At 48.6% G+C, this 54,132-nt stretch overlaps 1 protein-coding gene and 1 non-coding gene across 3 annotated transcripts; both read left to right on the top strand.

Annotated features, from left to right (window-relative positions):
• Positions 1-503: 503 nt before the first annotated feature.
• Positions 504-43,714, top strand: Ebf4 (EBF family member 4). 2 transcript variants are annotated; one of them, XM_070006901.1, is made up of 18 exons: positions 504-821; positions 1,344-1,465; positions 11,011-11,167; positions 11,401-11,464; positions 11,640-11,695; positions 13,316-13,389; positions 14,338-14,406; positions 34,283-34,364; positions 35,087-35,204; positions 35,289-35,422; positions 35,513-35,639; positions 37,630-37,718; positions 37,832-37,897; positions 38,006-38,183; positions 38,294-38,482; positions 41,428-41,625; positions 42,637-42,712; positions 42,950-43,714. In XM_070006901.1, exons 1-17 carry the CDS (start codon positions 504-506, stop codon positions 42,705-42,707), a joined length of 2,112 nt encoding a protein of 703 aa, XP_069863002.1. In that variant the 3' UTR covers positions 42,708-42,712; positions 42,950-43,714. The 2 variants fall into 2 exon arrangements, with proteins under 2 accessions (XP_069863002.1, XP_069863001.1); XM_070006900.1 differs by lacking the exons at positions 504-821; positions 42,950-43,714 and having other exon boundaries at positions 1,256-1,465; positions 42,637-42,714.
• Positions 43,715-52,878: 9,164 nt separating this feature from the next.
• Positions 52,879-53,041, top strand: LOC138817410 (U1 spliceosomal RNA). Its single transcript, XR_011368860.1, has one exon. It is a non-coding gene; the product is annotated as a U1 spliceosomal RNA (small nuclear RNA).
• The last annotated feature ends 1,091 nt before the right edge of the window (positions 53,042-54,132 follow it).

Raw genomic sequence — 54,132 nt, 5'->3', positions numbered from 1 at the left:
GCGCGCGTCCGCCGTGGCGACAGCGGCGCGTACTTGGAGGAGGGAGACGGGGCCACCAAGAGGCTGAAGCTTCGTCCGGTGGCGACGGGGAGGCCGTGGAGAGATTCCTGGGCGCCGTGTAACGCGCCCCTCGGCTTCGGCCGGGCTGCCCGGCCGCGCAGCCCTAGATCGTCCAGGGCCCGGCCTCCAGGTCCCCCGCCGGACCTTCTTTTTCTCGCGCGCGGCCTCCAGCAGGCCGCAGACCACCCTCCCGCCCCCCAACCCCGGCGACCGACTCGCCAGGGTCCGCCCCGCCGCGGCGGCCCCAGCCCGGCCGCTCCTCCCCCGATGATGTCACGTCCCCGGCCGCCCCTCGGCCGGCCGCGCCGCCCCGCCCCCGCCTCCCCCGGCCCCTCGTCCCCTGGGCCCGCCCGCTCGCGACAGCCCTCCTCCCGCCCGCGCTCCCTTCCTACGGCTCCCGCTCCCCGGGGAGCGGCGGCGGCGGCGGCGGCGGCGGCGGCGGGATGGCCCGGGCCCGCGGCCAGGCCCCGGGCAGCGGCGGTCGGCGGCGGCCACGGCGGGGCGGCGCGGGAACCGGGCCCCGGGGGGAGTCGGCCGGGCTGCTGCTGCTGCTGCTCCAGGTGCTGCCGCCCGGGGCTGCGGCAGGGCCGGGGCGCCGGGGCACTCGGGGCGCAGGCGGTGGCGGCGGAGTCTGCTGGCTCGGCGCTGCCCCTGCTTTTCCCCGGGACGCTCGGCTGCTGCTGCTCCTGCCACCGCTGCCACCGCTGTCGCCGCCGCCGCCGCCGACGAGCTCTGTGCCCGCAGCCTCCGCCTCCCGGATGGTAATCAGCGCCCCGCGCCGGCGCCGCGGGCGGGCAGGAGGTGGGGGCGGCGAGGGGGGAAAGGGCGGGCAGCCCCGCGCCCCCGCCTCGCCCGCGGCAGCTCCTGGGGCGCTTAGAGCGCCCCCCCCCCCTGACTCCGACGACCACGGCCCTGGGCAGCCGCCAGAGCGCGCCTCTGGGGCGCCTCCGTGCGGACCGGGTGCGGGCTGTGCTCCCCGCCCTCCCCGCCGCGCTCGCAGTCCGCCCGCCAGCGCTCAGGCCGCGGGGGAATCCCTCCATCTCCCCGCCCCGCGCCCCAGGAGGGGAGGGGACAGCGCCGGCGCCCGCGGACCCGCTTTCTCCGAGGGAGCGCCCCAGAGGCGAGCGCGCACGGAGCTATCCCGACCGCGCGCCGCGCTGCGCTCCTGGAAGGCGCCTGGTACCGTCGGGTCGGCTGAGCTGCGACATCCACAGCCTCGGCGGGATTCGATCCTGGGCAGTGGGGGCGCCCACCAACTGCGCGTCCTTATGTTCCCTGCGCAGGACGCTCTGCCCCGCGGCGGGCTGAACCTGAAGGAGGAGCCGCTGCTGCCGGCCGGCCTGGGCTCTGTGCGCTCCTGGATGCAGGGCGCCGGCATCCTGGACTCCAGCACCGCGGCGCAGAGGTAAGCGCTCGACGGGAGCCCGCGAACTCGGGTCGGACCGCTCGGAGCCGCTCGGAGCCTTCGCTTAGCTTTGCTGAGGTGCTGGAACGGAGGGTAGAGGGAGCCCTAGCTCCGGACGGTCCTGGCGAGCACTCCAGTGCACCCTGTCCCAAGCGTCTATGCCCTAGTCTCTTGAGCATCTGGGGCGGGCCGGGGCGGGGCTTCTGCCTCCACTCCGGGCTGTTCAGGCTCTGCTTTCTGACAGTCGCCAACTGCGGTCCAGGGTTTAGGAGGAGGAAGCATCCCCTCCGTCTGCAGACCCTGAGCCATGACCCACAGCTACCAGCCGTCTAGGAACGTCCAACCCCTCCTTCCTGGGCAGTACCGATTCCTCAGCTTGTCCAATTCCACGGCTTTCTGCCAAGAAAGGCAAGAAACCCTGCCCCCTTCTTCCTTTCCCACGCCCCTCCTTTCCCACGCAGGTCCAGAGATACAGCTGGGGGATGAAGAGGGTAAAGAGACAGTGGGCAGTCGGCCGTGGCTGGACTGACGGGTTGGGAAAGGGCTAGGGCTCCGCCTCTCTGACAGGTGTCTTTTCGGATCTCTTCTGGCTCGCTATTTCAGAGTTCTAGGCGGGACCAAGGTGGAGATTTGGATGGGAATTTGAAAGGTTAATGGACTTTAGCCCCTACTGCGCTTGGGACCTGGAGCTTTTTATAGCCTCGCCTTGAGAGTAGGGAGGTTAGACACTATGGGGACTTCGGTGTGACTGGCTTTAGGGAGGGGCGGAGTCTGCTGGGGCAGGGTAGGCACTGGGCTTCCGGAAAGTCTGCCACTGCTGTCCAGCAGCTTGAAGGGATTCATAGGGAGCTATCAGGATAGAGTAGGTCTGGCACGTCTAACTACCCAGTCCTGTCCAGGGATACCACTGATCGTGCTCACCAACCTCACCCAGTTAACAGACACCCGGGGTCCTTCATGCGCCACTGAAACTGTTTCTGCGAGCTTGTCTTTTCATGACCATCAGGAGGGAGCCCTGGGGAGTGTCTGGAACTGAGTCCTCCTGGACAAGAAGAGGTCTTGCACGAATGGCCATAAGTTTTAGAGTGATATAACTATATTCTAGAAAAAGAAACTGGACGGTGGCAAACTAAATCCCACCCATCTTATACAACTACTGTCTGCGTTTTCTTGTGTCTCCTTCCCTCTTTTCTTCCCATTAGCTGGCTTTTTCCTATGTTGTGTTTACAAGGCTGTGTGTCATGCCTGTTTTCCTGTTGGTTCTGACTTTTTCTGTAACTTGAGATGTCCTCAGGAGTTGCTGTGGTGTCTCTGAAATTGAATGTTCCCTTTTCTCTCTGACCTTTCCCCTCTGTGCCTGCCCAGAGCCAGCAGGTTGGATGAGAGTGTGAAAGAGATGGTGCCCTGTGGCCCAGGTGGGGTGCAGGAAGCTTTTGGGGGATGAGGCTGTGGCCCCCTCCCCCATCTAGGACTGCACTACCAACAGTGTTGTCTGTAGGGACCGGGTCTCCAGAGCTGCCTCACTGGAACTCCCAGGGGTTCGTAGTTTTAATAGGGAGATTTCTTCAGGCTAGGACTGTTTGTCTCCAAGTCCAGGAACTTTCTCTATCTCAAGGCCCAGACTGGGAGCCGCCATATGTTTGATCATTTATCTTCCTGGCTTCCAGAGAGGAAAAGCTCCTCATTACTCCTCATGTTTCCCCACACTGTCATCCCTCCCATTTGAACCTTCTTCTTTAGCTAGTCATTTACTCACATCTTCCCATTACCAAACTGCAAAAGGAGCATCTCTGTCCTACCACCACCTCCCTGGCTTCATTCTCCTGTTCTTCTTGGAACAGAGTTGCCTTTGCTGTCTTCCTTGCCTTTATCCCATGGCCACCTGGTTAAAGGTGCCCTAGACCCAGTCTCGGTGCTCATTCCTTCATAGCTGGAAGGATGACTGTGTCTTGGTTTCCGACCTCAGCCTCCTGGCCTAGTGCCCCCACTCCAGCTTTTCATCCCTCCCCCAAACCATCTTCTTTGCACTATGGATCAAAGCCAAATTTCCAAAGTACTTTTCTCTGATCATATCTCTGCCCTGATTAAACTGAAAGTGACCCCCAAGCCTCCGCTCTCTCTGTGTCCCCATACTGCCTCAAGAAACTGTGCATAGCTGCCTAAGGATGTTTACCGTAAGCAGAGTCAGTAGTCTCTGTCTGCCCCACTTCTTCCTGGACAGTCACCATTCAATGCTTATCACAATCTGATGCCAACCTTCTTTCTCAGCTTCTGTAGATGTAGCATTCAGTGTAGGAGAATCAGCAGGACTGCCAGTAAGTCCTAGCTTTAATCACTACCCCTGCCCTCAGCACCCACATGTCCACTGAACAAAATCTTAGCAGCCTTCAAGACCCCCACTCCGCCATAGCACCTGCTCTATCTGTGCTCTCCACCTGCTTAGTACTGCCTAAGAATGCTTACCACAGAGCAGGCTCTGCCCCGCCTCTGCCCATTCCCATCTTCCTGCAGAGTACAGATAGCAGTCTATTCATCCCAGTGTCCACAGCACACAGGACACACTCAGGCAGTTCTGGGTATCCATTCCCTTTGGCTTCCCCATCTTTACCTTGGTAAGCACCAAGAACCAGGCACCAAAGCAGCTATCTCCCCCTAATCTTATAACTTAGCCTTTTCATAAATGCCAGGGTTTAACAGAAGGCAGGTAAGGAGGAAAAGGCTCAGAAGGCTTGGTTAAACTGGGAATGGGAGGATTGCCAAGAGAAAGAAAGGTTCTGAGCAAGAAGCTAGGAGAGAAGAGGGTTCTTCTCCCTGTCCACCAGTGAAAGGAAGGCTGGTGGCAAGGGCTTCCATCTCCCTGTCAGGGTCTCCCTACCAGCAAAGCCTGCACAAGGATCCCTAGTCACTGTTCTGACTGCTCCTTCCCTGAACCAATAGGACTTTATCTCTAAGACCCAGAGGCACAGTCCCTATCTACTCCCCAGCCTCCCTTGCAGTCCCAAGTGCTGCTAAGGGCTCAGCTCAGTGGCAGCTGTCTTCTCCCGATGTGCTTCCCAGACTAGACCTCTGGCAGGCCCAGGCCAGGCCTTTCCCTGCAGGAGACCCCCAGAGAATCCCTGGCCAGCCTTTTCCCATGAGCTAGTCACAGCACACAAGCAGGGCCCGGGAGAGGGAAGCCAGCTGGGGCTGCCTTTCCTGTAAGCTGCTACAGGCCAGCCTCCCTGCTAGGAAATGCTTTTGTTTGCTTTAATAATTGATAGCCAGCCGCTCCTCAGCCTGGGACCTGGCAGCCTGGTCTGCGGGTAGGTGGTAAGAGGGTGGGCAGAAGAGAAATGGGAGGGGGTTAGGCAGTCTGGAGGTAGAACTGAGGGAGAGAAGACCAAGCTAGTAATCCTCTTTCTCTCTCCCACCCTATAGCCTACAAGACCTGGGCCACTGAGCCTGGGGCAGATACTGGGAAGTAGAAACAGGGTACCTGGAGCCTCTGTACCCCAGTCCTCTTCTGTCATTAGAACCTTGTGCATACAGGTGCTGTGCAGCTGCCTCTAGCCACCTGGCCCTCCTCACTTCTCTACCTGCATGGTTGGGATGGGTGTGCTACTGACTTGATTTTCTCTAGTTGGTGACACAACCAGACACTGGCTGGACATATAAGGGACTAGGCAGGACCAAGCCAATAGATGGTGGCTGGGAGCAGAAATGCCAGGTGCAGTGTGATGATCATCAACAGTCCCAAGGGCCCAGAGAATGCCTGTGGACCAGTGTGGGCACAAATGGGATGCGTAGAGAGATGGAGGATGTGGAAGAATGGAACAGGGGACTTGTGAATCCATGCCAGAGTGTCAGGGAGAGAGGCTAGATTTAGTGCAGAGAGGCTTTGGGGGAAGCTGAGACCTGGGATGAGATGTAGGAGGTGTTTTTTTTTCCTCTCTCTCTCCTTTGCCTCCTGATGGAGGGGGTGGTGAGCTTCTTTCCATTGCTGATGGCTTCAGCAATGGCGTATGCCCTTACCTCGGCATTCACACTTGAAAATGGATCAAAGTGCTTCTCAGAAACTTGGGCTTCTCAAAATGGGCAAGAGTTAAGAGTTGGTGGGAAGCTGGCACTGGAAGCTCACATCTAGCTACTCAAGAGGCAGAGTTACAGTTTGAAACCAGCCTTAGTAGAAACATCTACAAGCCTCCATCTCAAAAGAAATAGAAAAGAGCCTGGCTGGAGGCATGGCTCAAGTTGTACAATACCAGCCAAGCAAGCATCTGGAAGTATTTTGAGGGCTGAGTTCAAGCCCTTGTATGGGGGTGGGGAAAATGATTTGGTGTGAAGAAGGAAAGGCAGAGGCTCCAGGATACCTTGTCCTCAGGAAGAGGGTGAGGGGCTGGCATGGTTGTTATTAAATTGTTTATATCTATAGCAAGCATGTGATGAAGGATTTGTGTGACATAGGAATAGAGAACAGAGATGCAAGGAAGACTTTGTGCAAGAGAGCCTTGGCAGAGTCAGATTGCCAGGAAAAGAGCTCTGGGGCATCTCCAGGGACCTGCTGGGCAGTGTCAACAATAACAGCCAGACAGAGTAGTCCCCACTATGTCCCCACATACATCCCTGTGTACTCTGAAGTAGAAACAGTCTGCATGGCGATCCTTGGGGTCCACTGACCCTGGACTCCCAGCACAGTGCTCAGGAAGCCTGGGCACATCTATTTGAAACAGGTCAGGTTTCCTTTCAACAACAACAACAAAAAATGTGTGCAGAAAACAATTTCTGGAGTCACAGACTCCTGGTTTATCTGAGGACAGAAAATGGGAAGGGGGCAAGTGGAGCACAGTAGAAATACAAAAGTGAAATTTTTTTCCATCCCAACTTTGGGTTTTGTAGTACTTGTACAACCCCCCCCCATACTACTCAACATCCTCTAGAGTTGAGAGGAAAGCATTTTGAACATTGTGTCTAAATCAATCTTTTCAAGAAAGTAAGGAAATGTGTAATTCAATTTTGGAGGCTTACGAAAGTGGTTAATGTGGCTGTTTTTGTCACTCAGATGCATTTATCTTTTTTAAAAAAGGCGCTTATGTGGTACGCTTTGTTTCCTAATGATGCTAAGTGAATGAAATGTCTCTGAATTATGGGCTCCAGCAATACGTATGCTGGGTGGGCCAATGCTCATTCACAGTTGTTACAACTTGGATCAGCCAAGCAGTACTCAGGCCCTTGGGGCTATAGCTTGGCTGGCTTCCTCATAGCCCAGGTGGGGGCAGGCGGGGGGGGGGGGAGGCTAGTAGTTGGAACCCAATCCATGTTCCTCCAGGACCTTTATTAAAGAATCTTCTTGCCATTGCTGTAGGGCTTGTTGAAGAAGTCACAGCTTGCTCTGCCCATATGCTCTCTGGCTGTTGCAAGTTTGGGGAGCCAGAAGTACTGGAGAAATAGCCACCATAGAACTGGTGGGGACAGACTGGAGTCATGAGACTCCTGCCCCTCTGGTGAGACATTCATTCTATATCTCTCCAGAGCTCCTCTGGGGATTGAGCATAGTTTGTCCCAACGGGAGCACTTTGAAAATGCACCCTTGATAGTCTCTGTCTTTGTCTTCCCCAATCCCTTTTCCTGGAATCACTGCCCAAATAAACTGTTGGTATTTCAATCTTTGTCTCAGAACCTTCTTCTAGGGGAACCTAGAAGAAACACTTGCTCTCCCAGCTGTAGGAGGAAGGGGCTGGCTTGATGCTCCTTTTCCTCTCTACTCTAAATTTGTTTGTTTGTTCAGTGCCAACATTGGGGCTCAGACTCAGGGCTTCTTGTCCTTACTTGGCCTTTTTGCTTAAGGTTGGCACTTTTCCACTTGAACCATACCTCCATTTCCATCTTTTTGCTGGTTCATGGGAAATAAGAGTCTCACAGACTTTTCTGCTCAGTTAGCTTCTCTTCTTTATCTTCGATAAAGAATAAAGAACACATATTACTAGACATCTTGGAGATACCCCCCACACACACACACACTCCAACGGTGGTCTTGGATAGTTTCTACTTTGGATACTACAGAACCAAAGACATTGGCCTTTATCCACAGCCTTCTCTCTAAGCTAGTCTGGGAGCAGACAGCAAGCACCCCACTTCTCACTTCTTACAGGTGTGTATCCCCACACACCTGTGCTCATGATGTGCCCATCAGAACTCAAACCATTGGATATCTCCTAAGTCATTTGAGTACATCTCTTTCTCTCCATCCTCTGTTTTCTTTTCTTATTACCAGAGCATCAGCTGCTCCCAAAGGAAAAAGAGAAGAAAAAAAAATCTCTTCTCCTTCCTCCCTATGAGGCTTGAAGTTCCATTCAACAGGTGTTGACATCACCTACTGTGGTTGGAGATTCAGGAACCTTGGGGCAATCAGAGAAGGAAGGCATGGTCTAGCCTGCCTCTATTCTCCCTTGCTTCCTTTTCCTTCCCTTAGGCTGTTCCTTGTGTCACTCTGTGACTTGTCCACAGGAAATACTAGAATGTCTTTAGAGCAAACTCTGTAAAGATTTTGATTTCTTCACATGTCCAGCAAGGGTAAGCATCAGATCAACAGGAGATGTTCCCAGGCCTGGAGCAAGGAGCAGCCCACGTGTTCAGAGGAGGTCTTGCCCATTCTGCATGCAGGCCTCCTGCTCTGAAGGGGCTATCATTAATATTGTTTTGTGTTTGGCCATAATAATGAGCCTGTCCCGGTGATGTAAACTAGACATTGCTGTCCTATGCATGTGTGTAAGTCCAGGATGGTGATTGTGTCTCCTATCCACTGAGCAGTACAGGGTAGGAGAGTGGAGCAGGATAATGTTCTAGGTTGCCTCAGGGAGGGTGGAGCTGTGGAAGTAGCTGGCAGGGCGTGTGAGATGGTACAGCCCCTGCCTGTGTTCCCACTCAGCATCAGATACCTGGTCACAGGACCCCAGGGGAACCAGTTTGCTCCCCTACTCTCACCTCCTCACATAGGGAGGCCCAGCAAAGGAAGTTTGGCTTCAGGGTTAGACTAGACTTCCCAGATCTGGACTCAGCAGGCTAGCAGGAACCAGAGTTTCTGCTAGGTCCAGCCAGGACCCCAACTTGCCTGACATTTGCCAATGGAGAGGGGCCACATGGGAGAAAAAGCTCAGGCCAGCATCACCACCAGTTTAGGATTTGGCCTGGCAGTGCAAGGGTAGAAAGAATAAGCTGAGTGGTCCAGGGGATTTTGTTTTCTCAGCATCCTCCCTCTTCTGCCAAGGCTTTTCTCTCTCAACTCTCCTGAGTTGACTGAAAACCTCCCAGGCTCTTCAGAATGACAAAATAAAGGGCATAGGTGATCTGGGATTGCTTTACAAGGTCACACCTCTCTAGCCTTCCCTGCCACTAAGGTGGTCCTGGAACCAGTTTCTGGTCAAGTTCAAGCTAAGCTGGCTGTGGGAGAAGGAGGGAGGAGTTCAGGGTTGGTGCCTCATTAGCATATTCATCAACAGTAATCAGGGACCTGCTGCGATCAAAAGCCCTCTTTGGGCTTCCCTGCCTCTCAGCTGGTTAGGGAAGGGAGTGGAGGGTTGGTCAAGGCCTCTACTTGAAAGACTGTAGCCCGGTGGTGGGAGGGATGGGGGGGGTTGAATCTTTAAAGAGGAGGGGTGCTGCAGGTGGCCTCTCCCCCTTACCTGAATAGTGAGGCAAAGACCGGTCACTTCTGCCTCCTAAGTCAGTATTTTAATGGCCCCTGTGGCTCCCAGGGAGGGACATTGTAAATCCCTCATGTTCATGACACTGTAGATACTACAGCTTAGCATGAAGCCAAGGCAAAGAATAAATTGATTTTAAATTATACAGAGAAAAAAATAATAAATGATATAGAGAAAAAAAGTGAAGTAGCAATGAATTTGACAGCCATTGTCACAATGGAGTGCCCCTTATGTTTCACAAGATACTGTTTTCTTTCTCCCCTCCTCCTCCTCCTCCTCCTCCTCCTCCTCCTCCTCCTCCTCCTCCTCCTCCTCCTCCTCCTCCTCCTCCTTTTTTTTTTGTGTGTGGTTGTGGGGCTTGAACTCTGGGCCTGTCCCTCGGCTGTCCCTCAGCACTTCAGCTCAAGGCTAGTGCTCTACCACTTGAGCCACAACACCATTTCCTGTTTTGGTGATCAGAGTCTCACAGATTTTCCTGTCTGGGCTGGCTTTGAACCATGGTCCTAAGATCTCAGCCTCCTTAGTAGCTAAGATTACAGGCGTGAGCCACCAGCGCCTGGCTATCCCTACTTCTTTATAGTGTGTGTGTGTGTGTGTGTGTGTGTGTGTGTGTGTGTGTGTGTGTGTGTGTGTGTGTGTGTGTGTGTGTGTGTGTGTGTGTGTGTGTGTGTGCTTGGTGTGCTTGTACTGGGGCTTGAACTCAAGTCTTGGATACTGTCCCTTAGCTTTTTCCACTCAAGGCTAGTGCTCTACCAACTTGAGCCACACTTCCACTTCTGGCTTTTTGGTGGTTAATTAGAGATGAGTCTCATGCACTTTCCTGCCTGGGATGGCTTCCAACTGTGATCCTCAGATCTTAGTCTCTAGAGTATCTTGGATTACAGGCGTGAGCCACAGGCGCCAGCTAGTTGTTTTTTGTTTTGTTTTGTTTTTTTCCCTAACCTGGTGACATCTTTCAGGGGGAGTGGGGAAGACCTCTACCACTCTGTCTTGTGTCCTGGCTTTCTCTCTGTGAATTTCCTCCCCTTCAACTCATTTAACTCTGGCCCAATTTGTTGTGTGTGTCCAGAGATGACACACTACTTGCAGTTCAGTAGAGACCTAGTACATGGAGCCTTGTTCGCTTCCAGTTTTTTCCCTGGCCTTTAATATCTCTGATAGTTTAATGGACATCATCACTTCCCAGACAATGCCACAAGCCTCAGCCATCAACTGGCATTCAGTGGGTATTGTGTTCCAGAACCTCCCAGCTATTCATTCTCTAATGCTGTAACAGGTGAGCTCAGGGACCTCTGGCCAAGATGGGTTGGTTTACAACTTAATTTTGACAATTGGCCTGGCACCCGTGGCTCACACCTGTAATCCTAGCTACTGAGGAGGCTGAGATCTGAGGATCATGGTTCAAAGCCAGCCCAGCCCCTTATCTCTAATTAACCACTAGAAAACCAGAAGTGGTGCTGTGGCTCAAGTGGTAGAGCGCTCGCCTTGAGCTGAAGAGTGTAAGGATAGCGCCCAAGCCCAGAGTTCAAGACCCACGACCAAAAAAGAAAATTGACAATTGGCATTTCAAAATGTGGAATCCAAGGAACTGGCAGTAGAGCCTGACAGGATGCCTTCATACAGCATCTGCTGTGCCCTTGTTCCCAAAGGGCGGGTTGGGGTGACCCCAGTGCCAGAAGGGTCTTTCTGGAACAGAGTTGGTCCTGGTTAGGGTAAAAATCCCATCCAATTTTTTTTTTTTTTTGGCCCACACTCATGACATGTTGGAGCCCAGGCCTAGCCAGCCCACCTAGCTGGCCAGAAATTGTGGGGTCTTTCTCAGTAAAAGATCCTTCCAGTGGTTTTCCAGTTCCTTTCTTCCTGCAGTGGTGTGGGCCTGGCACGAGCACACTTTGAGAAGCAGCCCCCTTCCAACCTCAGGAAATCCAACTTCTTCCACTTTGTGCTGGCCATGTATGACCGGCAGGGGCAGCCCGTGGAGGTGGAACGCACAGCCTTCATCGACTTCGTGGAAAAGGACCGTGTGAGAGGCTCATGGGCTCCTCTGGGACCTGCACTGGGATGAGAATGGGAGGGCTTTAGGGACACCCCTCCCCCCCCCCACATACTGGGGCAGATAAGTGGATAGATCATGAATGGTGAAGGGTGGGTGAAAGACTGGAAGGGAGGGAAAGATAGCAGGGTTAGAGAGAGGGGTATGGATGAAGGAGGTTGGAGTGTCTCTGAATACTTGGGCATCCTGTCTTGTCTCTACAGGAGCCAGGGACAGAAAAGACAAACAATGGAATCCATTACCGCCTACGGCTGGTATATAACAATGGTAAGTGAAGGCTGCTGTCCCTTCTTGACCTAGACCCAGAAGATGTCTGGCTACTGCAGCACTGTGACACACAGGATGCTCCTCACCAGGGCTGGGGAAGGGGTGGGGGTGGACTGATCACCTGAAGGCGCAGGTGCTGCCCTGACAGCAAGATCTCTCCACCTTCCCACCCCAGGACTTCGGACAGAACAAGACCTCTATGTGCGTCTCATTGACTCCATGTCCAAGCAGGTAAGCCGGCCCAGTGGATGCTTAGGCCTACTTCACTCTCTTTTCAACCATATCCTGTCATTCCCAGTGAACATTCTCACCCCTATCCTAACTCCCCAGTGCCTCTCTACCCTCCTAGCCTACCTCTTCCAGCTATTGCAGTAGGGTTGTTACTCTTGCCTGCTAGTCTAAAAAAGACAGTATTTGTAAAAGACACCAGCATAGGCCATATATCCTTAAGCATGCTAGCCTATGATAGAAATTTAGGTGCATGTAGTTTATTGGAGCAATAGGAGAGTGAGCTCCTTAGGAGAAAGGAGAGTCAGGGGAGCAGGGCAGGAAGATGCTCAGCAAACAAGCAGTCTAAGGTAGACTCCAGCCTCAGCCTGATCCTCAGGGAGCTCTAGAGAAGGAGCCAGAATTGGCCAGTGAAGTGAGGAGGCCAGGTTTTTTACACTCTGGATGAGTCAGTTATTAGTGAGGGGCCACTCCTAAGGGGAGTATGTACCGAAGAGGAAGTTTCCATCACCTGAGAACAATTCTCAAGGAAGGTCCTCTGCTACCAATGCAAACCACAGCAAGGGAGAGACATAGGTTCAGTAAAGGGCTCTATCTAGGTGCTGGCCCAAGAGTTAACATTGTAGACTCTCAGAACCTGGCTGATGTGACAGTCACAGAAAGCAGGCTCAGGAGCTAGCATAAATAGCTTGGGGAAACAGAAACCTCCATTAGCTCTGAAGGATTCTGCAAGGCCTGTTCAAGTCTCTAGCTTTTCAGAAACATTACATAGGCTAATCGGGAAGGTGTTACGTTTAAATGGGCCTGATCAGTGGTCCTGGAATATAAGGCAGCAACTTGAGCATTCCTGAACAGACAGAGGCTTCTAGCAGCCTCCATCCAATCCCACTGCAGGGGAAGAAATATTTCGTCTCCAGAAAGCCCAAGGTCACGGTGGTAAGAAAGGCAGGACAAGTAGAAGCATGAGTGTGGAACAAGCCCAGAGTAAAAAGGATTCCACAAATGGAGGAAGAAAATTGAGAGGCCCAGAGAAGGCAGTTTTGGAAGCTCATTTTTTGCTCAGGGGAGGGAGGGGGCTAGGAGATTGGGGAGTAGGGGATCCAATAGTCCAAGGAAGTGACAGGCCTGGGCTGGGAGCTGAAGGGGAGGCAGGAAGAAGGGGTTGTATAGCCCTTGGATTTGATTAGACATACACCGGTGACAGAGACAGAGGCTCACTAGGATCAGCACAGAGGATGCTAGGGGAAGGAGGAGCATGATATCGTGTTGGGAGAGAAGCCTATCAGCCCCACTGGCCTTGATCCTAATGGTGTGGAGTCCCTGCAGGCTCCAAGCCTAGAAACAGCTACTTGCAGACAGACTCAACTGCAGACCTCCTGCTGTGTTGCCACCTTGGTGGTGTTCCTGGTTTGGGGGAAGGGAGTTCTCTTTCTGGGCAATCAGGCTCCAAACTCCTGCTTTGCACTCCTGGGCTCTCCCCGAACAAGGCAGCGGGCATGACCTTCTGTGGGGGCAGGGCCTCCCCTCAGTCTGGGGTATGTAGACACAGGTGCACCTCCGTGTGCCACCTAGACCTGAGAGGAGCCTCCTGCCCTCCACCCTGAGCACTTCCCCCTCCCCCAGGCCATCATCTACGAGGGGCAGGACAAGAACCCTGAAATGTGCCGAGTTCTCCTCACCCACGAGATCATGTGCAGGTGAGACGGACTACATCGCCCCTGCCTTGTTCCTTTGTGAAGATGGGGCTGAAGCCTCCTCTGGGCCCTGCCCCTGCTCCCTGGAGAAGATTGGGGCGGGGAGGAGTGAGGAAAGCGTGAGATCCCTGGGCACAGAGCTGATGGAAGAGAGGGTCCTTGAGGCCCCATTAGCCTGGCCTGTTTATGTGTTTTTGTAAGACAAGCCTCCTGTGGTTACTGGAAGCTTAACTATAATAAAGCTCTGGGGAAGAGTTCACTGAGGGGGTGGGTGGAGGGAGGGCCTGAGCCAGCCAGCCAGAAGCCCCTCCCCCTCCCCATTAGCTTAGAGCTACAGGGAGGAGGGCACCTGAGGGCAGATCTCTGGAGAGCAGGTATCTGGAGGGCAGGGTCAGGATGGAGTGGGCCCTCTTGGCTCCCTCTTCTCCAGGACCCCAAGCTTGGCTTTTCCTACAAGGGCTCCAGGCGTCCAGCCAGTCACACAGCACAGACCCCCAGAGGCAGCTCCTGATAGGTGGAAGGAGACCGGGTTTAGAAACCTGTGGTTGGGAAGGTAGCCAGCTTTGGGGAGAGAGGATGAGCCCGAGGGGCTCCTGGGGTGGTGGTCTTGTGGTGTGCTGAAGACATGGGCAGGATACTTTGCTATTCAAGAGTTACCTACTTATCATTTGAGCTCTTTCCTATGCATAGACAGTGTTTCCCAAACAGTGAGAGAGACTCTGCCCGTGGTCTGCCCTTTCCTGAGGACAATCTGAGCCTACAGTGGAAGCTGTGGAGGTCTGCAAGGACCCTCCCTGCCTTTGTCCCCCAGGCCCCTGGGAGTGAGCCCCTGTGCCCAGGTCTTCCTCATCCAGAGACAGGACTTCCATACCCTAACTCAGGCTGCCCTGGCCACCTTCACACTAGCAGTCTCTTTCTCCCTCCCTCCCTCCCTCCTTATCTTTCCTTCAGTCGGTGCTGTGACCGGAAGAGCTGTGGTAACCGGAATGAGACGCCCTCAGACCCGGTCATTATTGACAGGTACAGGCTGGGGGAGGAAGGCCTACAACTGCTGTGGAGATGGGCTGGGGTCAGCCGGGGGAGAAACTGTGAGCCACCAGGGGGGGTAACTAAGTTCCCTCAGGAAGGAGCCAGGAAGACCAGGGGTGGTGTAGAAGATAGGTGGGAGGAGGGGGGAGAGTAGAGGGAAAGGACTGGCTTGAACAAGTCTCAGCTGCTCACTGCTGTTTTGACCTCTCTGAGGGAGGAGAAGCTACTGGAAAACTTCACTGAGACAAGGAGGATTCTTGGCAGGGTTCAGTCATAGGCTGTCAGGATGATGCTTGTGAAAATGTGTTCTCCCCTCCCTCCCACCACCAATTTTTAACAGTATTTCCTTGTAAGTAGGGAAGTACAAAAATCCAAAGGATCAAAAGCATAAGTAATGAAATGGTGTAGCGTGTGCTGTACACACTCATTTGCACTTTACCTTTTTTTTTTTTGGCAACAATATACCTTCAAGATGGTTCCATATGGGAACATAAACAGTACCTTATTCTCCTTTTAACAGAGAAGACATTCACAAGATGCAAAAAAGTCAAGATCTTTAAAAGGACTGACAGGAAATGCTTTCCTCCTCTGCTTCCATCCACCACTTATTTCCCTCCAAATAAGATAAGCACCCATTGTTTGCAGGTTTTTATGTATGGGTCCTGAAATACTCTGTGCCCATTCAAGAAACTACAGATAGAAAGTATGCCCTCACTTTTTGAGACAGTCTTACTGTGTAATCCAGGCTAGCCTCAAACCTGTGACCCTTCTGCTTCAGCCTTTCCAGTGCTAGCATTAGAGGCATGCCCTACAACGTCTGGCCTGGGTATAGTATTTGTGTACCTTTCTCTTTATTCTCACATTCTAAACACATTCATCAGTCCTATTCTTTTGCTCTGAGAAACATGTCTGAGAGCTTATATCAGGGCACAGAACTCTCCTTAGTCCTTTTTGTGACTGTGGAAGATGATATTGTATTAATAGACTGATTTCTTTAACTGTTCTGCTATTGTTGGATCTTTGGGCTGTTTTCTGGGATGCAAAAAATGCTATTGTGAATTACTTTATCCATGTATCATTTTACAACTGTGTAAATTTATAGGAAGGATAGAATTAAAAGGATACATACGTTAGCAATATTGATATTTATTCCCTTTGAACAAAAAAGCTAAGGGACAGCACCCAGGCCCTGAGTTCAAGCCCTACACACACACACACACACACACACACACACACACACACACACACACACACACACACACACACACACACACACACACACACCCAGGCCCTGAGTTCAAGCCCTACACACACACACACACACACACACACACACACACACACACACACACACACACACACACACACACACACACACACACACACACACACACCTACCAAACATCTAGGAGGAAATATTTAGGAAAAGTAAACTAAAAACAAAAGTATAGATCCCAAGGGAACAATTAAGGCTGCAGATAGAAATTTGCAAAGGTTACTTTTTAAATTTATTTTGGGTGCCAGTCCTGGGGCTTGAACTCAGGGCCTGGGTGCTATCCTTGAGCTTCTTTTTGGTCAAGGCTTGTGCTCTACCACTAGAGCCACCGTGCCACTTCTTGTGGATAGAAATTTGAAGGAATAAGATCATCCAAGGAATGAATGCTGATTGAAAACAGAGGAAGTCTGAGAATTGAATCCTGGGGTGCCACGTGTTTAGAGACGATGCAGATGTGGACCAGCAAAGGAGAATGAGAAGAAATTACAAGTAATAAAGTGGGAAAGCAGAGCATCATTGAGCCCTAGAACTCACATAGGAAATGTTTCTAGACAGAAGAGTAGGCGATTGCATGATAGACGCAGAACTGACCAGTAGATTTAGCACTGTGGAGGGTATTGGTGAGAAGAATGGCTCAGCAGAAGCATTTCAGTGGATGGAAGGGCAAGAGTCTGCTAGGATGGTGTCTAAGAGAAAATGCAAGAAGAGAATTTAGAAACAGCACACAGGGGACCTCTTTCCAATTATATATATATATATATAATATATATACATAATGTTTTATATATATATATAACATTATATATATATATATTTTTTTTTTTTTTTGGTCGGTCGTGGGGCTTGAACTCTGGGCTTGGGCACTGTCCCTGTGCTCTTCAGCTCAAGGTGAGCACTCTACCACTTGAGCCATAGGGCCGCTTCCGGTTTTCTAGTGGCTTATTAGAGATAAGAGTCTCACGAGTTTCCTACCCAGGCTGGCTTTGAACCGGATCCTCAGATCTCAGCCTCCTGAGTAGCTAGGATTACATTTGTGAGCCACCGGCACCCAGCTACCTCTTTCCAATTTTATACTTTGATTTGAAGGGATCCAAGGGTTCTAGGAGCACAATGTAAGAGCAAGAAAGATATATAGCTAGTTCTTTGGCTGATGAGGAGCACCCAATAAGGAAGGGGGAATGAGGATACAGAGAAGGAAAGAAGAAAGGTTTGTGAAAGCAATGTCTTTCTGTTGACCTAATCAATGGGATCTAGAGCTCAGGCACACACCTTGGTTTTATCTGGGAGCACAGACAGTTCATCCATAGAAATACCAGGGAAGATGGAGAACCTGGAACTTGGAAGTGGGGTAAATACCCAGTGTGGGAGTTCATTGACATCTTCCTATGAGTGCTTGATTTTCTCAGTGAATTCAGAAGAAAGGGCAGTCGTTGACGAGGATGGGGAGAAATACTAGAGGACATGAAATAGCTGTACAGGAGGATGAATGGACTGGGGAAATACCACAAGATTGTCAAGCAGCATGAAGTGCCTGTCTGAGGTTTGTGGTCATACATTCAGTAGGAATTTTCTTTGTTTATATTGGGCTGCACAAGTGCAGGTACAGGACAGGTGGGTGGTCTCATGAAAGCTGACTTAGGGGTTTTTCAGGTGAGCATTAGGAAACCTGAGAGGGTAAGAGAATGGAAAACATTTGCACAGCAATATTTACCCAAAGGAACAGGAGAGGGGAGCTTACTAAGGGGAGGAGTATGGGAGGGAAACAACATAGTTTCTATGCAGCCTAAGAATTGTTGAAGTTGAGGATCTACACAGGGGTTGAGCTGGAAGTTATAAAGGGGGTGGAGAGTAGGCTTGCTGTAGGTGAAATATTTGGAGGTTGTCTTTATGGGTATTATGTGGCCAAGAGAAATGGGAGGATGAGGATAGTAGAGAAAAGGTGTTCAAGGAATTGAGATGAGAGGGTGTTTGAAGAATTATCTATTTATATCAATATTGAAATCATTAAGCATTATAACAAGATCAGCATTCAGGAAAGAGTATATATAAATTGGGCTCATGCTTGTAATCCTAGCGACTCAGGAAGCTGAGATCCAGAGGATCACATTTCAAAGCTAATAAGGTAGAAAAATTGGAGACTCTAGATCCAACTAACCAGCACAAAACTAGGCTGGTGGCATGGCTCAAATTCTAAGCAAGCAAGCAAGCCAAGCAAGAGTGGCATCCTAAGTTCAAACTCTGGGAAAAGGGAGTATATGTAGTGAGATATACATCTATCTATCTATCTATCTATCTATCTATCTATCTATATCTATATCTATATCTATATCTATACCTATATATATATATATATATATATATATATATATCTGTATCTATTATGATCCTGGAGCAAAAGCTTCAAAGAATGAAAGCAAGTGCTCAGGGTTGATAAATGACTGCACCAAGCAGTGGCCATCATAGCTTTTTCCCTTCTGTAATGAAACAGGAGTATCTCCTTGACTTTTGTTTCTATTATCTGACAAGGTTAGCCCATTCTTGTGTGTTTAAGGTTGTTTGTGTTTCATTCTCCCTGAACTGTGTTCATATCCTGTATTTATTCTTCCATAAAAGACTGCATTTTCTTAGTGACTTGAAGAAGTATCTATGAAAGAAATTAGTCTTTTGTCATGAGTTGCACATACTTTTTTTCTGGTTGATTGTTGCTTATGATGAAATTTGCCCCATTTCTCAATTTTATTTTATTTTATTTTTAGTTCTAGCAAGGGTTTATTTTAGTATGACAGGTAAAATAGGGAGAAATGAAGAGAAACATTTTCTGCAGGAAATGGGAGTTAAAGACTCTCAGTCTTTCAGTCTCTCAAGTACTCTGAGCTTAAAAAATCCTATATATTTTTAATTTTATAAGTTTATTTAATGATACATTTTGTACTATCCTATGGTTTCTTCCGGTACTTTTATGATTTTATTATTTATATTCAAATATTTGACTTGTTAGGTTCCATACGATATATACAAAAGAAAAATAAAACAAGATAGAAATAATGAAACATATAGTTAATATTCACTGGGAACTTATCAAGAAAGCTGAAATCAAGAATATTAAAAATACCAGGGGCTGGGTGCTGGAATGGCTCACACCTGTAATTCTAGCTACTCAGGAGGCTGAGATCTGAGGATCACAGCTCAAAGCCAGCCTGGGCAGGAAAGTCTGTGATTCTCTTATCTCCAATTAACCACCAGAAGACCAGAAGTGGTGCTGTGGCTCAAGAGGTAGAGCACTTGCCTTGAGCTAAAGAGCTGAGGGAAGTTGCTCAGGCCCAGAGTTCAAGCCCCACAACTGATAAAAACAAACAACAACAACAACAACAAAAAACACCAGTGAAGGTGGAACTCCCATTTCATACTACTATCTATCCCTCTTATAAAGATTAACTGAATTTTTAGTGTGTATTTCAAAAAATATAATTAGGGCTGGGAAAGTGGCTCAGTGGTAGAGTGCTTGTCTTGCATGCATGAGGCCCTGGGTTCGATTCCTCAGTACCACATAAGCAGAAAAAGCTGGAAGGGGTGCTGTGGCTCAATGTGGTAGAGCGCTAACCTTGAGCTGAAGAGCTGAGGGACAGCGCCCTGGCCCAGAGTTCAGGCCCCAGGGCAAAAATAAATAAATAAATAAATAAACTGAACTCCAGACTCAAATGAGTACCAGACATGAGCAAAAATAGTCAAGCAAGAGCACTGGGCCCTGAGTTCAAGCCCCAATATTGGCAAAATAATAATTATTATATATAATTAATAAATCATTATAAGAATTATAGATGATAAACAATTATAATTAGTACAACTAGTTATTATATAATTGCTACATCATATTAATTATATTAGTACGGTTAATTATCATGTAATTATAAGTGATATTATATAGTAGTAATTATTATATAATAGATTATATTGTTTTTAATCACAGAGTTTAAGATCCTTATATGACATATTGTATAGCTAAAGCTGTGTTTAACTTTATAACAATTATATCACATTGTAGTAGTCTATTTTTTTTAATTAGTATTACATCTCTAAGACTTACTTATGTTGCTGTGTTTTGCTTTGCTTTGGTTTGTCGTATTTTGCTGTAATAAGCAAACTTGATATGAACATTCTTGTTTGTGTCTCCTAATTTGAAAAGGTACAACTGTTTGTTTAGGATATAAACAAGGACTAGAATGGCCAGGTCTGTATTAAATGCACAATGTCAACTTTACAGGTTAATGTCAAACTATTTCCTAAAGTGCTTGCACTGAGTAACATACTCCCTGAGCCAGGCTGTGTTCCTGTGTTGTGTACCCTCCCCAGCTTTTGGTATTGTTTACCAGTTTCCTGGGTATACAGGAAATTTTGTCATGGCCTTCATTTGCATCTTCCTGATTGCTAACAAGATTGAATGTCTTTTTGCTTATTGGTATTTGCATTACTTCCAAGTGTATACTAAAGTCTTTTGGCTATTTTTCTTTTCTAATCATTTGGGAGTTTTGATGTTGACTTTGGTGGTCCATTCTAGATCTTCACACTCAGGGAAGTATATGGCAAGTATCTCAGTGCTATTGAATTTATCATTATTTCCCTCATGGATTTTATTCCATACTTTATTTAGCAATTTTTTTCCTCTGCTGAGGTCATGAATATACTGTTGTGTATTTTCTTTCAAAGGCTTCACAGTTTTCCTTTCCAGATTTAAACTTGTAATCTGTGTGGAACTAATTTGGGGGTTTGGTGTGAAGTAATGAATCAAATGTAATTATCATCTGTTTATGAATCACTAATTATACCAGCACCATTTATGAAATGGCTTATCCTTTCCCACTGAGTTGTAGTAGGAGCTACATCCTTACTAGTTTCCTTCTATTGGTTGGTTTGTTCCAGACTATGTGTTTTATTCCTTCGATTGATCTGATCATCCCTGAGCTAGCATCAAATCATCTAACCATTATAACTTTATACTATACAAGAAAAGAGTTAGAGGAAAGTTCTCTATCTTCCCTTATATATATATTTTTTTTTCCTTTTTTTACTGGTGCCACATGGGACTTGAACTCGGGGCCTGGGTGCTGTCTTTGAGTTTTTGTGCTCAAGGCTAGCACTCCACCTCATGAGATACAGCTCTGTTTCTGGTTTTTGGTGATTAATTGGAAATAAGAGTCTCACAGACTTTCCTGCCCATGTTTGCTTCGAACTGTGATCCTCAGATAGCCTTCTGACTAGCTAGGATTAAATCATGAGCCACAATGCCTGGAGTCCTTGAATATTTTTTCAGAATTTTGGATACTTTGGCATTTTGTGTTTTCCTATAAATTTTAGAATCCACTTGTAAAGTGTCATACCAACACACACACACACACACATATACTTTTTTTGAGTTTTGAACAATATTACAACAGATTTACACACTAGTTTGAAGAATTACATTTTCATGGTAATGAATCTTCCTATTCATAAATATGGTTTAGCTCTTCTATAATATTGCTTAATAGTTCTTCTTTCAATAAAAGCCATACACTAGTTTCTACTCATTAATCTATTAAATATGCATTTACTGAGGAGTTGCTAAGTACCAGGCCCTAGGTAAAAAGGTCTAGGCTTTTAAGTATAAAAACATAAACAATGAAGAAAAAATACTTGTCTTCCAGTATTTTCCAAGTATTCAATGGGGAGTTGGGGGAATAATAATAGTTATATGTATTAGGAGGTAAAAAATGGAAAAATTTGAGAAATGTAAATAATCAGGATTTGAGAAATGTTCTATATTGACCAATATGGTAGCCATGCATAGAAATTGGGCACCTGAAATGTGGCTACTATGACTGAGGAAGTAATTTTTTTTTTTTTTTTGCCAGTCCTGGTGCTTGAATTCAGGGCCTAGGCGCTGTCTCTGAGCCTCCTTTTTGCTCAAGACTAGCACTCTATCACTTCAGCCACAGTTCCACTTCTGGCTTTTTCTGAGTAGTTTATTAGAAATAAGAGTCTAATGGACTTTCCTGTCCAGGCTGGCCTTAAACCATGATCCTTAGATCTCAACCTCCTGAGTAACTAAGATTGTAGATATAAGCCATTGGTGCCCAGCTTAAAATTTTTTTTTATTGTTACTACAAAGGTGATGTGCAGCAGGGTTACAGTTGCATGTCAGATAAAGAATACATTTGTTTTTAGACAATGTCTCCCTTTCCCTCACTTGCTCAAGAGAGTAAATTTTTGTTGGTTAATTGGAGATAAGAATCTCATTAAACTTTCCTGCCCAGGCTGGCTTTGAAGCACAATCCTCAGATCTCAGCCTCCTAAGTAGCTAAAGATTACAGGTGTGAGCCACCAATGCCCAGAAAAAGTTACTGAGGCTTTTTAAAGTGGCCTAACATATGGTCTATACCAGAAAGTGTGCCATGTACACTTGAGAAGAATGTTTATTTTGCTGTCTTTGTGTGGAGTGATCTATAGATGTCTTTGAGATATAGTGGTTTATAATGTCTGCTGCCTAATAGTTCTATCCATTATTGAAAGTAAGGGATAGAAGTCACCAACTATTATTAGTGAATAATCTGTTTCTTCCTTCTGTTGCATTTTTCTTGCCTCATGTACTTTGTATCTGTGATATTAGGTGTACATGTTTATACTTCTTCATCACAGTGACACTTTTATGTTTTAAATTTTTTCCTAGCTTAGTGATTTTTTTTTTTTGGGGGGGGGGTCTGGTAGTGGGGCCTGAACTCTGGGCCTGGGCGCTGTCCCTCAGCTCTTCAGCTCAAGGCTAGCACTCTACCACTTGAGCCACAGCGCCACTTCCGGCTTTTTTTTTTTCTGCTTATGTGGTGCTGAGGAATCGAACCCAGGGCCTCATGCATGCAAGGCAAGCGTTCTACCACTGAGCCACCTTCCCAGCCCCTTAGTGATGTTTTTATTAACATACATTAGTTGCACCAATACTTTTATTATTAAAAAGGTTCTTAATTTCTCATAACTTCCTTAGGCTGGACCTGGGGTTTCAACTCTGGGCCTGGGTGCTGTCCCTGAGCTTTTGTGCTCAAGGCTAACACTCTACCACTTGAGCCAGAGCTCTACTTCTAGCTTTTTGTGTAGTTTAGTGGTGATAAGAATCTCACAGACTTTCCTGCCTGGGCTGACTTTGAACCACAATCCTTAGACCTCAGCGTCCCTAGTAGTTAGAATTACAGGTATGAGCCTGGCTTATAACTAATTTTGTCTTAAAAATCACTTTGTACCTTACTATGCCCAGTCCAGCTCCTTTTCAGTTAGGCTTTATGTGATAGATATTTTCTCATTATTTTATTTTTAACTTTTGGATTTAAAGTGTGCTTCACATAGAGAGTATATAGTTGGGATATAGTCCATTCTGCCAATCTCTGCCTTTTAATTTAAGTATTTGACCCATTTATATTTAATGTAATTCTGATAAAGTAAAAATTACACCTACCTTTTATACATACACCCCCATATACATATATATGTATATATATATATATATATATTCTCTGTGTTGTCCTCTATTCCTTCATTATTGTCTCTTGTATATTAAATGGATATCTTCCTCTATATGGTTGTAATTCTATTGTTATTGTAATTTTATTTAATTTGATGTTTATTTAATCTATTTTTTCTTTTCTGTGCCAGTAGAGGGGCTTGATCTCAGGGCCTTCAGATTTATCGCTTCAGACAAGCATTCTATCACTTGATCCACAACTCTACTTCCAGCATTTTTGGTAGTTAATTGGAGATAATAGTCTCACAGGCTTCCCTGCCTAGGCTAGTTTCAAATGGTGATCCCTCAGATCTCAGCCTCCTGAGTAACTAGAATTACAGGGATGAGCCCCTGGAGCCCAGCTGTATTTTTAAATTATTTTCTTAACAAGTTCTCTAAGGATTATAATTAATATCTTAATTTAGAACAGTCTAACTTAGATGACAGCAACTTAATTTCAATAGTATACAAAAACAATACTTCAATATAGCTCCATTCTATCTCCCCTCTTGTGACCTATAGTTGTTAATAACATTAATCTTCATAAATTATAGTTATTGTTTTATACAGTTTGTGTGTGTGTGTGTGTGTGTGTGTGTGTGTGTGTGTGTGTGTGTGTGTGTGTATGTGTACTGGTCCTGGGGTTTGAACTCAGAGTTTGGGTGTAGTCCTTGAGCTTTTTTGCTCAAGGCTAGTGCTCTACTACTGGGCCACAGCTCCATTTCCAGATTTTTTGGTAGCTAATTGGAAATAAGAGTTTCACATACTTTCCTCACTGAGCTGGGCTTTGAATCATGACCCTCAGATCTCAGTCTGGAGCCATTGGCACCCACTGCAGTTTCCGTTTTTTGTTGTTGCTGGTCAGTCATGGGGCTTGAACTCTGGGCCTGGGTGCTGTCCCTCAGTTCTTCACCTCAAGGCCAGCACTCTACCACTTGAGCCACAGCACTACTTCTGGTTTTCTGAGTGGTTTATTGGAGATAAGAGTCTTATAGACTTTCCTGCCTGGGCTGGCTTTGAACCACAATCCTAAGGTCTCAGCCTCTTGAGTAGCTAGGATTACAGGTGTGAGCCACGGGCGCTCGGCTGCAGTTTCCTTTTTTAAAGTACTTTTATTTTGAACAGTTTCATTTTTGCAGTAAAAAATGAAGCATAAAGTACAGAGTTCTCATCTATCTCTTGACCCCCATATATATATATATGTATATATATATGTATATGTATATATATACATATATATATATATATGTAGTTGTCTTCTAAATAGGATAAAAAACATAGTTAACATGTGTTGTTTTTTATTTTTTTTTATTTTTTAATGTTTCTTCTTTTATTTTAATTTTTATTTTTTGTGAACATACTGTACAGAGGGGTTACAATTACATGGGCAAGAAAATGAGTACATTTCTTATCAAGCATTGCAGCCTCCTCCTTTGTTTACCCTTCACATCCCTTCCCAGCCTTCCCCCGCCCCCCCAATGTGTTTTTTTTATATTTACCTATGTATTTACTTTTACTTTTTACTTTGTTTCTTCATGTGAATTTGAATTTGAATTACTACATTGTTGTTTTTATTTCAACCGGAAGAACTTTTAGTATTTCTTATATGCCAAATCTGTCCATGATAAATCCTCAGTCCTTATTTTTCCCCAAAGTCTCAATTTCTCCTTCATTCTTTTTCTTTTTTCTTTTTTCTTTTCTTTTTTTTTTTTTTTGCTAGTCCTGGGGCTTGAACTCAGGGCCTGGGCACTGTCCCTGAGCTTCTTTTTGCTCAAAGCTAGCACTCTACCACTTGAGCCACAGCACCACTTCTGGCCTTTTCTGTTTATGTGGTATTGAGGAATCAAACCTAGGGCTTTATGCATGCTAGGCAAGCACTCTACTACTAAGCCACATTCCCAGCCCCATCTCCTGGATAGTTTTGCTGAGTTTTGATAGTGAAAATTTTGGTGGACAGTTTCTTTTCAGCGCAATTATATCATCTATTGCCTTCTGACTGCCATAATTTCAGATGAGAAGTCAGGTGTTAATCTCATTGGAAATAAGTTTCTTTCTGTTTCTCTGTCTCTCTGTCTCTGTCTGTGTGTGTGTGTGTGTGTGTGTGTGTGTGTGTGTGTGTGCATGTGTACCAGTTCTGGGGCTTAAACTCAGGACCTGGGCACTGTGCCTGAGCTTCTTTTGCTCAAGGCCAGCACCCTACCACTTGAGGCACAGCTCTCGACTTCCAGCTTTTTTGGTGGTTAATTTGACAGAAGAATATTCTGGCTAGCTTCTAATTGCAATCCTCAGGCTGGGAAGGTGACTCAGTGGTAGAACGCTTGCCTTGCATGCATGAGGCCCTGGGTTCGATTCCTCAGCACCACATAAGCAAAAAGAAAAAAAAACTAATTGCAATCCTCAGTCCTCAGCCTTCTGAGTAGGTTACAGGCATGAGGCACTGGTGCTCAGCTCCAGTATTTCTTCAAACATTATTCCTGGGCCTTTTCCTCTCTTTGCCTCAGGCTCCCATTTTGCATATATTGGTATTCTTGATGGTGTCCCATAGGTTTCTTAGACTCTGTTCACTTTTCTTCATTCTTTTTTCCTTTCAGTTCTAGAACCAGATCATCTCAGAGCTATCTTCAAGTTCACTGATTGTTTTACTTCTGCCACTAGACATGTAGGTTTTCTTGTTTGTTTTTGGTTAGCCTTTCCTCCTTTCACAGTAATTTGGATTCTCTAATCCCACCATGAATCAATTTAGAACCTGCTGTAAGGAAGAAACCATGATAAATGTTCAAGAAAAGAGAGATTTAAACAATTCTTTCTGCCCCCACCCCAGCAAGAACTTATAGAGAAGCTAATGAGACATTACATTAAAAACACTTCAAAATTATGGGGGGAAAAGCTTCAGTGAACTCAGAGATAGATCAGTTGAGATGATATGTATTACATAATGGGATAAGGGGAAGTAAAGAATGCTGTAAAACTTTAAGACACTATCAGAGCCAGGAGCAGTTGGCTTACACCTGTAATCTTTGCTACACAGGAGGTTGAGGTCTAAGAACACAGTTTGAAGCCAGTCCAGTCATAAAAATCTGAGAGACTCTTATCATCAATCAGCAAAAAGCTGGAAGTGGAGGTATGCCTCAAGTGGTAGAGCACCAGCCAGCAGTGAATAAAGCTAAGCAAGAGCTCAAAGCCCTGTTCAAGTCCCAGTACTGGCACAAAGAAAAAGAAAAAAGAAAAAAACAAACAAAAAACCCTATTAGCTATCAAAGAGGACTTTCTACAATGATGAAAATGTTTCTATATTGAACAATATGGTATTCAACAACCATGCATAGAAACTGGGCACCGGATATGTAGCTACTGTGATCAAAGAAGTAAATTTTTAATTGTATTTAAATTTAAAGAACTACATGTGTCTACCTTAGCAGACATCATAGCAGCTCCAAGGTTTTTTAAATATCGGCTTGATTAGCCAGGATGACCCGAGGGCTGGGGTGGATGTGGAAGATCCCTACTCATGGAAGGTCCATAGCTTCCTTCTTCTGGCTCCCAGGAGTTGACAGTAGCTGTGGGTTGTAGTCACTCCCTGGTGTGTGGTTGTGCCTGCTGCACAGTTGGTGTTTTTCAGTGACACTGTTGTAACAGGCCAGATCCTAGCCACCTGCCCAGGTAAGCTATGGTCTGTTTTGTTAGGGACACACTTAGATCTCAGTCCCTAGATCAAACACAACCTAAAAGCCTAATAGTGTTCATCTGCTGCCCCTTCCAGCAGAGCTCTTTTGCCCCCACAATCGCTGCAACTAGAAGCTTCCACATCCACACTCATTTTGGCAATTACCCTTGAGGTCCCAGAATCAGCGCTGAGGTGGGACAAAGGGTTCCCTCCTGCCACTCAAATGACCTGCACTTCCTTTCCCTGCCTGTCCCTGCTCAGAGCCCAGAGCCCTTGAGGGAGGAGAAACAGAGGGGATTCAAGAGTTTTTCCCATGTGACCTGGGAGTCATAAGTCAAGGGACCTGTGTGTGGGAAGGACTTGTGGAAAGACCTTTGGGCAGCCAAAGCCAAGCTGGGAGCCTGAATGGCTGAGGGAGGAGTGGAGTTGTGGACATTGCTCCCAGAGGAAGCCAGAAGAGGAGAAGGACTGCAGACATGAGAGGCCTGAGACTCTTCTTGTACGTGGAGGGAGTGGTGAGAGAATGAACTGTCTGCAACTTGAGTGATAGTGTCTCTTTAGAAGTTGTGAAACCAAATGTGATGTGTTTAAACAGTGCCCGGTGCAGTGTCTGCCACAGTATCATTTCTGACCCACCCCCGCCACCTTTTCTCCAGTGATTATCTTAGAAGTCAAGTGCACCTAAGCCTAAACAGCAGCAAGACCATTCAGTCAGAGCCAAGGAAGAACTTCCTGATTCTAACCATAGTCAGAGATGAACAGAAAGACATGAGCCTCATCTGGGGGTCCTAGGGCCACCTGGTTGCTTGGTGTAGAAGATGCCAGGCCTTGCCAACCCCACCCTGCTTCTCACATGATTCTTAAGTAAGAGATGCCAAGGTCTATGGCCTCAGAGCCCAACTCACCACCCCCTAAAGACTAAGGAACATACAGCTTCTTTCTTCACAACCCCAAATCACCCACAAACTGGCCTTCCTCCTAGGTGACTTCGTCAGCCTGTCCACCCTCCACTTTTGCTATGTCCTTCCTCCTACTCTTCCTATGAAGATCAATACTTTCATTCACAAAAGCATTCCCAACCTGGGGGACATCAGCTGTGCATACATGCCTGTGTCCCTATGGGCTCAGGTCCCCCTCAGTCACTGCACTCTAGCCAGTTCCCCCTGCCCCCCCCCACATGGAATGCTCAGAGACTTCCATTAGCAGCCTCTTCTCCGTGCCTCCCCTCCCCTCAGGCCTGGTTTGGGAAAAGTGGAGTCAACTACTATTCTTCATGGGTAGCCAGGGGGCCTTGAGCAGTCTCTCCACCCCCTCTCCCCCTCTCCTCAGACCCCATGCCCAGCCCTGAGGTTTGGAGAGCCTGGTAAGTGCCCTATCAACATGTTAATCAAATTACTTAGGAGCTAAAATTGACGCTGTTCATTAATTATACAAGATTATGCTAATTGTGCATGCAAATGCATGCAGGGGAACAGAAGGTGTTCAGGCGCATGGTGGGCCATTAGCATAGAGGATGGGGTGCGGGTGCATTGGCATGCTAATGTATGCGCCCCTGGCTATTTATAGTCCCCCAGCCCATCTGCACTGCAGCCACCTCTACCCTAGTTGGGGATCCAGGTAGGAAGGCCAGGTCCAGGCCCAGCATGCAGCTATAGCCCTAGGGACACTGTATTGACTGCTACCACAGACCAAGTCCTGGAAACAGCTTACGCTGCCTGAACTACTTGGGCCTGAACTACTCCAGCCACCTTCTAGTTCCCCTTCCCTTCTTGGGCAAAGGCCTTTTGCTGCCTGCTTTTCCCTAGAAGCAAAACAACTTTTGCAAGTGAGTCAGTGAGGTACCCTGTGCAGATGTCTGTCCTATTCCGTGGATCCTACAGCCTACACAATTCAGTGCCAACCCCAAGGCTCTGGCCTATAGCTTCCCCCCGTCTTATCAGGTACCACTGGACAAGTGTGCTGTCTGTGACATCACCAAATTGCCTCCTACTTCTCTTGAGGTCTTCTAAGATCCCATGCCCAAGATCCAATGTTTTGTCTCTCTTAGGCAAAGCAATTGGCTGCTGCAGGTGACATTTAGCAAACTATCCTGCCATACCCATCACTCTACCTTTGTGTGTGTGTGTGTGTGTGTGTGTGTGTGTGTGCGCGCGTGCGTGCTGGTACTGGTATTTGAACTTGGGGCCTTGAGTTCTTGACTTTTTTCTAGCACTTGATTTTTTTTTTTTCCCAGCTGATGCTCTGCCATTTGAGCCACACCTCTTCTGGCTTTTTTTTTTTTTCTTCCTTTTTTGCTAATTAATTGGAGATTAGTGTCTTACAGACTTTTCTGCTTGGGTTGGCTTCAACCCACAATCCTTATTTCTCAGCCTCCCAAGTAGCTAAGATTACAGGCTTGAGCCACTAATACTCGGCCTCATACCACTGTATCTTACTTTGGGTTTCCTTTTGGCACCTAAGTTCTATAAGCTGTTGTTTACTTCTAGATTCCCCCATGTATAACACCTGGAAGAAGTTTAATCAGCCTTCTGAAATGGATGTATGGAAGAGTGAAGGAATGCATGGTCCAGCGTCTGTAGACTGTTCCTTAGCTGGGGGTGGAGGGCAGCAGACAAGGAAACCACTGGAGATCATTCTGCCCTGGGAGCTATTCTGTTTCTTCTGACACTCAGAAGCAAGTCTTTTAGGGTAAAAGAAGAGGACACATGTGCCCCCAATTCTCCATCCCAGGCAAAGTGCCAACTTTGGTCTTAGAATATATACATATACATATGTATATAGTCATATACACACACACACATATACATAAGCAATTTTATTCTGTACTTTGCTCCTAATCTCCTTCTTTCCCAAGACATACAGGATGCAACAGGTGTTGTGTACATCCTGCCCCAATTCACCCATCCATGCACGATATTCCCTCTGTACATCTGTACTGCCCAACACTCTAGCCATAAGCCACTGGTGATTATTTAAACAATGACAATCAAAGCTCACACCTATAATCTTATCTCCTCAAGAAGCTGAGATCTAGCTGGGCACCAGTGGCTCACGCCTGTAATCCTAGCTTCTCAGGAGGCCGAGATCTGAGAATCATGGTTCAAAGCCAGCCTGGGCAGGAAAGTCCATGAGACTCTTATCTCCAATACACCACTCAGAAAACTGGAAGTGGCGCTATGGCTCAAGTGGTAGAGCACTAGCCTTGAGCTGAAGAGCTGAGGGACAGTGCCAGGGCCAGAGTTCAAGCCCTACAACCGACAAAAAAAAATAAATAAAAGCTGAGATCTGAGGATTGTAGTTCAAAGCCAGCCCAGACAGAAAAGTATGAGACTTTTTTTTTTTTGATCAGTTGTGGGGCTTGAACTCAAGACCTGGGTGTTGTCCTTTATTGCTCAAGGCTAGTGCTCTACCACCTTGAATCCCAGTGCCACTCCAATTTTTGTTTGTTTTTTTCCTGATGGCTAATTGGAGATGAGTCTCATAGCCTTTCCTGCCCCAGCTGGCTTCAAACCACAATCCTCAGATCTCAGCCTCCTGAGTAGCTAGGATTTATAGGCATGAGCCACCAACGCTTATCTCCAATTAAATAGCAAAAAGCTAGAAATGGAGGTGTAGCTCAAGTGGTAGGGACACAGCAGAAAAAGTTAAGGACTTGCGCCTAGGTCTGAGTTCAAGCCCCAGGACTGGCATGTGTGTGCACATATGTGTGCACACATGCATACATAAAACATTTAAAAGGTAGATCCTTAGCTGGGTGCTGGTAGCTCATGCCTGTAATCTAGCTTCGAAGCCTGAGATCTGAGGATCACAATTTGAAGCCAGCCTGGACAGGAAAATCTATGAAACTCTTATCTCAGTTAACCATTGACAGCAGGAAGTGGAGCTGTATCTCAAGTGGTAGAGTGCCTTGAGCAAAATGGCCCAGGGACAGCGCCAAGGCCCTGAGTTCAAGCTCTGTAACAAACTAAACAGCACTCTCCCCCTGCAAAAAAATAAATAAAATAGGTACTCTGTCACCAGATTTCAACAGCTGCAAGTGGCTAGTGGAGATCATTCTGGTATAGTTAGACAGCACTGAAATCTAGACCTTCACTCCGTAACTTCTGTGAGTTCTGTAGGGGAAAACTTATGTAAGTTCTCAGTCCAACTCTTCCTGTTCCTAACAGTTTTCTCTCTGGAAGTGGGAATGTCATTTCAGCCCTAAGTCAGTATCTCTTGGGGAGCCAGGGAGGAAAATGGCAGTGATAAGCTTTAGCTGTGTGACTTGGTTTCTGGCCCTGGGATTCCTAGGAGAGCCTGTGATGGAGATTCTTGTGATGTGGGTTATTGGAAGACAGCTCTTGAGAGGAAAGAAGTGCTAGGGCAGAGAGGGAGCTGGAGAGGAAGGTCTAGCTTGCCAGTATAGAGTATGAATGGCCCAGCAATCGGTCCTCCTGTGTGACATCAGTCTGTTATTAGCTGTGGGCTGCTGCTAGAAGGGATTTGCTTCCCATTGGGAGTAATTTTCAGATAGTTACTCAGCTCCAAGTCCTTCAGCAGGCAAGCCTCCCAGCAGCTGGGGGATGCTGGGATTCAGGCAGGCACCACCCTGCTGTGTGACCCCAGAACACTGGCTTCAGCAAGAACAGCTCATCTTACTCAGCTTTCCACCCATGGCAAGCCCCAAGTTCAGTCATTGCCTCCACATTTTCCATCTGCTGCTTAAAGCAGTGTGCTGAAGGTGTGTTCCTGAGGCAGTATTGGCACCCCTGAGAGGCTATGTGTGAGTCTAGTGTTTGCCCTTGAGTCATATCCAGCCCAGCATTTGCTTTGGCAAGGAATACTCCATTGATGAGGAAGGCTCTCTTTAATTTCATTTAAGCTGTTGTTATTGACATTTTTTTAAAAAGCCAGGTGCCTGTGGCTCATGCCTGTAATTCTACCTACTCACGAGGCTGAGATCTCGAGGACTGCAGTTCAAGACCGTCCTGGACAGAAAATACCACAAGACTCCATTTAAAATATACCCAGCAAAGCTGGGTGTTGGTGGCTGATGCCTGTAAGCCTAGCTACTTAAGAGGCTGAGATCTAAGTATCAGTTTAAAGCCAGCCTGGGCAGGAAGGTCCATGAGACTCTTATCTCCAATTAATCACCAAAGAGCCAGAAGTGATGCTGTGGCTCAAATGGTAGAACACTAGCCTTGAGCCAAAAAAGCTCAAGGATAGCACCTGCGCTTATCTGCACACATGTCTCTAACTTTTCTGTACTGTAGAGGGCTTTGTGGGTATCTGGTAGATATGTGAAAGTGTTTTCTGAGGGGTGACCACTGTGGATAAAAAGATGTGCTGCTGTGAAAGCTCTGTGGAAAAGTAAATAAAGGGTCCTCCAGGGGGATGCCCATTGGGAGTGGTGAGTCTGACAGATGACACTGCACGGTGTCTACAGTGGACAGAGGCAGGGCCCCAGGGGAGCTGTACCTCCAAGAAAGTGGTTGTCACCAGCTCCTCATAAGAGGCTTCCCTGGGGACAGCTCTGTTTCATGGCTGGTACCCAATCTTTTCCAGTACTGGAAGAGCTCCCTTTGGGGACGAAGCTTACTAAAGCTTCCTCTGAATAGGAAGTTTGTTTGCAGACTTTGGAAGTAATGCTGGGGAATTAAATGGATGTTCAAGTATGGGTGTACAAATAACACAGGCATAGTTACTATACTGTATATGGTACTTGTACTTAAGGCTCTCCTCCTGGTTTTAGAACTTGCCTATTGTTTAGTATAAGTAGTATGGCATACGCACGCGCGCGCGCGCACACACACACACACACACACACACACACACATACACACACCACCTGGTGCCAGTGGCTCATGCCTATAATTCTAGCTCCTCAGGAGCCTGAGATCTAAGGATCATAGTTTGAAGCCAGCCCAGGCAGGAATGTCGAGACTCTTATCTCCAATTAACCACCAAAACAAACAATAAAAAAAACAGGAAGTGGAACTGTGGCTCAAAATGGTCAAGAGCTAGCCTTAAGCACAAAAGCTCAGGAATAGCACCCAGGCCCTGAGTTCAAGTCCCAGGACCAGCACTCTCTCTCTCTCTCTCTCTCTCTCTCTCTCTCTCTCTCTCTCTCTCTCTCTCTCTCTCTCTCTCTCTCTCTCACACACACACACACACACACACACACACACACACACACACACACACACACACACACACACCTCCCAGAGGTGGGGTAATAAAAGAAAGCTGACCATGGGAGCCCATACAGTGGCCCAGGAGTCTGTGCCACAGGCCAGGACCAGCCACAGACTTTGGCCTGGCCCTCTGTAATTGTAAAGGGCATTCGCTCAGATACCCACAGACTCCCATAAAGGCTAAGGTAGACATCGACAGTGATCTGAGTTTACCAAGTGCATAACCACAGAAACTCTGTTGGTGATTGTCTTCCTGAATTGGAGGACCAAGAGCTTGTTGGTTTGTACATAAGGTGGCTTCATTACAACCTATCCTGGGGCTTTTCTCCAATGATGGTATGTGAAAAAGAAAATGGTCATCGGTATCTGTTCAGTGTGTCTTTGGCAGGTATGTGCTGCGTGTGATTAGGTTGTGAATGTGTACACGGGTATAGAATGGGTGCTAGAGGTCTCTCCTACATGGGGTATGCAATGACTGTGTTTTGGATAATCATATATAACAAAATGCATACTAATGTATATACCATGTTCCATATTCTTCCTGTACATACACTCTGTAGTACACATTTACACTGTGCATGGCAGGTATAGAATCACTGTGTGATGAGTTAAGCCATAGATACAGCACACAGTACACACCTGTGTGACAGCTATCTCTTGTAAGAGTATATAGCACGTGCAGTGGCTACAGAGGATATAACATTTGTACTGAGTACACGTGTAGGTGGTGGAATGAGCATCCTCTGGGGAAGAGGAATGCTATGTGACAGATGTTCTATGTGTAATGGGTATCAACAGGGGCAGGTCTCCAGGGTGTTACATTTACACTGGGTTGGTGTAGTAAATTCATGTTGTATTCAGAGAGAGTATAATCAGATGTGCGGTGGGTCTATATTGTGTCAGGCAATTTACAGGGGAAAGGTCCATCTACTGCGTATAATGGGCATCCTCTTTGTGATGAGTATATGTTGAAGGGGTGTGGTAAGCACACTCTATACACACTGTGTGGCTGCCCCCAGAGTGTCTATGGGAAATATTCTATGGAGTGAGAAAGTCCTTATGAAGAGGCTAGCCTGCATCAGGCATCCTGTGTAGACGTGGCTCATGCTGGAAATATGGTGGTGCGCACTTATACACGAGTAAACAGTGGGGAGGCACCCTGCCAGAAAAGGGCATCTCCATCTATTTCTAGAACCCTCAGACTCTCAAGCCCACCAACCTCACTGTTTCAGGTTCTTCCTCAAATTCTTCCTCAAATGCAACCAGAACTGCCTGAAGAACGCAGGGAATCCCAGAGACATGCGCCGCTTCCAGGTGGGTTTGGGGAGAGACTCCCTTGGCAAACCCATCCTTGCCTGATAGGAGGGGGGGAGGGCAGGTTGTGGTTCTGCCAAGGCAGGCCTCTGCCCAGCCCTGTGCCATCCAGGGCCTGGTGCCTGCTGGGGGTGGGGCAGCTCCATCTCAACTTAAGCTGGCTGCCAAGGGAGGCTTCATTAAAGTCCCACTTAAGAAGATGCTAATTGTGACATTTTTACATGATTAACGACCCAGGTAATTTGCATAGTGTGAAGCACAGAACAGCTGCCCCTAGCACATCCCCAACCTGTACACACACACACACACACACACACACACACACCCCTCCCAGCACAGGGGGATAGTGGGAGAAGGCAGCCCCAGCTTCCTTCTCAGAGCTTGCTGATGGGTTCTACAGTTGCCCTGTGTGTGCATGCACTATGGATAGGGGCTGGGAGTCCAGTGCAAGGGCAGGAAACCCTTTTTGCCCAAGGAGCCAGATATACTTCTTGTTTCTGTGTTGGTTGGCTTTGAATTTTTCTAGCTCCTAGGAGTCAGTTCATCTGGGGGTGGGACCTGATCCTAATCTCACCAGCTCCAACCTGAGGAGCTGAAGCCCCCCCTCTCCCCAATCAGGGACCGTGAATTCTGGCATCCTGATACCCACCTCAGGTTGCCACCTCCCCACCACAGTCCCCTCCCCCAGGCCCTTTCCAAACTAGCCTTGGCTCTCCCCACAGGTGGTGGTGTCCACGACTGTGAGCGTGGATGGGCACGTGCTGGCGGTGTCTGACAACATGTTTGTGCATAACAACTCCAAGCACGGCCGCAGGGCCCGCCGCCTGGACCCCTCCGAAGGTCAGGCCCTCCAGCCCAGCCCTGGCCAGCCCCTGGTCCCCCCTTGGCGCGGTCCCCTGACCTGGGTCCTCTCCTGCCTCCCAGCTGCCACCCCCTGCATCAAGGCCATCAGCCCCGGGGAGGGCTGGACCACGGGAGGCGCCACTGTGATTGTCATCGGCGACAACTTCTTCGACGGGTTGCAGGTCGTGTTCGGAAACGTGCTCGTGTGGAGCGAGGTGGGCCACCCCCGCCAGTCTCCCTCCGGGCCTCGGGGCTGGGCCCTTCCCACGGGACGGGACCTGCAGGCCTCCCCTCTCCCCTCGCAGCTCATCACGCCCCACGCCATCCGGGTGCAGACACCCCCGCGACACATCCCTGGGGTAGTGGAGGTGACCCTCTCCTACAAGTCCAAGCAATTTTGCAAGGGAGCCCCCGGCCGCTTTGTCTACACAGGTAAGAAATCGGGTGGCGGAGAGAAAGCCCAAGGTCAGGACCGTAAGTGCGCAGAGCTGTGCAAAAGTGAATGGCTACCAGGTGGCCACGCGCAGACACCCAAGCCACGCCCAGGCAGAGGCCACGCCCTTCCAAGCCATTCCTGCCTGTCCTACACAGCACCTCCTGGCACCATCCTTCTTTCCCTAGCCTTCTGTTTCCTTCCTTTCGCCTCTGGCTCCTCAGATGTTTCTGGAACATTCTCTCTGCTTCAGGCCTTCCTTCTCACTAGGATGTTTTCCCCCTTCAGGGTCTAGAACCATTCCAAGAGTACGTTTATTTCAAGGATGCCCCCAATGAGCATTTGCTCCCCAAATCTTTCAAGGGTCTTGGGTCTCCCGGGCCTAGCCCTGTACACCCCCCCACTCACACACACACTCTTGCATGACACCAAAGCAAAGACATGGGGAGCTGTATGGTAGACTCCTCTAGCCCAAGCCCTGGCTTCTCACTGCCACACCACCACTTTTACAGATAGCTTAGTGGGGCTATGGTCTATCCTGGGAAGGCTGAGCATGGTGGGATGGGTAGGTAGGTAGGTGAGGTTACACCGTTGATAGACAGCTTGATCCTCCCTTGAAAACCTTGGTCACAGAGTGTAGATAGATGGCAGAAAGGAAAGACGGTCATGAGAGAAGGATTGGCCCATGTAAAACCTAGGAAGGGAAGGCTTTGTGCTATTAGGACAACTAAAGGAAATTCACTACATCTGGAATTGGAAAGAGAGGAAGGAGAGCTTTGAGACTGGTAGGTTAGATGGGGAGGGAGGGACCAGATCAGGAAGAGGAGGGGCAAGGCAGGGAGAGGGGAAGGGCAGGGGAGCCCTTCCAGTCTGGTGCATCCTCCAACCCTAGGTGGCAATACGTCTTTAGGTGGTCATCAGCCTTTGTGCATGGGGTGCATGCAAACCTCTAATGGTCATAGATACTGTAGACAGTACATCCAAACCATAATGAATGTAACCTCTGTGTGTGTGTGTGTGTGTGTGTGTGTGTGTGTGTGTGTGTGTGTGTGTGTGTGAGTACTGAGGCTTGAAAAAGCCTAGGTGCTGTACCATAACTTTATTGTGTAAGGCTGTTGAGTGCTCTACCACTTAACCCACAGCTCCACTTCTGTTTGTTTGTTTCTTTTTTTGTCAGTTGTGGGGCTTGAACTGTGCACATGGGCACTGTCCCTCAGCTCTTCAGCTCAAGGCTAGAGCTCTACCCTTTGAGCCACAGTGCCACTTCTGGCTTTCTGAGTGGTTTATGGGCCATAAGAGTCTCATGGACTTTCCTGCCCAGGCTGGCTTTGAACCTCGATCCTCAGATCTCAGCCTCCTGAGTGGCTAGGATTACAGGCATGAGCCACCAGTGCCTGGACACGTCTGGGTTTTTTGCTGGTTAATTGGAGTTTCATGGCTGAGCTGGCTTTGAATTACCATCCTCACTCAGCCTCCTAAGTAGCTAGAATTACAGAAGTGAGCCACCAGCACCCAGCTATAAACAGAAATAGTAGTAGTAGTAGTAGTAGTAGTAGTTTGATGTGACCAAATGCAAATAGAAAATTGTCCTTAGAGCCCTTCCACTAGAAAATATAAAAGCTTGAAAATCTTCGGGGTAAGTGCGGTGTAGGAGACAGCCTCCTTTTGTAATCCAGGCTATGAACTCATGATTGCCCTGCCTCCTACCTCTCCAGTGCTGGAATTACAGGTGTGCATCACTTCTGGCCTCAGTTTCCTTTTTTCCCCCTGAACTGTAGTAGGATTGTACAATGCATGTGTTCGGATGCCAAGAGCCTGGCACAAAGCCTAGATAGGTAAATACTTGCTGAGTGAAAGAATACACAAGGACTTAGGTCACCACAGGGAGGCCTGCAGGGAACTTTCTGGACTGGTAGCTTGCATGTTTTATGTCTTGAATCCTGATCTGGGTGTGGGCGTGCTCCAAACATCACCCTCCCCTCTCCCCAGCCCTGAACGAACCCACCATCGACTACGGATTCCAGAGGCTACAGAAAGTCATTCCCAGACATCCCGGAGACCCGGAGAGGCTGCCTAAGGTACTCGAGAGAGGGATGGGATTGGGAATGCGGGGATCCCGTGCGTCACTGGCGAGGAGGGGCTCCCCAAGGGCCGTCCCTCCGTCGCGCTGCCTCCTCCCCCCCGCCCTCAGGAAGTGCTGCTGAAGCGGGCGGCCGACTTGGCGGAGGCCCTGTACGGAATGCCCAGCAGTAACCAGGTATGAGGCCGCCTGCGCCCGCCTCCCAGCGCCGCGCCCGGCCCGGGGCCGCCCCCCGCGCCCGGTGCCCGCGCCTGTCCCCGCCCTGCCCTGCTCTCGTCTTCGCAGGAGCTCCTTCTGAAGCGCGCGGCCGACGTGGCCGAGGCTCTGTACAGCGCCCCCCGCGCGCCCGCGCCGCTCGGACCCCTGGCGCCCAGCCACGCGCACCCCGCCATGGTGGGCATCAACGCCTTCAGCAGCCCGCTGGCCATCGCCGTCGGGGACGCCACGCCGGGGCCCGAGCCTGGTGCGTCTCACCCGCCCCGCCCCTCCGCTCCGCGCCTTGCGAGCTTTGGGGGCGCCTGGACGGACCCCATCTCTACCAGTGCCTCTCCGCTGATGTCCGGTCTCCCGCAGGCTACGCCCGCAGCTGCAGCAGCACGTCCCCCCGCGGGTTCGCGCCCAGCCCCGGCTCGCAGCAGAGCAGCTACGGGAGTGGGCTAGGAGCCGGCATCGGCGGCTACGGCACGCCGGGGGTGGCCGGCCTTGGCGTGCCCGCGTCCCCTAGCTTCCTCAATGGCTCCACCGCCACCTCGCCCTTCGCTAGTGAGTGTCCCCCCGCCCGCCGGGAGGGAGACCCGAGGCCTGGGGAGGTCGAACGGGACCCGGCCCGTGGGGACGCCGGGGAGGGGGGGGGGAGAGGGACACCAGTGCCAGCCTCAGGGGGCGCCATGGGACCTGTCCCTGCCGCCGGACCTCAGGCGGTCCCGGGTTTTACGGCCAAACGCTCTCTAGCACCTTCAGCTTCCTTTGCTGACTGCACCTTCACACGTCGCCTCCAGCCCGCGCGCCCTCCCGAAGCCTGCTTTAATTGCGGGGCACTTGGGCTGAAACCCGGTGCCACCTTTCGGGTTTTCGCTGGGACTTCGGAAGGAGACTGGCGCCCCCTCCCGGGCGCTTCAGGAAACTCAGGGCTCCTGCTGGTCCCCCACGCGCCCCCAGCAATCTCAGACGTTGCCAGGTGGGCGGTGGTAGATAGGACTGCCCTCCTCAGTAGGGGAGTCAGGCTCAAGGGGCAAGTTCTGGGTGGTCAGACCCGTGTTCAGAATTGGAGTGCCCAGATCAGGAGCTGTCTGACACTCCGCAAGTTACTTCTTTGAACTTTAGTTTCTAAAGTAAAAGAAAGGATGAATTCCATCCCCTGCCTGAGGCGGGTCTCAGATCTGGACGTGCTGCTGTGCATAAAGAGGCAGACAAAATGCAGGAGGAATGTATTGTTGGGAAGGCCCAGCCTCCACTGTAGGTGGAAACCTCCCTCTGGCTTCTTGGGGGAGGGCAGATCAGAACTACAAATTGGTAGCCATATGCTGGTGGCTCTCACCTGTAATCCTAGCTAGTCAGGAGGCTGAGATCTGAGGATCACAGTTCAAAGCCAGCCCCGTCAGGAAAGGCTGTTGAGACACTTTATCTCCAGTTAACCACCAGAAACCCGGAAATGGAGCTGTGGCACAAAGTGGTGGAGCATTAGCATTGAGCAAAAGAGCTCAGGGGCAGCACCTAGGCCCTGAGTTCAAGCCATATGACCTCCCCCCCCCAAAAAAAAACGTATATAGATGGCATCTTGATGTCATGGGTGAGTGACATCCAAAGATAGTTTTATGTTTTGCATAGTCCTCCAGTATTTTGCAATTCCAATGGAAACTCATCAGGCATTGGTTATGTGCCTATGGTGTTACAATGCACTGAGCTTGGAGATTGCTCTGCCCTTGCTCACTGGCAAGAAGCCTCCCTATCAGACACAGGTGAGGTTGTTCCTCAAAGTCCAGGAGTCTTCAGAGACCAAAAGTAGTGACAGCTATGTACAAAGAAGCAGGTTGTTGTGTCTACAGGTCACTCACTTCTCCCTTACTTGTCCTCTGTTTGCATTGTTGAAAACAGACCTGCCTAACTTTCCTTCCCAGGGTCCTGTATCCTGGGTGCTGTTCTTTCTGGCTAGGGTTTTCAACTTGGCATATCCCTCTGGAGACCCATCCAAAGATCCATCAACCAGAGTCCACACGGGGTAGAGTCCTGCCATGTCCCTCCCAATGGCTCTCCGGCCCCACCCTTTGCTCTGGCTGGGTTCTATTGTTTCACTTCCAGCCTCTTCCTAGTTTTCACTGGGATTTGAATCTCCCCTGCCCCTGGACTTCTTCCTATATATACAGTGGAGGAAGGTACTGACCCAGGGATAGAAGCCAGGCCGCCCCCGGTCTCCCCATACAGCAAGAACAAGAATTCCAGAGCTGCCTAAGCTCTACATCCAGTCTCAGCCAGGACACCATGGACATGTTCAGAGGCCAGTCCCACCTCATGATACTGTCTTGGCAAATACTTACCCAGTTTCCTATCTACTGCTCAGTGCGGGATGCTTGGACACAACTATATGGGGTATCTTCTCCATTGACTTTCCCAGAACATTCCTAAACAGTGCTAGAACTGCCCCAGCCAGAAGCCTGGGACTATCTGCCCAAGTCTCCACTTGGTCCTCTGCATCAGCCATCAGCAACCCTAGAATGACCCACCATGCCCAATACTACCCAAGCTACAAAATATGGCTGTGTTCACCTCTGCCCTTGGGAAATCTAGTACATTTTCTAGTATTGGTTTCAAGTGCTCCCTGGGGGTCTATGACCTCACCAGCTACTAGTAAATTATCTTAAGGGAGACGGTGACCATAGGCTGAAGACATTTTTGGAAGCTGTTGATGGCATCATTGTATCAAAGTTAGAGTGAGGCCGAAAGCCTCCAGGAGATGGCGCAGGTAAACACATATACACAAAGTTCTCTTGCTATTCCCAGCAAGGCAAGCTGAGGCCCTGAATGGCTATAGAATTGGATAATAGCAAGTTTTGACATTATAGCATCCTTGCTTTTCTTTAGAATTAGCCAGCTAGAGGTGAGAGATGTAAGTCGTTGTGGTCTAGAATGGAGATGACAGAGATAGCAATAAGCTGGCAAGTATCCTAGGAAGAGAAGCAGAAAGACAGACCTTTAACAAGGGGTGTTGGGGAGGAGAGCATATTTGTGGACAAATTTGGGTGCTTGTATGGGCCTTGGCAGAGAAACTTTTTAACAGAAACTTATATGTGCCCCTAAACTTCATCCCTGACTAATCACCCTTGCTGTCATGACCCCTGAAAGTCCACTCTAGCTCTGGCAACCCAGGGCCCTTAAATGTATGTCTGCACCTCCGAATCCTAGTGGTTTTCAGCAGGAATCTCAACCTACTCATCTCGAGATCATCTCTTATGAGATAGGGCTTTCCCTACTGTCTAGTTTTCACCTGGTCTGACCCTGTCATCTTCAGCCTTCAGAGCTCCCCAAAATGGCAAGGGCTGACCCAAGACCTCCCCCAGAGAGATCTGAGCCTGGAGTGTGGTCAGCAGCCCATAAGGGGCCCGCTGCCCCATGCAGAACCCCAACCTCGCTGCTCACTCTGGTGCTGTCTCCCTGTTGTGTCTCCTACCACCCTCCCTGCTGCGCCTGCCCCTCCCCGCCCCGACCCGGAGTCATGCCCTCTAGCCCCCCGCTGGCGGCTGCCTCCTCCATGTCCCTCCCGGCTGCTGCCCCTACCACCAGCGTCTTCTCCTTCTCGCCTGTCAACATGATCTCCGCTGTCAAACAGAGGAGCGCCTTCGCCCCTGTGCTGCGCCCACCCAGCTCCCCACCCCAGGCTTGTCCCAGAGCCCACGGAGAGGGGCTTACAGGTGAGCCATCCATGCTGCATCATAGTGGCCGGAAAAGTGCCCTTGTGGGGCCCACTCTTGTCTATCTCTCACCGGTGCCCCCATGCAAGGGGTCTAGGGAAAGCCCATCTGGATGCCACTTCCTGAGCCTCACAGCTAGAAGTGCCAGACTCTCTCTAGACACTCTCATCTGGCCAAGGGGAAAGAAACTGAGATCCCAGAATGAGAAGGCCTAGAAACCATCCTAGGTAGCTCTCATCCCAGAGAAGAGACTCAACTTTTATCTCAGAGCTGGAGGAACTCACATGGAGTGCATGCCTTCTTCCTGTGTCCACCAGAGGGCAGCACGTGTGTGTGTGTGTGTGTGTGTGTGTGTGTGTGTGTGTGTGTGTGTGTGTGTGTGTGTGTGTGTGTGTGTGTGTGTGTGTGTGTGTGTGTGTGTGTGTGTGTGTGTGTGTGTGTGTACAGGAGGCTGCTGCTGTGCACATGTGTCAATGATCAGAGGCTGGCCTCTGTCCTTACTTAGTCCTTGGTCATCTGCTTCCTTATCTTGACCCAGGCCTTCTGAAGAAGATAAGCCTGGTGTCCAAGGCACAGGTGCCAGTGGCTCACACCTTTAATCCTAGCTACCCAGGAGGCTGAGATTTGAAGGTGATGGTTCAAAGCCAGCCTAGGCAGGAAAGGCCATGATACTCCTTGCTCCAATAAACTACTCAGAAAAAGCTGAAAGTGATGCTGTGGCTCAAGTGGTAGAGTGCCAGCCTTGAGCAAAAGAAGCTCAGGGACAGTGCCCAGGCCCTGAGTTCAAGCCCCAGGACTGGAGAAAAAAGAAAGATGTGGACTGAGAAGCCTGGAGGGGTACCTCTCACTTTTCCATCTGCTGTGTTGGCCCCAGACCAAGGCTAGGGGTGGCTGACAGCCTATAAGAAATGCTGTATGCTCTACCTACTGTTTCTAGCGCAGAGAGAGACAGACAGGTAAGGTCACCCAGCTGCACAGGGCTTAGGGCCCCTTTCTCCTTGATGACCGCAGACCAGTCTTTTGAGGATTCTGACAAGTTCCACTCTCCAGCCCGGGGGCTCCAGGGTCTGGCATACTCCTAATGACGGTAGGTATCTGGCTGGCTCTTGCCTCTTCTGCTGATTGGGATGGGTTTTCTGTCTCAAAGGCCTTAGTAGGGATGGGGAACTGGGTCCAGGTCTCCCTTTTCAGGACCCACTATACAGCTAGCCAGGGCACAAAACCCACCCTAGTGGCTCAAGCTGACCTGGAGGAAGAAAGGGGCTTCCTATCCCTTATAGCCAGTCTTCCTCCAGGACCCTCTCTCCCCCTTTCTCCCCATCAGGTCTACAGGTGTTGCCCCCACTGAGCCCGGACTGGAGGTCCCTCTGGGATTTGCACTCATACCCTGGATAGCAGCACAAAGAGATACAGGACTGTGGGCAGACCTCAATCCCTGAGCTGAGCAGGGAAGGCCTTCCCACCCCTGTGCTCAAGCCCTCCTCAGCCCCATGGGTTTCCCTCACCTCCCTTTCTTGGGGCTGGTTGAAAACCCCAACACTGTGCTAACGCTCTTGGCAAGAGAGCATGCCAGGGAGGTGCCGGGGTGCTGGGCTTCACTCACTGGGTCAGTTCCTCTGGAAGAGATGGAGTTTGTCCAAACCAGGGATGCCAGTGGGGAAAGCAGAGGTTGGGGACCATGGGAAATAGCACAGCTCAGGGAGAGGTGACCTAGAAAGGTCCTATTTGCATCTGACCCATCTCAACCGGCCCAGCATCCCAACTTCTCTCCAGTGAACAGGGCGGGGCCCAGCAGCCTCGGGAGGCCCCAGCCAGGCTCCCATGGAGCTTTCCACAGCTGTCGGACCCTACAGCTGTGCTGCCCCTACCTCCTCTGAGGCCTGCACACCCATGCTTGCCACATCCTGCCTCTCCTGGGGACTTTGGCATGGAGGATGTGAAGAGGGGGTTCCAGGTCTCCTGAATTTTGAGTCTTATTCCAGTGGATGAACTATGACTCTCCACATACATTGACTGGCTGGCCCCCCCACCCCAAGTGGCTTCATCCACCGTTCTGCTAAGTTTGGAGAAACTGGAACAATAAACCAGATTCAGGTGGCCACCTGGCTTCTCTTGCCTGCTTCCTTGGTGTGGGTCTGATTTTTCTCAGTGGTTCTGAAATTTTCATGGAAACCCTCTGAATCATATTCCTGGGCAGTGTTCTTGCACCTTGGGCTTTTTAAAGGACCTCAGAGATGTGTTGAGCAATAGTCCCTGCCCATGCTTGCTCTTGGGTGTGGGGAAGGACAAGGGAAGGCATGGAACAGGTTAGCCCGAGGACCAAGGAGATGAGCTATGCCCTACAAACTCTGCCTGGGACACAGTCAGACCACTAAGGACTCATTCCCTCCACTGGCTAGCCAAGATCAAGGTGAGGATTGTCAGAATGATAGTAAACCAACATGGAGCCTAGCACATGCCACCTGGAGGCAGAGGCCCTGAGTGAGAGAACTTACCTGGTGTAGGTGGGGCAGCCTTTAGCTCCCAGGCTGCTGCTCCAAGCCACATTCTAACTCCTCCTCCCTATGCCCAGGCCCTTTCTGGCTTTCTTGCCTCAGAGTTTGAGAAGAGGGGAATAAAGAAAGAAGATTCCTGGGCCATTCATCCTCCCTTACTCCCAGAAGAATCCTAGTTGTCCTTCAGAGATATACTTCCTGTCAGCCCTGGCTCTGGCCTTCAGAAACATTGTCCTTTTCAATCCATTTACCCTGAGCTTTGCAGCCTGTTTAACAAACAACCTTGCCAAGAAAGATGGGCTGTTCCTGCCATTCCAAACTGCCCACTTTCTTCTCTGGTGTTGTATCAACTAGGACCCATGACAGAGGAATTTCCTGCCTCTGAACAGCTCGCCCTATTCAGTGCTTGCTTGGTCTCTCCTTTACTTCCTGCTTGCAGCCTGTTCTACGAGAGCACGGAAGCTTGTCTATCCTTACCGTGTTCCATTCAGCTTCAATTCCCATCAATTCCCCCTCCCCAGGGCCTGCTCAGGCTGTGCTTCTGCAGAACTCTACATTAGTCACAACAGCTAACTGGACAGCAGTCACGTTTTGGTACTGGGGGCAGTCAAATGCTATGAGCAGTTTAAAATGAGATATTATATCTGACCTCAAAGGTTTCAAAACACTGCTTAAACCATGAGCCAACTCAACATTTCTCTCCCCCCTCTCCTCCTCCTCCTCTTCCTCCTCCTCTTCCTCCTTATCCTCCTCTTTCTCCCCCACCTTCCTCCTCTTCTCTTTTTCTTCTCCCTCTTCCCACCTCTGTTCTGTAATCCTAGCTACTTAAGAGGCTGTGATCTGAGGACTGCATTCAAAGACAGCCCAGGCAGGAAAGTCCATGAGATTCTTATTTCCAATTAAACACCAAAAAGCCAGAAGTAGAGCTGTGGCTCAAGTGGTAAAGTACTAGTTTTGAGAAAAATAGCTCAATGACAATGCCCAGGCCCTGAGTTCAAGCCCAAGACTTGCTAAATAAATAGATAAATGTTTTTGTATCATAATATTGGAGCTAGTAACTTTGCTTAGGTTGATTATAGTAATGTTTTGTCTACAGATGTTAAGTGTATGTTTCCTTTTTTTTTTTTTTTTTTTGCTTTTTTTTTCCTTTTTGCCAGTCCTGGGGCTTGAACTCAGAGCCTAGGTACTGTCCTTGAGCCGCTTTGTGCCCAAGGCTGGCATTCTACCACTTGTACCACCACTTCCATGTATGTTTTTTTAAATACACAATTTTGTCATCTACAAAGAGTTTTATTTTTTATTTTATTTTGATCAACTTCTCTTGCCTATTGTTCAATATAAAATTGAATAGAACTGGTGAAAATGGGGTTTTGTGCTTGATCCTGGATGGCAGGCTTTTAGTAATTCACCAGTAGACATCATGTTTGGTTTACTGATGTGCTTCAGTCGCTAATTTTCTAAATGTTTGTGACTAGATTCCAAAATCTCTGAATGTTTTTTGGCATAATCAAATGACTTTCTCCATTATTTTTTCAGTGTGATGAATAATATTAATTATGTGTCTGATAAGAAATCTTTGCATTAACTAATTACATGTTTGACAGTAGACTACCATATACCATATGTCCTATACGCAAGGTATCTCAGTTAACAAATAGCCTATTTTGTCCTTCTCTTCTCTCTGTACTGCAAAGTTCACTGGAAAGGAAATTGCCACATAATTCAGCCCACACAAAATGGAGGCCCACGGAGATGGAGGGGAAGGAAAAAGGGAAAAAGAGAGAGGAGGGGACTCGTGTAGAGCCAGATTATATAGGGAAAGTGAGGAGGCAGGAGCACAGCAGATGTGGAAGTGATCTCAGAGCCTAGGGAACCTCTCACTGTCTGAAAGAGGTGTGACTGGGGTGGTTCAGGAAATAACCTCAGCAGATGAGGACTGGGATCCATTGCTCACAGTCAAGTGATAGACAGTCAGCTGACTACTGGTTTCAGGCAGATAAAGAGGAAGGGAGAGAGGGTCTGTTTTCCCCAGAGACCTAACTCTTGCAGAAGGTGCCCATGGGTCCTCAGAAGCTAGACATCTGGGAAACAAAATAAAAATAAGGGGCTGGGAAGGTGGCTCAGTGGTAGGGTGCTTGCCTTGCATGCATGAGGTCCTGGGTTCAATTCCTCAGCACCATATAAGTAGAAAAAGCCAGAAGTGGCACTGTGGCTCAAGTGGTAGAGCGCTAGCCTTGAGCTGAAGAGCTGAGGGACAGTGCCCAGGCTGAGTTCAGGCCCCACGACTGACCAAAAATAAAAAATAAAATTAAAGACAGATCTAGAAACCAACCACCTCAGTACTTCTTCCTGCGATGCTGGCTTCTGCTACCTCCTAGGAACAAGTGAGGCCAAAAGACAGGAACAAATACAAATTATTCTCTCACTAAGTCATTCTACCTGAGTCTAACCTGTTGTTAGCCATTCACCTCTAACCTAGCTCAATCTCTTAGCTATGGGTCCTTTATTAGTGAAAATCCAGAAGATACTGGGGGTTGGAGGGCTCACTCCTATAATCCTGCTACTCAGAAGGCTGGGGGGTGAAGATCATGGCCTGAAGCCAGACTAGGCAGGAAAGTCCATGAAAATCGTATCTCCAGTTAACCACCATAAAGGCAGTAGAGTTGTGGCTCAAGTGGTAGAGCACCAGCCTTGAGTGAAAAAGCTCAGGGACAGCACCCAAGCTCTGAGTTCAAGCCCTAGGATCAACACACACACACACACACACACACACACACACACACACACACACACACACACACACACACACACACACACACACACACACACACACACACACACACACACAATCCAGAAGAGCCCTTTTGAGTTGATTTTTCTAGAAGCTCTTTCCTTCGTTCAGTTTACAAAGTGAGCTGTCTAGACCCTCTGCCTTATTTCAACCTTGGCAGAGGAGCATGGAATGTCAACTCGATGGGTCTGGGAGGGCTTTGGGTTCAGAGCTGGAAGGGAAGTGGGAAGTAGGAAGGTGTTAGGTGCAGATTCCCCACAGACTCTGCAGAGTGGAAGAGATCTCCTAACTCCAAAGATACAGAAGTGGCTTCCCAGCAGGGCAGTAACAGAAACATGACTGTTTTTATCCATTCCTTTTAAATGATTTTATTTGTTGGGAAAGAGGGAGCCAACTATTTAAAAGGGGAAAAGGAAAATGCCATCCAAGAGCAGGTTTGTTGTTCCTTTGGGGCCCAGCATCCAGCATCTTGGTTCTCCAAAGCCTCTCCTCCCTCATCTGTCAGCCTGAGAATAAAATCTGCTCAAATGTGCTCTTGGCTCTGGGTGGCAGAAGCCTCAGGGACCCCCAGACCCCCTCCATGAGCACAGTTCCTAAAGGCTTGCCTTCAGACCAGTGAAGAGCAGCAAAGCCCTCGGCTCTGATTCTCTTCCCTTATGTACCTCCCTTGAGACTCCATCCATGAACTGTACCCCAAACCCACGCGCTCACCCAGAATGGGGCAAATCCTCCTTCAGGTGGATGGGGGAAGATGCTACCACTTTGGGGCTGGCACTTGCTCAAGTCCAGCCAGCATCGGCTTCTGTGGTAAAAGCCAGTTGGTCTGGGCCATTCCCCAGGCCCCTCTTTGGAGCTGAGCCTAGAAGTTCACCTTGCCAAGATAAATTGTGGCTGCTGCTAAAATGTGGCAGTGTGGCTTCTGGTCCCGCCCAAACCTGGCAAACTTGTCAAATGGGGTCCCTGCTGGCTCTCCATCACAGAGCCCTGGAAGTTCCCAGGGTCAGACCAGATCAGGAGCAAATACCAAGGGACCACCAGACACCGCTCTGTGTCATTGCAGGATGAGGCAGAGGTGTCCCCTCTCTAGGTTGAAACAAAAAAAAGTCCATCATGAAATTTAACTGTTGGACAGAATCTCTCCAAATCCACTCCCTGTGGGAAGCAGCTCAGAAGCAGAAGATGTTAGAAGGATATGTCTACGCCTGCATGTGCCTGGAGTGGTGGGGTGGGATGGGGGAAGCCTGGAATATGCAGTAGCAGGAAAAAGAGCTCCAACAAGGCCTTAACTTCCCTCTGCACAGCCAGATAGAAGATGGTGCTACATTACCCTTAGCTCCACAATTCATTCAGCATACAGCATAGCCCATTACAGGAGGCGAGAGTCCCTGGAATCGGGATGTGGGTAAACATGAGGCATTTTCTGGAGAAAAGGAGAGAGGGCATCAGGACAGGACAGGGAAAGAACTCGGCAAGAATGTGGTCTTCAGGCAAGACTAGCATGGTACTAGCTCTAGAGCTTAAAGGGCACCCCACCTGAACCCTTCTTGTCAAATTGGGGAGAGCAGGGAGTTAGGACAATGGAGGAGAAAGGAAAAGGGAACCAGGCCAGACTCCATCTTCTACAGGCGAAGAGTGTTTATTGAAGGATAACAGCTAGGGACCCAACAAGCTCCTGGGAATGTAGGTTGTGTGTGGGACTGGATCTGGGGTCTAGCTTATATGGGTCTTAACAAGGAAATAAAGGAGTAACAATCAGGCTGTAATTACTTGGGTGCTACAGGTGATCACGTTTGGCTAGGCCCAAGGTAAACCACCTGGGGTGATGGTAACTTTCTGCCAGGCTTAGGTTGGGATAACCGGCCTGAGGACAGGTTTGTGATCAAGCCTCTTCCTGTGTACCTGGTGTCTTGCTTGGTGTGGGGAGATAAGGCAGGAGTCAATCCTTCATGAGTCAGGCAAGTCATTGGCTTCAAGCAGCCGGAGTGGGGTAAAGTGAAGTCAGGAAACTGAGTCACAGCCATTCTGGCCCCTGGCCAGGTGCTGGGAGCTGTTGTCTACACAGCTATCCTAGAGCCTAGGAAAGAGATGGGGGGCTGTCCACCCAGCTTTAAAGCCTAGAGGTGAGACAAGCCAACCTTTGAATTTCAGATCCTGGTTCAATGGGTACAGCCAGGAGGACCCCGCTTTGGGAAATATATAGATACATTGTGTTGTTTTGTTCCAGGGGAGCCCTGCTCCTTATGCTGTGTTTATGTATAATACTTTGCTAAGGCTTGGTCTCCACCCAGCATGTGGCCTTTGTTTTTAAAAGCTTGGTGCAAGTTCTGTTCCAGGCTGCAGTTCTTTGTAATTGGCCACCTGTAGACCGCTAGCACTCCAATAAAGACTCCAAAATTTGACCTCTCTATTTTTCTTGGGACTGGATTTATATCTGATTTAAGGTATGCTCTACCATACAACATATGGAGGATCATCTGGGATCCCAGTCACCAAGACCCCAGTACCAAGGAGGGCACCTGGGTTCCTTGAAACCACACTGAAGGATGGCCTTAGTGAGTCAGCTGCTTGGGGGCAGAAATTCCCACAAAGGAGGCTCCCCCGAGACATTCCAAGGCCCCATGGACTTTCTGCCACTCCAACAGCCAGCTCACAGATGCTGGACATGCCATCCAAAAATCTTTTGGGAGTCACTCAAAAATCTTCCGGAGCCAGGTGCCGGTGGCTCACGCCTGTAATCCTAGCTACTCAAGAGGCTGAGATCTGAGGATCATGGTTCAGAGCCAGCCCAGGCACAAAAGTCTGTGAGACTCTTATCTTCAATTAACCACCAGAAAACTGGAAGTGGCGCTGTGGCTCAAATGGTAGAGTGCTGGCCTTGAGCTGAAGAGCTGAGGGACAGTGCCCAGGCCCAGAGTTCAAGCCCTACAATGGACAAAAAAAATCTTCCAGAAGCAAGTCTCTATCTTATCTTCTGTCTGCATGCTTTCTGTATTCTGGGAATTGAACCATGTGGAACAGTGGAGACAATGGGGAGCAGATGCAGGCAATAACCCATCCACGACCTCCAAGTGAACAATGGTACTGTGAGGGTACAGTAAAGGGTAGGATGAGAGACTACCCAGCATAGGGCTGTGGTAGCATGAAAGATTAATGGCCATAGAGTCATGGTTGGGGGTTACTACTCACTCAGTGGCTAGTAAGGGCATGGTTGGGGGAGGCCCTCACTGGCATCTGGTCTGGTCATGGTAGGGTGAGAGACTACCCAGTGTAGGGCCATGGTTAGGCATCTCTGGACTGCCTATCCAGCACCTGGTGGTGTTCCCATACTATACAGTGGGGAGTTCAGCTTGCTGAGTGGGAGTGGCAGGCTCACTCAGCAGACTCTAGATTGAGTTTGTGGGTGGGAGTGGCAGGCCTAGTTGGCAGACTCAGAGTTCTCATGAGTAGGGATGAGCTGGGGGCCCACTAGGCCCCAACTAAGCCTTCAGTTTCATCTTGTCTTGTTCTTAAATTGGTACCCATTATAAATATGGACTCTTGTTTTCTGTGTCTTTGTTATTCCTTTGGACATCGTTGGGAAAATAGAAGTTTCAGCCTCTGGCTGGGCCAGATCACCAGCCCCTCTGGCACAGTTGTAGTTGTAGGTGGTGGAGGGGTAAGGTAGGATGGCCACAGGCCTAAGTTGGTTTTTCTAACAATCTGTCTGAAGTTACAACCTGGTCAGGAGACAGTTGGGAGCAGGATGGATGCAAACATCAGTCTTGGTTCCCCCAGGTTTAATCTTGGCCTCAGTGTAAATTGATACATAAAATGCTGTAGTCAAAAATTGGTCTAAGCCAAGTGCTGGTGGCTCACGCCTGTAATCCTAGCTACTCAGGAGGCTGAGATCTGAGGATTGTGGTTCAAAGCCAGCCCAGGCAGGAAAGTCCATGAGACTCTTATCTCCAATAAACCACTAGAAAACTGGAAGTAGCGCTGTGGCTTAAGCAGTAGAGCTCTCACCTTGAGCTGAAGAGTGCAAGGACAGCGCCCACGCCCAGAGTTCAAGCCCCACGACTGACGCCCCTGCCCCCAAAAAATGGTCTAAAGACTGTCCAGCCACTGGGTGGGTTGAGTCTAGCTCCAGAGGACCCCTATCTAACTTTCCTACACAAAAGGTATTTGATATGCTAATGTGCCTGCTATCAAACAAGCACTGGAGTAATGGGGCTGGAGGATGTTAAAGTGATTTGTGGAAAGTTTTGTCTTAAATATTGGTCATCTGTAAGAATAATTGGCAAAAATATCTGCCACTGGAATACCTATAGCCAGTATTCATTTTGCGTGCTTTAAAATCTTTGTTCACAAAAGTATGTATATGTATGTGTGTAAAGATGTTCAAGATAAAAACTGTCAGTATGATTTGAAAAAAAAAATGGATGAGGGCTGGAAATGTGGCTCAGTGGTAGAGTGTTTGCCTTGCATGCATGAGGCCCTGGGTTTGATTCCTCAGCACCACAGAAACAGAAAAAGCCGGAAGTGGCGCTGTGGCTCAAGTGGTATAGCACTAGCCTTGAGCTGAAGAGCTGAGGGACAGCGCCCAGGCCCAGAGTTCAAGCCCCAGAATCAGAAAAAAAAAAAAAAAAAAAAAGTAAAAAATGGATGAGTTTAGGTTTAAAACTCCAAAAAGGTCGTGAGGTCTCAAAGGATTATTCCATTATCTTAAGGAGGAGCTATAGTTAAAAGATTTTCTAAAGATTCTTTAATTTGAAAATCAAAACAAGTCTGGTATTTTAATACATAAGGCTGCTTGTACTATAATCAAGTTATCTGGCTTAGCAAAAAAGCACTGGGAACTTAAAATTTGCCTCCACTGCTAAAATTTGAGGCTAAGTGTCAGAAATTTAAATGTGGTTTTATTTATCATTGCCAAAGACATTGCCCATTCTGGCTGTCTAAACTGCTTGGTTTCTCAGTCAGATACCAAAAAAGGACAGGGAAAAACTTACAATGGGTCAATAGAAGGCCTATCTTCGAGGGTGAGGGGGGCTCTGGCAAAAGGTTCAGCTCAGCCAATCCATGCATTGTGGGACAGGCCCTGGGGGGAGTCCACCCATGGTGGAAGAGGGTAAGCTGGCATTAAGGCAATTCATCTAACCCCAAGGAGTCTGATATGTTAGCATTATCCCCACTGCAGGTCCTCAGCTCCACCCAGACCTGCTGGGGTTTCAGCACCAAATGCTAGGATCCATCACGACCATCCCAGGGAACCACATGGAGGAAGGCACACACTAGAGAAAGATTATTATAAGATAATTATAATAATAATAATAATTATTATTATTATTAGAAGGGCCATATCTACCCCGGGAGAGGGAGCAATATGGCATCTGCCCCTATCCAGGTGGGTAGTAAGGCTACCTGGGCTAGTAGCGAGGGCCATTCACAGGTAAGTTTGAGCAGGGAGAGGGAGTAGCTAGCTATACGGTAGGAACTCTAGGGCAGGGAGGAGCTCAGGTCTGGGTGGAGCTGAGGACCTGCAGTAGGGATAATGCTAACATGGTATATGCCCATTCTGTAGGATGGGCCCGGTGCCCATCTTCTTCCTGCCTCTTTTTTCTTTAAAGGTGGACATTGGAAACCTGATGGTAAAGTGGGTGATGTGAATGGTATTTCTAAAACTGCCCCTTGGGATGGATTAAAAAGTTTTTTTTTGTTTGTTTGTTTGTTTTTTTGTCGGTCATGGGGGCTTGAACTCTGGGCCTGGGCACTGTCCCTCAGCTCTTCAGCTCAAGGCGAGCGCTCTACCACTTGAGCTACAGCGCCACGTCCGGTTTTCTGGTGGTTTATTGGAGATAGGAGTCTCACGGTCTCTCCTGCCCAGGCTGGCTTTGAACCGCGATCCTCAGATCTCAGCCTCCTGAGTAGCTAGGATTACAGGCGTGAGCCACCAGCGCCCGGCTGGATTAAAAAGTTTTTTAAAGCCACATACTTACCTGGCAGGGGAGATACCATGATCATGAAGTGGTTTTCCCAGGGCAAGGCTTATCCATTGTACTCCAGATGTGCTGATTCCTGAGATTTCCCCAAATGTGGGAAACTCCACTGAATAATTTGTGGTAGTGGGGGACTGCGTTCACATTCTCCCCTGGGGGGGAAAAAGTCAGGTACTAGTGGCTTATGCTCATAATCCTAGCTATTCAAGAGGCTGAGATCTGAGGATCATGGTTCAAAGCCCAGCCTGGGCAGCAAAGTCCGTAAAACCCTTATCTCCAATTATCCATCAGAAAACCGAAAGTGGTGCCGTGGCTAAAGTGCTTGCCTTGAGCTGAAAAGCTGAGGGACAATGCCCAGGCCCAGAGTTCAATCCCCACAACAGACAAAAAAAAAACACCTTAAAGTGAGGGTTAAAAAAAAGGTTTAGGGGGCTGGGAAGGTGGCTCAGTGGTAGAGTGTTGCCTTGCATGCATGAGGCCCTGGGTTCAATTCCTTAGCACCACATAAGCAGTAAAAGCTGGAAGTGGTGCTGTGGCTCAAGTGGTAGAGCACTAGCCTTGAGCTGAAGAGCTGAGGGACAGTGCCCAGGCCCAGAGTTCAGGTACCATGACTGGCAAAAAAAAAAAAAGTTTTAGCTGGGTGCTGTTGGCTCACACCCGTAACCCTAGCTACTCAGGAAGCTGAGATTTGAGGATCACAGTTCTAAGCCAGCCTGGGCAGGAAAGGCTATGAAACGCTAATTTCCAATAAACCACCAGAAAACCGGATGGGCAGGAAAGGCTATGAAACGCTAATTTCCAATAAACCACCAGAAAACCGGAAGTGGTGCTGTGGCTCAAGTGGTAAAGTGCTAGCCTTGAGCTCTAGAGCTGAGGGACAATGCCCACGCCCAGAGTTCAAGACCCACAACCAACCAAAAAAAATTAAAAAGGTCTATGTGATGCAAGTTGGTTTCAACACTATTTTATAATTAGATATATTTTTTAAAAAGCATAAAGATGTCTGGGTTCTTAGCACAGTACTGGTGCTTGAAATTCTTGCATTAAGGAAAAATTGTCCTGTGAGCTCAAAGATTTTTCAAAAGGTAATTCAGGCTGAAAGGAAAAAAAAGTGGCTGTTTTAAACAGGCTGGGGAAAGGTAATAGATGTTACCCAGTGTTTCAAAGGGATTAAAAATGGCGTCCCCTGAGTAAAAAAAAGCTAAAAATAAAATTGTCCTAAATGTTTGTTTTAAAGTGAAGAAAA

Source organism: Dipodomys merriami, unplaced genomic scaffold, assembly GCF_024711535.1.
Source record: "Dipodomys merriami isolate MVZ:Mamm:240054 unplaced genomic scaffold, mDipMer1.0.p SCAF_7, whole genome shotgun sequence".
Taxonomy (NCBI): domain Eukaryota; kingdom Metazoa; phylum Chordata; class Mammalia; order Rodentia; family Heteromyidae; genus Dipodomys; species Dipodomys merriami.
This window is presented reverse-complemented; position numbering and strand designations above follow the sequence as displayed.

Excerpts from the sequence above, each read along its gene's own strand:
- Ebf4 (XM_070006901.1), top strand. The coding sequence starts at position 504 with ATGGCCCGGGCCCGCGGCCAGGCCCCGGGCAGCGGCGGTCGGCGGCGG. Across the intron at positions 11,168-11,400 it reads ACTTCGTGGAAAAGGACCGT|GAGCCAGGGACAGAAAAGAC; the intron begins GTGAGAGGCTCA and ends TTGTCTCTACAG. Across the intron at positions 35,205-35,288 it reads CCGCCTGGACCCCTCCGAAG|CTGCCACCCCCTGCATCAAG; the intron begins GTCAGGCCCTCC and ends CCTGCCTCCCAG.